The 72089-nt window shown below is 37.2% G+C and overlaps 1 pseudogene; it reads left to right on the top strand.

Moving 5' to 3' along the window:
* The first annotated feature begins 40038 nt into the window (after positions 1-40038).
* LOC117704808 (small nucleolar RNA SNORA17) lies at positions 40039-40139 on the top strand (annotated as a pseudogene).
* Positions 40140-72089: the final 31950 nt, after the last annotated feature.

The raw sequence follows: 72089 nt of genomic DNA, 5'->3' as shown, positions 1-72089 counted from the left end.
GGGAATGGTATGTATATGTGAAGGCAGGTATCTGTAGCAAAGTGGGAAGCAGAGCTCTGGAGCTACTTTCTGGCTATTGTGAGCTTTGTGTAGTTGCTGGAGACGAAGCTCTGGGTCCTCTTTGAGAGAAACAAGGGCTATACAGCAGTGAGCCACCTCTTTAGTTTCAGCCCTTGTCCTTTTAGAAAAAAAAATGTCTATGTTTCATCACATAAAACAGTATTGTTTAATACATTATGTGTGTGTGTCTGTACATATGTATGTTTATTTTCCAAAACAAGTTCAAAGGTAGTTATATTATACTGATATTCATAGCAATGGATTAATAATACAATATATTTCTTTATATAATCTGGAGATTATGGTAGATTGTCCGATAACTGTACTAAATTCTTTGGAGAGGGTCTCTTGTACTATTGATCTCGTTGCTTTGGAAGGTATTGACATAATCAGGAATGTTATCACTGATAGTAACTACCCGATCATAATCATCATGCCCAGTTTCGTTTGTACCTGCATGTCTGTGTGCTCCTCTAGATCTCCATTGTTCTGTCATCTGTACTAGCTCATGCCTCTGCCATAATAGGAAGGACCTTTGAGATTTCAATCATTATACTTTCATTTATAAAAATTCCTACTTCCTGCACAAGCCACCCTGACTCCTTTAAACTCAAGGAATGCTACTCCTACCCTGACCACAGCTGTGGTTTCAGCTGTGTATTACAGGGAAACCACACAAACAAAAGTATTTTATGTTATCCTTTCCCCCCATGTTTCTAAAAGCCTCGCTAGAATCCATGTGAGTTTCAGTGCCCATTGAAGAACAATGGTCTCGTTTTGTTTTCTTTGCTGTCTGTTAACTATGAGTCAGTTCTGCCTATTGATTTCAAGTAGACTGAATATTTTCCACTCAATGCCTACATTAGCTGATGGTCAACTGCTGCATTTATCACAATGGTTGTTTACAGGTGCATTCCTTTGATATTGTCATGCTCCCAAGCAAATGGCATTGAGGCTGCCTGTACAGATGGGTCACAGAGATCACATGAACTACTGCCTTTAAATTAAAAGGTGAAAGTCACTTTTATAATGAAAGAGGTGGCAAAAAGATGTTAAGGTTTGTGTTTATAAAATCTATGGTAAAAATAATTCTTCTATGAGTTTGTAAGAAATAAAATGGAAGTTCATGATGTATTTGTCATTATCTCAAACTAAAAGTCAAAGACACAGTGGAAAAGAAGGGCTATTAAGACTAAAAATGACATTCAGTCATAAGACTTGGTACTACCTGGTAGTCAGGCCCAACTGTGAACTTAAGAACCATAACCCATCAGTTAGGATAGGACAACTAATTCAAAAATTTAAAAATTTGACCAAGCTATTAAATGATGTGTACTTGCAGAAAGGCACTTGTTTTTCTGTTTGTCGCCCTTTTGGGCTATTCTGCCATAAATAGCAATATGTTCCTGATGTTAATGAATTTAACTAAAATCATCTGCTAAAAGACTACATTCTATATGAGTTTTTAATATTAAATATATTATACCATGACCCAGAATGTTTAAATGATCTATATATTTATTGTCCTTTTTATTTTTTGTTGTTGTTTTGTCTTTTCCTTCTTGTGTGTATGTGTGTGTGTGTGTTAATTCTGTTTTCTAAAAGAAGATTTTGTAGTATAACTGAAGTTTTTATGTTTTCTTTATTTGTTTTTTTTTTTTGGTTGTAGCAGACTTAATTTTGTATAAATTAAGATTGTCATATTTAATACATATACAGTTAAAATAATTATGTCTTGGGTAGACACATTCTTTTATGTTTTTATAATGATCTTTATTGCCTTTAGCAGCTTGACCCCCTGAGCTGTCTTCCTAATCTGATATTAGTACAACAGCACTGTAAGGTGTTGTTTCCATAAGTCTTTGTTATTAAATGAAAAGCCCAGTGACAGGCCTCAGATACTTCTTAAAGACTTGTTCGTTAAGGATGCCAAAGGTTCCCCTCAAAACAATGTAGGCTATTGCCACAGCATTTTGGTTTTCCACCAGAAACAAATACTTAGACTGCAGTGCTAATAACACTACACACTTTGGTTATAGGACTTAGAAAAAAAAAACAAATTTAAAATAATTGAGAAATTTTCTCCAGGATGAGTGGGTTTCATGCTACTGGAAAGTATTATGAAGGCCTCTAACATGAGAACATCATCAATGGTATTGTCCTGTGGTAGACCTTGCATACTATCCTGTTGGGTAAGATGAGGAACTAGTAAAATACTGGTATATATGTTATTAGAGTAACTGAACATCTACTGATTTGATTTGACTCCTGAACCATTGGAGGAAATACTGAACACCTATTGAAAATCCCATAACCACAGAGACCATAAGCCTTAAAAGATAAGGAATGTACTACTGCTGTTTTGCTTGTCTTCAAAATGTCTTATAAATACTTTTATTTATTCAAGTTGATTAGGGCTATCTTTAACCTTGAACAGAGAAGCTCCTGGTTGAATGGGTAGTGTTTAAACTAGAGACTTATAAATGGTCAAAGTGCTGAGACTAATTGACTTTTGAATGTTTAGCCCTAAATGGGACATTTATATTTCAGTCCTATATCATGTATGGGGTACTGGAAACATCTTAGAAGAAAGGGAAGAAAGAAAGTAAGAATCGGAGGATGGGAAAAAGTGTTATGAAAAGCTGTCTTCCAGACATGACATTATCATTATATTCATTAATTCATCTATGGTTATACTCATAAGACCATCCCAAGATAGAGCCTAGTAACTTTCCAGCATGAACAACAGAGAAGTACATTAGGCTAACCCTACACAAAAAAATTATTGTCAACTAAACTGCTACTGATGAGGGATTTTTTCCTATTCTTTTCTGAATTTTTGTGATTAAAATATATAATTACATAATTTACCCCTTTCCTCTCCAATTTTTCCCAGATTCATAGCTTCTTTTTCTTGAGTTGTTTATTTTGTAATATATATGTATATGTGTGTGTGTGTATATATATGTATATGTGTACATATACATATGTGTACACAATACATATACACACATACATATATGTATATATATGTACATAATGTAATATGTATAACACATATATGTGTATGTATATATCATATGCATATATAATATATACATATAATACATTATATATGTATATATATAAAATTTCCACACACTCATGCAGATTCAAGCAACCCTAATTAAATTCTATGGCATCAACAAAAGGCAGAACATTTGAAGACAGTTGTTTTAGAAAGAAGTGTTCCAAAAGTAATTGGGAGAAGATAAAGGAGAGCAATTAGGTGGCAGTAAATATTGTGAAAAAAATATATGTGAAATTGCCAAATAATAAACAAGAACTACGTTTTAAAGAGAAATGACCTTAGAGGTAACATATTACTTCTCTCAGGCTATCTTCATGTGTTTGTTTTAAGCAGTTTGACTACAATGTGTGTAGATGTAATTATGCTTTGTTTGTTTCTCATCTTTGGCTTTCGGTTATCTTCTTCATTCTAAATATTTAAATGTTCAATGAGTTCTAGGAACTTTTTAGGGTTGTTTATTTAGATATTCCTTGGGATGTTCTGTTTCTTGTCTTTCTGGAATGCTGATGAGGCAAGCGTTAGAGACTGGCCATGTGCAGCAGTGTTTTCCAGTTACCCCATATTGTTCTCTTAACTAGTTTGCTTCCTCTAACCACATTTCCCATCTATTCTTCTGTCTTCAAGTTTACTGCCTGTACCTTACTATTGACATTTTACCACTAACCCCATTGGAGATGATTTTTTTTTCTTGTTAACTGTATATTTTGGGGAAGGTGTGTATTTAATCTTTTTTGATACATTTTATAACATCTATTTTTTTAGTTTGGATTTCTAATATTTCCTAAAATTCCTTGTTAACAATCATTTTTCATATTATCGTTAAATATTGGTCAGATAATTATGACATAAACCTTAGTTTTGGCAACTTTCTGTTGTCTTTTATTACAGATTTTGTGCTTTTCCCATTTCTTGATATTATTTAAGACTTCTAAAAGTAAGCTTCAGATATTTTAGCTATTGTATCTGCATCTTAATTAAACATGCTATCAGATAGTCAACTGCTTAGTATTAGAATGCAAGTTCTAACCTACAGTGGGAGATTATTACATAAATAATATTTAATATTCAGAGGGCTTGATCAACCTTGCTTTTCTGTTACCATGTTTATTTTGTCTCACTGCAACCAATTTATGCATTCCTGAGGGAAAGCTTCCCTGTCTTTGGCTTTGATGCAATAAAGGAATTCTCAACCTACAGAAACAGAGCCAGACCTGTGGTAAGAGAAATTCTGATTCTATGACAGATAGTGTCTCTTAGTATAGGGAGACCCAATGTGCAAGGTCAACTCGGATGCTAACCATGTTTCACTTGAATGTATTTTTCTAATGTTTGGTGACTTGCCTAAGAGATTTATCATCCAGAAGGATAACATCCAGAAGTATAAGATTCAGAAGCATAAGAAGCCTACAAACATTATCTTCTGTTAATATGTTGGATTTCAGAAAGCATTAGAATTGATCCTATTATTCTGTCTGCTTTTGATAGATGCAGCATCAGTCATCTTAGTGGGAAGAAAGAAGGATGGAATTTTCTGTTACCTTGTATCGCTAAGTGGGTTGTTATGAGAACAGTATACTTTTGCAGATTCATACACAAATTTGTAAGTTAAATAACCTCAGAAATAAAGAGACATGGAAGTAAGAATAGGTTTGATAATAAGTGTGAATGTTAATGTGTTAAAAAATATTTCAGAGGTAGGTTAAGTTATTAATATAAGTAGGAAATAGCACATATAGTATATATCTAAAGGAAAAAATAGATAATTATAAACTACATATTTTGACAAGTTTAAAGTTAAAAGAATAGTTATTTAAGATTAGTTTTAATAATTTTCACAAATCTTTAGAATCTTGGTCAGAATAAACTAACAGAAGCTAACTGTAAGCAACAAGCTTTTGAATCCTGCAATTTCTTGTTTATGATATCTAAGATCCTAACATAATTTTTAAAATTCAGAATAACATAGACAACTTTGGATACTAAAATAAATTTCACAATTTACATGATGTACATATAAAACTTAATAAATATAGAAAAAATAAAAACATCAGAAAATATATTAAAGACAAAAACGATAAAGGTCCCATGTCTTTACTGACTTAGAGATAAAGTCAGTACTCCATTTTAGTGAATAAATACCCTCAATAAATAGTGTTCAGTCAATTTCATATTCAAATGATAATTACAAAGAACTTTGGCCAATATTTTACTATTTCTTCAAAGGCCTATCTCAGATAGATCATAATCTAAATTTGAAAGATACTATTCTACAGATAACACAGAAATGAACTTTCATGAACCTGAGACAGGCAAAGATTTCTTAAGCAGAATATAAAAGCACTAATCATAAAGGAACAGATTTGTAATTTGTGTTACATTAAAATTTAAAACTTCTGTTCATCATATGACAATGTTAAAGAGAGAAAAGGCAAGCTAAAGAGTGGGAGAAGAAATTTGCAATGCATATATCCAACAAAAGACTCTTACACAGAATGTACAAAAGACTCTTGCAATGACAGTGTAAAGACTGACAACCCATTTGAAAAATTGTCAAAAGACTTAAACAGCACATTACAAAAGAGATCATCTAACTCATCAATAAGCATATGAAAAGTTACTCAACATTATTACTAACCAAGGATATTGAAACTAATACCAAAATGAGGTGTACTACACATCCATCACTAAGTGAAAAATTAAAATAAAAGAAGATAACAGAGTTATTGTGAAACTAGAACTTTTATACAAAACACTTGACACCTGAAATATCTTTATGACTTTGAAGAACTATGCGGAGGGCCCTATCAAAATGGCCATACTTGTAATCTTCTAATTCCAGCAATTCTGTCCAAGGCTATACATAAAAACTCCATTTCCCAAAATGCATGCAAAAGAATGATAACAAAAGATTTTTCTCATTGAAGATCAAAAGAGAAAACAACTCCAATGTCCATCAACAGAAGATTAAGTGAATAAACTGTAGCCTAGTTATATGTAGTAACATGATATACTCAATAAACAAAAATATAACACATTTCTACCAAACACAAGGCAATAACTTATGCAGAACAAAATAGTCATTAAGTATGTATAGTCTATAATGTCAGTATTCTAGAAACAAAAGAACAAACCAAATCATAAAAATCATTTAAGTGTTTAGCTCAATTTTTTTTTTTTTAGTGAGATTGGACATAACAATGATATCTGAGAGTTTTGCTAAGGAAATCAAATAAGTATTTCTCATTATTTATCTATTTATCAATGTTTCCTGAATCCTACTTTAATTATTTGCTTAAGAAATACATATATGTAGTCTTTAAAATGTTATCACAGCTAATTTTAAGTAACTACTAAGGTGTGGAATAGAGGTATTAAGATGTATTGATTTCATAAATGTGCATTTCAAAACTCAAAGTAGAATATTATACATGAATAAAGGTGAGAGGATGTACTTTGAATGGTATATATTATAGTAGGATATGTATATTAGCAATTATATTTCATCCATAAAATACAAATTAAATCATTTTGTTCATTCAAGCTATTTTGTATCTTGGGTCAGTTTATTATTGCTGTCAAGAAACACCATGACCAAAGCAACTTGGGAAAAAAAGAGTTTATTCAGCTTAAACTTCTACATTGCAGTTCATTATCAAAGGAAGTTAAAAAAGGAACTCAAGTAGGACAGCAACCTGGAGGAAGAAGCTGATGAAGAGGGAAGAGGCAATGGAGAGGTGCTGACTGGCCTGTTCCTTGTGGCTTGCTCAACTTGCTTTCTTATAGAAATCAGGACCACCAGCCCAATGGTAGCAACCATAATGGACTGGACCCTCTTTCATCAAAGACTATCTAAAAAAATGACCTACTAGCTTGCCTACAGCCCAGTCTTATGGGGTCATTTTCACAATTGAGGTTCCCTTCTCTCTGATGACTTTAGCTTGTGTCAACTAAGCTACCCAGTATGATATCTGAGTAACTGTACGGAAAGGTGACTAGGAAACTGTTATAACATTTTTTACACAACCTATTTATTTATTTACTTTTTTCTCACCCAAGTGTTGTTGGGAGCAGACTTTTAGCAAAAAGCGGCTAGAAAGCAGCTATCAGCTTTGCAGCCATCTTGAGCCATATACCCTGACATGAGACTTGTTTTTCAACAGCCTACAACAGCTGAGCACACTCTGATATCCCACATATCTTGTTTTGCTGTTTAGTGCCCCCAGCTGCAAGGCGCACGTGGTATCCAAGCCTGCAAGGCACATGGTACATGTGCTATCCATGCTATACACACCTGTAAGGCTTACATCATATCCACACCTGCAAAGCACATGACAAAAGCCTATAAATACCCCAGATTTCCCTTCAATAAACGAGACTTGAGACTTGCTCAGAACCTCTGTCTTGTCTCCATTCTTTGCAGTCTCTTTCCCTTTATCTTCTCTCTCTCTCTCTCTCTCTCTCTCTCTCTCTCTCTCTCTCTCTCTCTCTCTCTCTCTCTCTCTCTCTCTGCCCTGACCCACAGACCGAAGCGGCAGAGCAGTCCGCAACAAAGTGACTTTCATTTTATGCAGTAGTTGTTAAGATAAAATGTTGTAGAAATTTTTAAACCTGACCTGAGGTCTCTACTCTGCCTCTGACCCTCTGACCATTTAGTTCCTATATAAAATATATAGTTACAACAATACTTACACAGCACATGAGCTGGGCAAACATCTGCCTTCCATGCTATTAGAAATTATTTTCCTATCCATAACCCAGAATTGTTACTCACTACTACTTATGTTTCAGTTAGGCTGCCCTCTATTCCAGTTGGCCAGCCCTCAGGACCATGTTCTCTTGGCTCTTAACCCATGGCAACTTCCCCTTCCTCCTCCTGCATGTTTGTCCTCTCCTGGTAGTGCTCAGACCCTATGCCCAGGGAAACCTAAACCTGACCTATGACTCTTCTGCTTAACTATTGGCTGTTGGAATCTTTATTTACCAATCAGAAATAACTTGAGGGCAGGGTCACAAGTGTTTTAGCATACTCCAGGTCCTGGGGCACTGCACTTAGCATTACAATAGAGATCAAGATGAAACCTTAACAATAAAATATAGTTAAATGGTTTTCCTCCCTTCTTATTTCTCCCTTTGCTCCTTCAATAGTTTATCTGTAATTACTATTGTGGTAGATAGATAGATAGATGATAAATAGATAGATAGATTGATTGATAGAGAGAGAGCGATAGATAGATAGATAGATAGATAGATAGATAGATAGATAGACAGACAGATAGATTCTCCAGTACTGTTGTTCTCATACCATATATAAGTAGTTAGAAACATTCTAGAGTTATTAGAGAGGAGAATACCTTAATTGAGAAAATGCCTCCATAAGATTGGGCTGTAAGCAAGCCTTTATGTCATTTTCTTAATTAGTGATTGATGGAGGAAGGTCCAACCCATTATGGGTAATGACATTGGTCTGTTGGTCCTGGGTTCTGTAAAAAAATAATTATATGTGTGTGTGTGTGTGTGTGTGTGTAATATATACATACACACACACATACACACATAGCACATATATTATAACTACATAGCTAGATCATATTAGATAACCAGTTAGGGACACCTAATTGAGAAAATGTAATCTTTCCTTTTAGCTCTCTTAAGTTTATTTAGCATATTGCCTAAGAATGAGGCCCCATTTTAATAATTGGCCCCATGATTGGCACTGGGTCTTCATCCAAATAATATTTCTGTTGTCTATCAAAGTGGCACAACTTCATGGAAATGTGTGTGTGTGTGCACACATGTAATTTTAAATAAATATAAAAATATGATTCACTGTTCTTCTGAAACCACACTTATTGTTATTTATGCCTCACCAGCTTCCCTCACCAGCTTCATACTGATCTTTAGCTCTCTTAATTCAAGGGTCTCCAAATTCTTCCTGTTTTCTCCCATTTATCACTTGTATCATTTTATTTCTCACTCTAGTACTCACCCAGACTCTAGTAGATTCTTGTTTGATTTCTGCAGTTATTATAGGTTTATGGGCTCAAATTGGACAATTTGGAGCTACCAACCACAGATGAGAAGAACATGAAGCATTTTGGATTTTTGTTTCTTTGGTTTGTTTTTCTCAGTCTGAGTTATTTCATTCTATACTATTTTCTGTTTCCACCCATTTACTTGAAAGTTTCTTTCTTTGGGGCTGCTTGGCAAGAAGGTGACATTGGCCAAGGACAAGGAAGTAGGTTTCAGGCAGGAATCTGACATTAGGCTAGAACAAAGAAGTCATTTCAGGTAGGAATCTAAATCTTAGGCTAGAACAAAGAAGTAATCTCAGGCGGGTACCTAAATATTAGGCTACAACAAAGAAGTAATTTCAAACAAGCAAATTTATTTGTAATTTTTGGAGAATTCTCTACTCTGCTTCCTAGAATGGTGGTAGCAAGTTGCAATGTTATCACCAGTAAATAAGTTTTCGACTTTGTCCATATTCACTCTGCAATATGTTCTCAGTGTGTGTGTGTGTGTGTGTGTGTGTGTGTGTGTGTGTGTGTATTTAAAAATCTTAGCCATTCTAACTCTTGAAACGTTTAAATGAAATAGAGGTATTTAGTTGGGTATTGTGGCTCATTTCTATCAGTATTTGGAGGCTGAGGCAAAAAAGTCCCAAATTTAAGGCCCATCTTGTATTAAAAGCAAGACCTTGTCCACATCTCAATTTCAAAAATGTACTACGACCAAGTAATCAAAAATAAAAATTGTAAAATTAAAGATAAATAAATTGTAAAAAAAAAATGTGAAATATACTGAATGAGAAATTTAGGAGCTAAAATACTGAAGTACAATTTACCAAGCTCTTCACAAAAAAAAAAAAAAAATATGCATATGTATGAGGACTTTTCATTTGGAGGACTGTTAAGCCCATTTTGTCTAGAGCTAAACTCTTCATTCCCAGTTGTATTTTCACTCTTTTATGCTCTGTTTTTTTGTCTTTAATTCTCACTAAAATCTTGCTTTAGACATGCTTCAATAACCATGCTATTACTGTTTAACTTAGTCTCAACTCATTCGAGTCCAAATTCCAGTGTAGGGCTTATTCCAAGGTAAAGAAGCTATACTTCTTCAAAAGATTATTACCTTAAAAACAAGCCGTGCTGTGCTTTGCACTGAGATGATAGAAAACATTACACAGTGAAAATATTTCAGAAATACCCCATCCCAATGCCCACCACTGTAGTCACCAGCTCCAATGTATAAAACTGTGAAGTCATTCTGAAGACATTTCCTTGATTAGAGAACACATCTAGGCTAGCTGTTTCTGTTACCCTGGTATTTCAGCATCCTTAGCCATCGGGATAACTTGCTCAAATGGTGACACCTAAAGAATTCTTTTCTCTCAGAATCAGTTGCCTCATTATGGCCCAACAAGTTCTATGGGTTCAACTACTACTTGATCTGGCAGCAGTAACTTCCATAGTTTGTTGTTTTGCAAACAGGTAAAAGGTAAATTATAGGCCATGCTTCAAGCAACTTTGTTATTGTTGCTGCTGTTTATGTTGTTGCCTACATGAATATTATTTCTATATTATCTACTTGGTATTAGATAATCAACTAGGGCTCTCATCCCTGGGGAGGACTAATTTTCCTTTTCTCATCAGTCACTAGGTTTTCTGTAGTAACTGTCTAGTGATGAGATCCCATGAGATTTCCATCTCCCATGTAGCATGTTTATTGGTATTGTCTTTGTTCAAGTCTTATTTAGGCAACCATATTTTGAAAGAACCATGGGTGACTCATCCCTGCCATTGCTAGAAGACAAAATCTTGCAGCTGAGTACCAGGTCCTCTGGCTCTTATAATCTTCTTACCCTTTTCTGTGCTGTTCTTATACTTAGGTATAAGAGTTGTGTTATAGATAAATCCTTTGGTCCTGAGCACTCCACAATCTGTTTTTCAAATCATTTCCAGCAATTGTAATTTTCTATAATTGTCTCCATCTACTGCAAAAAAGAAACTTTTTTGATTTGGGGTGACAGATATACACATTTGGGGTATAAGGGTAGGTATTTGGAATGCACTTAGCAATTACACTCGTTTAGTAAAATGGCAGTCGTCAGTTCTCCTGTCAAATTCACAATCTCCCTAGTAACAAGTAGTAGCAATGATTCCAGTACCAGCAGTGATTTCCTTCCTGTTGCATGAGACTTAAGTATAAAAGATAGCATCTGGTTCCTGCCAGGCTATAAGTGCCACTATTGCACTTTTAGGCCTATTTTCCCAAGGTGGTCACTGTGGTGGTTTCTTGTCATCATAGTTGGGTAAAACTATTGATTGTTCCCCCTCCTTGGCAGTGTGATACATACCTTCCAGTGCCGTGTGAGCTACTTTTATTAGAGAACAATTTTAAGTCAGATCCAGCTGAGATCCCCCAAATATTATGTCAAAATGTCAAAGCTCCATGAACTCAACTTCAACTTCTGGGAGACAAAACCAACTAACCAAATAAAAAAACAAAAGCAGACAAAAAAGCATAATAAACAAACTAAACAATAGTTTAGCATGGTTTATAGTATTTTGAGACTCTTTTGTACTGCCTTGACTATGAGAGGATTTTTCTAGTGCCTGTGGATTTAGTTGGAGAGTCGATGGCCCTTAGGGATGGAGTGGCATTGTCACCTTAAGTGGCACTTATATGAATTATACATGATTTTAGGTGAATACAGGACAACATAATTCCTTTCCAAACATCCTTACGTTTATTTAATCCTCCTTCCAGACCTATGGTACTGACCTCTTTCCTCCCTACAAAATAAAATACTCACTCCCCATTTACCCCATTGTTTCTTTATACACCTGTAACCTGGTACCACCCCCTTCAGTGCTTCTTCCTTCCTCAGTAGCTGTTTACTTCCCTGGTTTTATAGTTACTCCAGATTATATTCTCACTTCTCAAGATTCGGAGCCAGGATCCACAGATTAGAGAGAAAACGGTGTGTTTGCCTTTTCAGTCTGGATAAATTTGTGAGGCTAGTCAATGTACAGTAGGGTCAGAAACTCTATGAGAAGACCTGAGAATGTTAGTTCAGAAGATGTAGGCATAAAGCCCAAGACTTAGAACAATACATCTATGGCCCTCCCAGGATACTGGATATGCCAGCAATGTGCAACATCCTCCACTAAAACCTTCAGGCAATGAAGAGAACCAATCCAATAAAAGGCCACTGAGTTACAAACTACACAGATTAGGCTGCCCACTCCCACTGACCTTCCCATTATGACATGCAAGTCAGATGGTGTACTAAGAGTTTAATATTTGCTTTGTTGAGTTTGGTCTTGATTTGTTCTCATCCAGACATTTTTGCACTTATTCTTTCCTTTGGAAATGTCTCTGGTTACTCCTTTACACTCTATGTTTAGTAAACCAAGCTAAACATTATTAGAGGAGATTTTTGGATTGTAAATGTGAATAATGTTGGAACATTTAAGTTAATGGTACTTCTGAAATTTTATTAAATATATTTTATATTATATTTTCGTGAAAAGCCTTTGGAGTCTAAAGCAATATGTCTCTCTTCCTTTCTCTTTCTCTCTCTTTTTCTTTCTTTCTTTCTTTCTTTCTTTCTTTCTTTCTTTCTTTCTGTTGAAAATGATTTTTTCATATAGTATATTCTGATTATGGTTTTAACTCCCTGAAATCCTCCTAGATCCTCTCTACTTCAACACCCAACAAAATCTAAATCTTTTCTTGTTCTCTCTCATTGAAAAAAAAAAAAAGAGTTATCTGTATGACCACTAATACTACTAATAAAATACAATGAATAAAAGTAAACCAATCTGAATAAGACATGACAAAGACAAACAAATGAGCAACATATCAATCTTAAATGCCTCGTTAGGCTTATCCTATGAATAACGGATCTTCAGTTCTAGTCACTTTGTGGCAGGCTCTGGAAGTCTGAGAAGGTACAACTCACAGAACTCTCTCTGTTTCTGTCTCTCTGTCTCTCTCAGTCTTTCTTGTAATTCAACCATGTGTTCAGCCATACAGTATAATTATCATAAAATGAGCTGTTCCTCATGTCACTCCGGTAGAACAAACCCTCTGAAAATTACCAATAGAATACATTCTCCCTCCTTTATGTAGCTTTTGTCAGATATTTTGCCAATGTAATCCAAAAAACAATACACCAAGCATCAGTACGACTATTCTCCCTTTGCTTTTTTCATAGATTCTCCCACACGTGACCCCTGACCTTTCAGGTTTCACACTTCTTCATCTTCATTCTAGAAATACCCAACTAATAACTTATCTTCTTAACACCAGCATAAAAAATTCTATATCATTCCATCATTTATTAGAGTTTTCATATTACTTCCAATGCCAACTGCAAGTGTTCATATTTTCTCCTTGGCATATGAAAATCACTCCATGGCTTTGGGAACAATATCCAAGTTAAAGTGCACATAATTCCACATAGAAGTGTTATTTCTCATGAGTAGATTCATGTTGTTTATTTACAAGTCCTGTTCTTATAGATATCTATTTCATCATCCACTTTTTCACAGACCCATTTCCTTAGACCCTTTGCATCATGGGAGAACTGAGAAACCTCAATGATATATGAATGTGGAGCTCCATTATGCAACTTTCCTCCTTGCACTCTCCTCCCTCGTTTCTTCTCAGATTGAAAAACCATCTAAGAAGCTTCTTCAGGAATACCTATGTGTGGACAGTGATACACATGCTCCCATAGCTTGTTAGCCTTTTGTACCTTCTTTGTGAGTTTCTCCCTATTAGTGGAATTTCTATGTTAAATGAAACCCCTTAAGCCTCAATACATGTATCACTTGTAATTATATCACTGGGGGAGTAGCAGATATTCTTCCAAATGATGATGCCTCAAATAATAAATGATACCTTGTGATGGACCTTGCTATACCTCCCTGTTTGGAACTCAACAGGTGTGTGTTGCACAATTAGGTAAAGGTTTTTCAGCATGATAGAGATCTGATATGAAAAGTGGCAATACATAAGAGAAGAGTTTATGTGTGGAGAGACCTAGCAGGGCTGGACAAGGAGTTTGATGTGAGTGCATGAATGAGAACAACCTTGCCAAAAACTCTACATTAGGCTACTATGTCCAAAAGAGGCCAGGAGGGAGAAGAGAGAAAAAAAATAAATGAAGAAAAATAGTGGCAAAGACAGAAATAAAACAAGATTCTTTTCCCACAGGAGTTACTTGGAATGTGGATTTTTTTTTTGAAAATAAGATAAGTAGAGTTTCAAAATGTAATAAAATAAAAGATAATCAGGGGCTTTAAAGAATGGCTTAGGACGAATTGGAGTTATACAAATTGTGATTTCCTTATTAGGATAGGGAATTATAATAACATTGGATACCAATTGAAAAAAGGCGTAGGTTGCAATGACACACATAAATAATATTGCACCTATGAAATACACATGGTTAGCCACATATGGGTAAGAAATGAGTCAAAAATGATTATGTTAATTCACCAATTGCTACATGAAGTTGAATATTCATTTCACTTATTATTTTCTTGAGACTGCAATTTTTTAAAAATGTCTTCCAAAACCCCAGGTGTGCTATAATTATGAGCCACATAAATGACAGTATCTGAAATAACATATTATAAGGAGTCCAAATTCAGGCTTTCTTTCAGCTACTCAGAAGGCATATGTTCTATTCCAACAGATATCGCAGCCATGACACCTGGGAAAAAGCAAGCACAAGTTTCCTATAATCTCACTAAAAAATGGCTGGTGTCACTCACATTAGAGATTAGAGTTACCCTGATCTGTGCCTTCTTTTGACTATTACTTAAAGGACCAGTGTTGTTCAGAAACTTGCTTTCCTGTGAAACAACAACTTGTTTCATGTAAAGTTTACACACATCTGTTTTCTCCATGTCACCATATTCCTTCATGACTATTTTCTGTGAACTATGTGGTCTACTTCCATTTTCAAGGGACTGAAATCTGAATCTACAAATGCTTGAACTGGGAACCAAAAACTAAGTTCAGGAAGGTCTTTGCTAGTGACTTTAAAAGAAATGAATCAAGTTCAACTTTCAATAAGCCATGAAGCCATCTATACAGTAAAACAGCACAGAAAAGGGAGACATTAGAGTACATACCTTGCATATCCTTTTGGTTCTTTTGGTTCTGGGTTACCTCATTCTGGATGATGTTTTATAGTTTTTCCATTTGCCTGAAAATTTCAAGACGTTCTCATTTGTAATAGCTGAATAATATCTCATTGTGTATATGAACCAGATTTTCAGTATCCATTCTTTAGTTGAAAGACATCTGGGTTGTTTCTCGTTTCTGGCTATTACAAATAAGGCTACTATGAACATAGTGGAGCAGGTTTCCTTGTGGTGTGGTGGAGCATCTTTTGGGTAGATGCCCAGTAGTGACAAAGCTGAGTCTTCAGATAGAGCTATTTCCAATTTTCTGAGAAACCACCAGATTGATTTCTTTGTGTATTTTGGATATTAGCCCTCAATCAGATGTAAGGTTAGTGATCTTTTCCCAATCTATAGGCTGCTCTTTTGTCCTATTGACAGTGTCATGGTACATACTCATTGATAAGTGGATATTAGCCAAAAAGTATAGAATAACCATGATACAACCCACAGACCATAAGTAGTTAACAAAAGGAAGGCCCAAGTAAGGGTGTTTCAATCCCACTTAGAAGGGGGTAAATAATTATGGGAGGCAGAGGAACAGGGACTTGAGCAGTAGATAGAAGGGGAAGGGGGAAAGAGGGGCCAGATCAGGTATCAGAGGGAGACGGGAGAGAAGCCCAGAGAGCCAGGAGAATGATTAGAAATATGCTGCTGCTAGGGGTGGGGGTAGATGTAGGAGAAACCTACAGAAGTCCCAAAGACCTAGGATATAAGAGGTTTTCAAGACTCAGTGGGGGTGACCTTAGCTGAAATGTCAAACAGTGGGGAGATGGAACCTGAAGAGACCACCCCCTGTAGTTAGACAAGGCCTCCAGTGGAGGAATGGGGACATCAACTTATCTTCAAAATTTTTGACACAGAATCATTTCTATCTAAAAGAAATGGAGGGATAAAACTGGAACAGAAACTGAATGAATGGCTGACTATTGACTGGCCCAACACAGGGATCCTTTCCATGGATGGGCATCAAACCCTAACACTATTACTGATGCTATGCTGTGTTGGACACAAAAGCCTAGCATGTTTGAACTCTGTGAGGCTCTACCAGCAGCTGAATAAGATAGAAGCAGATACTCACTGCCAACCATTGGATTCCCCAGTGGTAGGAGATGCCTATGAGAGTTAGGAGCAGGAATGAAGGAGCTGAAAAGGAAGACAACCCGATAGGAAGACCAACAGTATCAACTAACCTGGACCCCTGGAAGGTCCCAGAGACTTACCCACCAACGAAAGAGCATGCACAGGTTGGTCAGTGGACCCTAGTATATATGCTTGGTCTCAATGGGAGATGATGGGCCTAATCTTGTAGAGACTTCATGTTCCACTGAAGGAAGATTCTCAGGGGAGAGAAGTGCACCGTCTCAGATGCAAAGGGCAGGAGGGATGTGGTGAAGAACTGTTCCATGGAAGGTGGGACATGGAGGGTGGTAAATATTTCAAATGTAAATAAATAATATTATTAATTTAAAAAAAGAATAATGATACAGAGGAAAGGAAAAGAGGTATTGGTTTTAGATATAATTAATATTTATTAAACTAAAATTTAATAAAAAGTTTCAAATAAATTAAAAATAGGGAGAATGCTTGTCTCTAAGAAGTAAGACAAAATGTTAATATGAATCAAGCAAACACTGCCAGGACCACACCGGATTTTGGTGTTGGAATTTTTCTCCTGTTGCATGGCTAATTTGCAGTAGTAATCATTTATTCCTTTCAGCACGAACTCCATATTCCTCTAGAAGTTTGTAATATAGTAATCTTTGTTTAGCTCCAGAAATATACTTTTCTCACAATCACATTGTCAGAAAAAAAAATCTACATGGATGAAAAGGTCTTTTGAATATGAAACCACTTTGATCTAATGATATTATCTTGATATTATGAGGACTTTGATGAACATCAGAGACCTTCGGGGTACCCTTTTTAATCAATATTTTTAAAAAGTGACACCTTCTCGGATCTACAAACAAAAATATCTACTCAGTCTGTATAGCTGAAATGAAGCAATATTAAGGATGAGGAAAGGCTTTGAACTGACTGCGTTTGGCTCCTGTTTTATTCCAAATGCATCGCCTATGAAGCAGCTCTTTAGCATCAGCCCAAAGACTGTTAATATTAATGACCAGTTGGAAATGTCAAGACATCACCTGCGTGAACACTGATTCAGAAACAACTACTCACAGGATTCCACCTAACTTCATAATTTCAAGAATAAAAGATAGGATTATGCAATCTGAAAAATATCACTTGTAAATTTAAAAAAAATAGTCCCCCATGCTGAGAATACCCATACTTTCTGCACCCTCTTTTCTATCACAAATCTTGTAAGAGATTTAACTATGATACTTAATCAATCACAATTTGCTAATGATATCAAAGTGGCAGATTCAAGTGCTCTTTAGATCATCTGAAAAGCCTTTTATTTTTCATGTTCTTCTTTTGTCTGGTATAGAATAACCTTTAAAGCCCTGTCTCAACCCTCTCTTCAGTGAAGACAGAAACTAATCACAAATGGGAAGTGATTGCTGTTCACCAAACTTGAAATAAAATACAGGTCTAAGGCTTGAAATGCTGAAAGATGGAATCCTCTTATCACATATTGAATGTGATTGCAGCCTTTCTCTCCCCATCCTTTGACATCTATTACCATATTAAGGACACACTTAGAGAGAGAAGGACTGATACATTTAAATTTACAGTCATATTAATTATAACTGATATTTATTCAGAGTCCTTTGATTTATCCCTTTAAACTCATGTCCAGTATGCCTCTTCTTTATCCAACCCATCTTTTATAAATTAATGACATTATCACAGACATTAAAATAATTTAAATTTTTTAATACTGAAAAGAACACGTTGCTTCTTTAAAGGGTGCTGAATATTTTTAATACTTTTCTGAAACACAAAGATTCAAGAGCCATATTTACACTTCATGTCAATATTGCACCCAAATTCACTCTAGACCTAATTTCCTACTTTTCATATCTTTTATTTTGCTTGATGAGTGAATATGCCAGTATATGTGTCTGTGTATGTGTGTATGTATGCATATATGTGATATGTGTACATACTTAACCTGTACTTATATACCTTCTAATATTTGTGGCAAATGATTGCCCTTGGTTATGCAGACTGATGTGTTCCTTTAACCATCACCAGAAAACATGCTTACCTGGGTAGTGACAACTCCTTTTAGAAAAGGTTCATTTGTTTCTCTTCTCCCCAGTTATTTCTTCAGATTTGAATTGTTTCTTTATAATTTCTTTTTTTAAAAAAAGTCATACAGAGTTATTACTCTTTTCTGTGTTTTGTTAGAAGTTTTGATTTTTATTATGTGCTAAATTATAATCCCAATCAACTGAAAATGTTTAAGTTAAAATTACTAGTAACAAATATTATCTTTTGTTATAAGAAATAGGGTCATTAAAGAGATTAATGATCTTAAAGTCTAACAACAAAAGAACAAATACACCAACCATATTGTTTTGGGTATGTGTGGTTTGTGTATGTGTGTATGTCTGTGTGTTCCTGTGCATATATGTTTGTATAACATAAATTTATTAGATCAGAAATGTGAAGAATGCTATGTGATTTTTTAGAAAAAGAGAGGGAACTAGAGATTATCATATCAAGCCAGTTAAGTCAGTTTCAGAAAGTTGAATACTGTATGTTATTCTCGTTTGTGAATTCTACATATTTTATGCATATATAAATTCATATGTATGTATGTGACATGAAAGTAGAAGTGATATATTTAATAGACTGAAGATGAATGACTACTGAAAGGAGAAGATAACAAAGGAGGAAAGTGGAGGGAGTGGAAAACACAGTGATAGTACATCCAACTGCATGTGAAAATGTCCTTTGCAAGTCTGATAACAATCAAAACAAATATAGTCCAGCAAAAATAAACAAAAGGAAAGAAAGCTGCTGTGTTTAAAACGAGCCTTTGTCTGACAAAGGTTTCAACACAGCTGACGTGTTCATACAAATGGCAATTTGAACACATAGAATGCCATGGAGGTACAAAGGGTAGTGTGAACAGGCAGCAGGGGAATGACCACCTGCAAGTAGTGAGAACTTTGAAGAAGGCAATCAAATGCGCCTTGATCCTGGGCTTTCTGCTTCCAGGAAAGAGAGATGAGCAACACCATGCTAACATTTCCAAAGATGTCAACTTTGATGAAATAAAAAATAGAAATAAATAAGGATAATGATTCCTTTGAAGAGTCATCTAGTCAAGAAACATCACAAAGTAAAACTGAAACTAATCAGCATGTCATAGTATCATCTTGAATTTAGAAAATTCACATTACAGAGATGTGATTTTCTGTTTTTCCATATCATATACCCTCAGCGGAATGTTGATGAATCAATCTGTGTGAAAGTTGCCAACTAGTGCCATATATCCCAACACATCTGGGACATCTCTGTCCCTTATCCTCATGTAAACTCTTCATTATTTTTCTTTTTCATTATTCTGTGATTTCCTTTCTTTAGAGATTTAGCTCTTTCTTTCTTTCAAACTCTTCAGTCCTGACAAAGTGTGGGTCAGAATCATAAGGGGGGGTTGTAGGGAGACCATTGTGTCTGGGTATTCATTCCATAGGCAGTCACCAAAAATAGATGCTGATAGGGATGTCAGGATGGGAAAGCTGACAGCAGCCTGATAAGGCTGTCTCCTTAGAGGTCTCTCAGAGTCGGACATACCCAGAGACAGATACCCACAGCTATCCATTAATCTGATCAAAGTTCCCAATGGAGGAGTTAGAGAGTAAATTGAGGGAACCATGAACCATACGGGCTGGTGGCCCTGTGAGGAGAGCAAGAATACCAACCAGCCAGAGCTCCCCAGGGTCTAAACCACCAGCCCAGGTGCACATAGGGAGAGACACATGACTCCAGCTGTATATGTAGGGGAGGATGGCCCTGTTGGGCATAGGTGGGAGACAAGATCATTGGTACCCTGAAGGCTGAGCACTGAGGGGGGGGAATCTGAGGGTGGGGAGGGAGGCTGGGGGTAGGTGGGTAACACCTTCATAGAGGCAGGAGGAGGGGGGATGGGATAAGGGGTTCCTGGGTGGTGGGGGAAATATGGTAAGGGGATAAAATTTGAAATGTAAATATTATATCCAATAAAAGAGGGGAAAAAATAGAAAAGCGGTTAGAACCAACATTCTTAATAAAATGTCAGCCCTCTTTTAAAAAAAAAAAAACTATCTTGATACTAAAATTTGTTTTGAGAATTGTATATTGCAGAATGATCAGCCTTGGTGTATCTACTCAACAAGCAAGCTGGGCAGACCTGCTCAAACCTCTGAAGTCCGTGAATTCCATCTGGAGGCAGCGAAGACACAGCATCAGAGGATTGTCAACTTGCTCTCCCCCCCCGACTCCTCTTCTAATATCTCAACGCCCATAATCAGCTTGAAGAAGCTAATGATGAGTCAGCGCCCCTATTCCCTGGGCATGGGGACTAAGGTGGTAAATGTTGGGCTGTCTCTCTAGGGAAAAGTAGTGGTTTTGTCGGAATAGAGAGGATTAGCTAGGGTTTATTGCATAGCCATAACCTATTAGTAGAAATCTGTATAATTAATATCAAGATGAAGATATAAATTCTTAAATGGCACCAATTTACTTTGTTTACAAATTTTAAGGTTTTCATTGGCATGAGCTTCTTAGTGATATAAGAGTGAGATGAATATTGTTACTCTCATAGGCATTGTACCAGTATAACACACTTAGGAATACAAAGCTTAGACCCAGTCCTTCTTTAACTTTTTTAACTGATTTGGGATGGTCGGCCTGTGAGTTAAGGGACTATAGCAAATTCATGACTTGGAGTTTATTATAAGGGTGTTCTCTATGTTTTATTTAGAAATAGCTTAGTGGAGTTAACAGGCAACAGTCCAGATTACCTTACATGGATAGCTGGTTTTCAAAACATCAGAAATCCTTAGAATTGACATGACAAACATTTCAGTATTAATGTTCATTTTCATTAGAGACCTGTCTGCTCCGGACAGCTTCCTATGTTAAATTCTAAGAAGAAATTGAGCATCCTTGGAGTTACTCCAGTTGTGGTGAGACAGCCACTAGGCAAGAATTGCCACTTTCCTTCTACAGACAAATTACTGTCCAGAAAAGGACACACTTGCAGAATAGTTGACTGATTATATCTGCCTAGACAGAGTAATCAGCCCTTAATAATTCTGCAGCACTAAGGTCTGTCAGATGATCCTGGGCCAGAAGGCAGAAGAACAGATGCTCCAACGTTTTGAAGTAGAGTGAGTGTCCAGGTGTTCAGAGGTCTCTATAAATTGGCTAAGTTTTAGAAGCTATGCTTTGTGCTTCCCACAATTATAGTCAACTCAGTCACTCTGGATTTCTGATGGGGTTGAAAACTTATAGCTATTTACTTTGAGAGAAAAGATCTGAGTGTATGGTCATCAGCTGACATTCATCCTAAAGCCAAGGAAAAAGCCAGGTTCAGAACTAAGTGTTTTAGTTAGGATAGATGACAGAGGTGCTGGTTAGTCAACAAAAGGATGGACTGGGTATTAGGACTATCTTGTACCTCACTGGTACAAATAGGCATAATTATGCTCTAATTGTATTTTGAGAGAAAAGTTTCCTTTTAACAGGAAGGGTGACGTGTAGGAGGAGCTAAGGTGGGAGGAGTACTGAGAGGAAGAAAAGGAGTAAGAAGAGAAGAAGAAGAAGGAGAGGAGAAGCTAGGTGATGAAAGAGAGATAGAGGGGGGAGACAGGGAAGCAGATGTTCATGTATCTCCACCAGTCAAAGATAGTTGATATATCTAGGTTGGGTAGTGGGTTACACCTCTGATTGAACAATACCAAACTTATAAAGCCTATGATTAACATTTCTTAAAAAAATGTATAAATGCAAAATGAAAAGGGGGCATGGGATAGGGGTTTTCTAAGGGGGGGGGGAATGGGGAAACGGGATGGTATCTGAAGTGTAAATGAAAGATCTAATAAAAAAAAAAGAAAAAAAAAGAAAATACACAGCATATTGAATCAACCAACCTTTTTAGAGGGTGAATTACATAATTTATGGGGCATTGTGTCAAATAAAAATATAACCACTCATTTATGAAACAAAAAAAAATAGTATAATTAAAGGCACTAAAATATTAATCTGTCAATTCAAGGTGCTTTAAATTAAAAACAATGAAATACTTTTGAACTATAAAAATGTTTCATATATCTTTTGTGACAGCATGGATGAAATCCATTTGATCATGATAAATGAAATAAAGCAGATACATAAAGAATGACTGACTAATCTCATAAGCACAATGCAGACAAGTTGATCTTACAGTAGACTAGTGCAACATGGCAACCAGAACCTGCAGAGAACGCTTTTATTTTTTTTCACTGACTTAAAAGACTGTGTTTCATTTTCCAAACATGAAACTTAATAATTCTTGGGTACTTCTCATTTTGTATCTAGATAATACCCAGATTTTCTTATTTCTATTCTTCTTCTAGGTATTTGTATGGTTTTAGATTTTGTTTTAAATTATTTTTGACATTATAATGTAAGTACATTTCTCCCTTCCCATTACTTTCTCCAAACACTCATGTATACCCCTCCTGCTCGATTTGCATAATATTTATATATAATTATAATACATCGATATGTTATATGTAACATATATTATAATATATAATGTGGTTTATAATCATGAATATTTTGTTTGTATAATGTTCATATGAAAATGTCTTTAGGACTGACCATTTTATATCGAATGGTTAATTATACATTCCAGAGAAGACTATTTTCTCAGAGCTAAGCATACTTTAGTTACTTGTAGTTCCTTGGTAGGCTTTGGAACCCATGAACAGTTGCTTGTCCATATTAGCACCTCTACCTTGTCATCCTTGTTCAGCTCATATTTAGGCAGCCACATTGGAGCGAAATTATGAGTATATACTCTAAAACTTCTAGGAGACTTTTCTTCTGGGTCTTACAATCTTTCCTCCCTGTCTCTTGCAATGATCCCTGAACCTAACGTGCAGGCATCTTGTTGTAGATGTATCACTTGGAGCTAGACTGCACAATTCTGAATGTTGATTACTTGTGCTTTTCTATAATGTTGCAAAATGTTTCTATAATGTTGCATCAGTGTCCTTGATGATGGATAACAATACACTCATCTGTATGTATAAAGAAAGACCCAGGTTCCATATATAACAACAGGAATTTTTGGAAGCTGATCATATGTGTTTATGTTCAATAACTTTAGGATATTTTAATTGACAAACATTTAAAAGGGATCCACATTTTATTCAGTTTTAGTCCTTCCATGGCAACACGGCCAGGCCCACTCCCCTCTATTTCTTGCCAGAGCTCTGTCATAGTCTGAAAAAATCTTCAGTCTCACCTTGCTCTCTTTTATGAACCAATTAGATGGAAACACTTGAGCCAGAAAATCCAACCTACAGCATTCCTGGATCAAAGCCCTTGAAGGGCTAACAATTTTACTCCAGGTAAAGTGGGTATGCATATGTGCTCTACATATTCTGACTGACCTAGATCCTCTTACCCCTTGATTTTAGGGTCCTTATGGCTGTCAATTTTCGTTTTCATTCATTTTATTTAATTTCTTGAACATTAGCCATGGTTATCCTGCCAATAAGTGCTTCGATGCCTTTTCCTCCCTTCTACTCCCATCTCCTATATCTTCATCCATCAGCCTCTCTTCTGTTCATTGCCCAGTCACTCTATTTGAGATCAAGGCTTCTTTTTCCACAAATTCCCTATAAGATTTTCTGTTCTTTCTTACTCTTATCATTCACACATGTCAACTCTGTATTTTGTTCATTTACTGTGAACAATCCTAGGTTGTTTCATCCCTTATGAAAAAAATGGCCCTTATCATATCATTTATTAATGGATTATATAGCTATTTCTAATATGTTTAAATTGCACCTGAAAATATTTTTTCTGGTCAGGTTTCCCATGTGTTAGTTGTGGCACAAGAACAAAATTTATCCAATATATCATTTTAATAAATCTGAATTTCTTTGAAAAGAAACTGACATGGGCATTTCTTTCAGTCTTTGAAAAAAAAGTAGGCTACTTATATGAGGTTTCTTCATTACTTAATATGCAGATTGTAGCTTGATGCAAACCTTCATTACTACATGTACTGCAATATTTTTATCTTTGTTTCCAGTTTACAGTGTTAATTTAGGAGAAACAGCAATTTAGAAATGTGGACCAAAGTGACGATTATATCAGCATACAGGACCCATTCTTCTACTGTGTGGGTACCCCTGTATGTAATTTCACCAGACACAAAATAATTAAAATTAAAAAGTACAAGAAAAAAGAGATGGCATTAAATTAATTTTTAAAAGCCTAAAATAAAACTTTCATAGTGACAGAAATTATGTTTTCTTACTTTTTAAAATTTCCTATCTCAAAATATAGTACTCAGATTAAAGTTGAACTTAAAAAGATACATAGGTTATATTATCAGACACCTAAAATGCATTCTGTTAGGTAGTCATGAGAAGTTCCAGTAAACTTTATGTGTTGTGGGCTAGCTCATCATCAAAATCATTCCCAGCTCCTAGAAAGTTGACCTGTAAATATTTCAGTAAAACTGTACTGACAATGACAAAAAAAAAAGAAGTAAATTTTCAATCCATAATTGTGACATTTGTTACTCTTTTAGATGTTCCTTTAAATAAGCTTAACATACAGGAATCTAATCACTTCAAGGTTTGTTTTGAGATAGAATAAATATCATCTTTGAGTTCAGATTTTTATCTTTATGCCTCAAACTTACATAATTTTCAAGGGTGCAAATACAATGAATGAAATAAAATATTTATTACCAAATCAGTAAAGATATTGAAATAATATAAACATTCACTTTCTGCTATGGATATTTTACAATTGTTTCCCTTAACACGGTTTCAATCTTACTACCTTCACAAATGTTTTGATAAAATTTAAAATGAAATAAACATAAAATTCAATCATTAAAATGATGAAAGTTGAAAAGATATTTTGTAAATATCTTTTATATTGAATAAATCAAATATTTTAAGTTATTGATATTAAATAAATATTTCAAGTATTTATTCTAATATTGCTACTATAATTTAGCATAAAATTTAGCTCACAATTTTTAGAAATAAAAACATTTGATGAATTTAAAAGAAAACTGAAAATGTCAGTGTTTCTATAAATGATATTTAGCACACATACAAAGAGTATTAAGAAATCAGTTTCATAGTGAAGCTTAGAGATTAATACATATTTCTATTATAGACAAGTGAACATGTTACTATCATAATTGGATAAAAGTTCTGGTGGTTTGATTTAGATGCTCCCCCTAAATCTGGGACATTTTAACACTTAATCCTCAGTTAATAACAATTTGGAATGGATTAAGAGGCATGCCTTCACTGGAGGAAGTTTGTTACTACATATAGGCATTGAGGTTTTAAGAGACTCAGACCATTTTGAGTTATCTCTTTCTGTTACTGGTGGAGAAAGAGAATCCCAGAGGCATCTGGAAAAGTCCAGAGCAAAAAGAGAAAGGAATAAATTGAATTTGGCTAGCAGATAGAGCTTGGCCAGGAAATGAGATGAAGTTTTGAGACCGAAAATGAAGACTAAAGGAGGACCAAGAGAGGGGGAAAAGCAGAATTAGCAGGGTTATAATGGAAAAAAAAGGGGGTAGCTGAAAAGAGGGAAGTCCCTAAGCTGAAAGACTTTTAAGGTCAGAAAGGAAATAACAAGAATTAAGTACTTGTGATTCTGAGGGTGCCTGGAGCCATCATTTTCTTTAGCATGCTGATGGATATCACAGATACACATGTGTCCCTTTTGCCAGTAATATGGAAAAAATCGTTTTCCTTTTGGTAGACAAAAACTGGTTTCACAAATTTCTGAGGATTGGTGGCTTTTGCCAAACCTTCAGAATTGGCATGGTTGGGAGGAATTGGCTTTCTTTTGGATATGACAGCAAGTATCTTAGCCATCCTTTTACATTATATATTTATTCTAACTCTACATTCACTAGGACCACTGAAAGTGTTGAAGTTTAAACTTTAGTGTAGATCAGAAATAATGTCCCCACCATTGGGATAATAACTATATGTTATTACCACCCTACTTCAGTACTCATGAAGATTCAGAAATCTGAACTAAATTTCATTCACTAGAATGGAGACACACTTGTTTTAAAATTTGAAGTACATTGACAAATCCATGTACAACTGAGCCAAAGACTTGCCGAGTAAAGCTGAATGATTGGCTGGAATATCAAAGTAAATTCTGGAAAGACAGATGTCCATGTAGAGCAAAGACTGACTCAATTGAGCCAGAAAAGCTAGGATAAGGCATAATTTATCACCTTGGTCACTAAATTTATGATTTAAAGTTATCAGATTATGAGAAATCTGAACTGAACAGTGTTGTACATGAATTTAGTGAATCTATATTCCCAGACCAGTTAATCAAAGTTTCAAGAATAGATGGTAACTATGATCAAATAACATCCTACTTAATTTTTTTCCTTTGTCATCTTGAGGAATTTATCTGTAGTTCCCATTATGGAGTTAAACTTCTGAGACATTAAATGGCTCAGTGAACTCCAAAGCAATATGGTACCAAAATTTATTTCAAGTATCTATTCTTTCTTCTGGCTAGTCAGTTTTCATGTGTCACAAAAGTCTTAAGATTTTACTGCTAATTGGTTTTAATAGAAATATTTATATTTACAAAAGTTACATAGATATACATGTCAGTATATATTATTTTCTATTTCAGTTTTACACACTATATTTGAATATGTATCTATTTCAGACATAGACACTTCTCTGGTACAACCTTTATGTTTCTTTGGTTTCATATCACTCTATGTCTACCTGTATTAAATGTGGAACACACATTACCAGATTTTATCCAGTGATATAAACTGAATCAGGTAGTTAAATTTAAAAGGGTACAGAAAGTCTTTTTTAAAAATCATCTTTTATCATTATTACTTCAAGATTTTTTTCTTAGTAAGAACTTAACTTTTCATGCTAAATTTTAATAATAATTTCTGTCTCATGAAAAATTGGGTATCAAAATTTTTATTTAATGTTACCTTTAATGATTCACTTCGTGATTAATGAACACTGTATTTTATAAAATAATCGAATTTGTTTCTTTCTTAATTCTGTATTCTTTCAGTATTTGCTTTTCAATTAAAAATAGATTACATTCCCCAAGGTCACGCATGGAAGATTAAGCAACTTTACTAGTAAGCTCTCTTCTACATAGGAACTAAAAAAAGAAAAAAATTACTAATCTTCAACCAGGGGCATTTTTTTTGGTTGACACAAATTGCAATAAGGGAATTTTTTCTCCATGTATTCAGTAGGTATCAGTCTATACTTCCTCCCCTTCTTTTATTGCCAGAATATTGGCAGCTTCTACTATTTTGTTTTTCATGAACCAATTTCTATCTATATCTAATCAATATGCCTATTTTAAAACTGAATCATTCAGGTGATTTCTTTAAGATATAATGTAACATGCAAACCCATTTTAAATATACACACTCATTTTGATGGCTTCCAAAAATTTTGTCTCCTTAATGCTCCTCACCACCTCTTTGTGGAAAATGCCTTATCTAAGACAGAAAGCATAGAAAAAAGAACAATTAAAAGACTACAAAAGCCCTCCTGTCTCAATTAAAACTGAATTTTTAGTTTTAGAGCTCCTCAGAGATTAATGTTCTCAAATGCTCTGTCATAGCACAATGTGCCCCGTTATTCAATTGTGCCACCTTCTTGTGACATGGGTTTGTCCTTACAGCTTTTCAATAAAATTCCTGATTATCTTTCAAGCAGAATATGTTTTCAGGAAAGTTGACTAAGATTGTAATATTCTAACATGAAATTTGAGTGCAAGAGCATTGATTTATTGAAACTAAGACCCTCATTACTAAAGGCACATAGGATGCTGTTACTGGTGTCTTAGCTTGTAGTGTGAAATCTTTCCTGATTAGCAACAAAGAATAAAAAGAGGAGAAAATAATGTAATGACTCAGATGTTTGAGGAAAACATAAATATTGGATGGAATTTGAAAGTAGAAAATGTTTCAATAAAGAACATTCAATAAAGATAATAGGCTATAAATAAGTATTGATGTTTAAAATAATTGGGACTATCAAAGAAGAACTGAGGCATCATATAAAGGTAAGACTTTTCCTTACAGCCAGGTGGTAGGATGATCCAAACATAAATTCTAAAATGTATGATGGATCTCCAGACAAGTTGAAATTATCAACAATACAGGATCGGTTTGAAACATGGAATGTTTAAACTTGCAATTTTTCTTTAATGATTGTTGTTCTCAAGAATTTTGAGTACATACCATGCATGTCATTTTGGGTCTGAGGTACCTCAGTCAGGATGATATTTTCTATTTCCATCCATTTGCCTGAAAAACTCAGGATGTCCTCATTCTTAATAGTTGGGTGGTGGTATTTCTTTGTATAAATGAATGAGATTTTCTGTATCCATTCTTCAGTTATGGTTTATCTGGGTTTTTTTCATCTTCTGGATATCACAAAGAGGGGTGCTATGAACATAGTGGAACATAATTCCCTGTGGCATGGTGGAGCATCTTTTGGGCCCAAGAGTGCTATCTTCAGGTAGATCTATTTTCAATTTTCTGAGGAATATCCAGATTGATTTCCAGAGTAGTTTTACCAGTTTGCAATTCTACCAGCAATGAAGGAGTGTTCCTCTTTCTCCACATTCTTGACAGCATGTGCTGTAATCTGAGGTTTTGATCTAATTCATTCTGATTGGTATAAGGTGAAATCTCAGGGTCATTTTGATTTACATTTCCCTGATCAGTAAGAACTTTGAATATTTAAGTGCTTCTCAGCCATTCAAGATTTCTCAGTTGTGAATTTTCTGTTTAGTTCATAAACTATTTATTTATTTATTTTTGCGGTTAACTTCTTGAGTTTTTTATATATTTTAAATATTAGTCCTCTATTGGATGTGGGGTTAGTGAACAATTTTTCCCAGTCTGTAGGTTGCCAATTTGTCCTATTGACAGTGTCCTTTGTCATATAGAAGCTTTTGATTTCATGAGGTCCCATTTATCAATCTTAGAGCCTGAGCCATTGGAGTTCTATTTAGGAGATTTCCTCTTGTGCCAATGAGTTCAAGGTTCTTTCCTACTTTCTCTTCTATTAGATTTAGTATATCTAGTTTTATGTTGAGGTTCTTAATTAAATTGGACTTGAGCTTTGTGCAAGGTGACAAATATAGATCTATTTTCATTTTTCTACATACAGACTGCCAGTTAGACCAGCACCATTTATTGAAGATGCTTTCTTTATTTCATTGTACATTTTTGGCTTCTTTGTAAAAGATCAAGTATATATAAGTGTCTGGTTTTATTTCTGGGTCTTCAATTCTATCCCATTGATCAACATGTCTGTCACTGTACCAATATCATGCAGTATGTCCTCACTAAGTGAATATTAGCCCAAAAGAACAGAATACCCAGGATACAGTCCACAGAACTCAAAATATTTAACAAGCTGAAGGGCCCAAGTGAGGATACCTCAATCACATTTCAGGGGGAGAAGAAAGCAATCACAGGAGGGGTGAGCGTGGGAGTGTCCTGGATGGAAAAGGGGTTGGGCTAGGAAGAAGAGGACATGTCAAGTATTGGGTGGAGAAAAAGAACTGAAGCTCTGAAGGCCAGTAGAAAGAATGGAAACAGGCAACCTTGGGAGTTAGGGAGACCACTCCAGAATGTACCAGACACGGGAGAGGTGAGAGACTCTCAGCATTCAAAGAAAGGGACCTTAGATGTGAGGAAAGGGAACTTGTAGAGCCCACCTCTAGCAGAGACAGGGCATCAAGTGAGGAATGGAGTTGCCATTCCATAGTCAAAAACTCTGACCCATAATTGTTCCTATCTGAAAGAAGTGAAGGAACAAAAATGGAGAAGAACCTGAAGAAAAGGAGGTTCAGAGACAGCCCAAAGTGAGATCCAGCTCAAGGGGAGGCCCCAAGGCCTGACAATATTACTGAGGCTATGGATTGTTCACAAAATGGAGCCTATCATGACTGGCCTATGAAAGATCCAACAAGCAGCTGAAAGAATCAGATGCAGATATTTAAACACAACTAATGGACAGAAGATGCTGATTCCTTTGGTTGAATTACGGAAAAGCTGGAAGAAGCTGAGGAGGAGGGGAACCCTGTAGGAGGACCAGCAGTCTCAATTAAACTAGACCCCACCCCTGAGGTCTCTCAGACAATGGACCACCAACAAATCAGCATACACCAGCTGATATGAGGCCCTCAACACATATACAGCATAGGACTTCTGAGTCTGGGTTCAGTAAGAGAAAATGCACCTAACCCTCAAGAGATCGGAGGCCCCAGGGAATGTATATCTTCTTTTATATTCTGAACCTATAGGAGTGGCTAAATTTCCCTATTAAAAGCCAACTCTTCTTCCCGACTAAGGCAATATGAAAAACTATGCTTTTCTTTCTTTTTTTTATTTTATATTTTATTTACATTTTGGATGCCATCCCCTTTCCTCATTTCCCCTCCCTAGAAAACCCCTATCCCATGCCCCCTTTTCCTTTTTGCTTTTATACAAATTTTTAAATGTTAATCAAAGGCTTTATAAGTTTGGTAATGCTCAATCAGAAGTGTAACCCAATACCCAATCTAGATATATCAACTATCTTTGACTGGTGGAGACACGTGAACATCAGCCTCCATGTCTCCCCCCCCCCGCCCCTTTCTCTCTCTCATCACCTAGCTTCTCCTCTCCTTCATTTTCTCCTCTCCTTACTCCATCTCTTCCTCTCAGTACTCCTCCCACCTTAGCTCCTCCTACATATCACCGTTCCTGTTAAAATAAAACTTTTCTCTCAAAATACAATTAGAGCATAATTATTCCTATTTGTACCAGTGAGGTACAAGATAGTTCTAATACTCAGTCCATCATTTTGTTGACTAACTGGAACCTCTGTCATCTCTCCTAACTAAAACACTTAATTTTGAACCTGGCTTTTTTCTTGGCTTTAGAATGAATGTCAGCTGAAGACCATCCTCTCAGATCTTTTCTCTCAAAGTAAATAGCCAGGATTGGCTATGAGACTATAGGTCTTCAACCCCGTCAGAAATCCAGAATGACTGAGTTAACTAAAATTATGGGAAGCACTAAGCATAGCTGAGAGGAGTTAACAGACAACAGTCCAGGTTACCTTACATGGATAGTTGGTTTTCAAAAAGTCAGAAGTCCATAGAATTGACATTACAAATATTTCTATATTAATGTTCATTTTGATTAGAGACCTGCCTGCTCCTGACAGCTTCCTGTCATGGATTCTAAGAAGAAATTGAGTATCCTTGGAGTTACTCCAGTTGTGCGGTGACAACCACTAGGCAAGAATTGCCTGCCTCTTTCCATCTATAGACAAATTACTGTCTAGAAAAGACACACTTGCAGAATAGTTGACTGATTATATCTGCCTAGACAGAGTAATCAGCCCTTAATAATCCTGCATCACTAAGGTCTGTCAGATGATTCTGGGGAAGAAGGCGGAAGATTTGATGCTCCAACGTTTGGTAGTATAGGGGCTTTCCAGGTGTTCAGTGGTCTCTATAAATTGGCTAAGTTTTAAAACTCTGCTTTTCACCTCCTCTCAATGGACTTTATTTCTGCTCAGTGAACTAATAAAAATACTATCTGAATATATTTTAGGAACTGCTAAAAACCACACATTTTTGTTATTATGTGCTAAAAGGAGCCTAAATAATGTGTGGGACTGAATATTAAGGATACTGAATTACCGGGGATGGATTACAAACTCAGATCCAGGAGAGCTAATTCAGATATAGCATTTGTACAAAATGCAGAATTTAACGTTCTGGCCAGATCTCGTAGAGACAATGCTAATGTGTGCCTATGGGGTGTCTCTTAGAAGCTTGGGTAAAGCATAGAATAAAGTGCACAGAATAAAGTGCAATGCCAACTATGGCATACAGTGAGAACCAAATAAAAAGCCTCAGAGCAATGTGACTACTAAAGAAAATGACTCATATAAACCAGATTCTCATCAAGGAATAATGACTGAATAAGTCACACTTAAGATGAATAACAACCCTTCTATCCCAGAAAATTCTAGGTAGGAATGCTATGTTTTTATGTATGTAAACCTTTGTGATGGTGACAGTTTAATTTGCTAAGCAGTTAGGACAGAATAAATAAAATATATAAACAAAATTTTACAAGCAGATATTTGAAAAAAAGTACGTTTTTGAGTTCAAAGTTGTGAACATGAGCCTCTTCTAGGCCTCCCCTTCTCAGAGTGGCACGTCATGGCAGAAATGACAGAACTCAACATGGATTGTCATGAAAAAAAGAAAAGAATGTAAAGAACCAGAACATCCATGAACTGGATGGTCTAGGCAGGGCTGCAATAGCAAGAAAGCTATCCATTCACTTCTTCTCCAGCTTACGTCCCATGGCATCTACTGCATAAGTAGACATCTACTACTAATTATGCAGGGGCATGGAGTTGTAGACAAAAACTTCATCAACCATACTTGTTCTACTAAGACAAAAAGGAGGCATAGTATGTAATTAATTTAGGTAACTATGTGCTAAGAAAGAAGAATACACCATCATTTTAGATAATACATTGAAATTAAATGCTAAAGTATCTAAAAGATCAGTCACCTTGGTCTTCATAGTATAACAGAGATTGGGTAATAGACTAGGGCACAGATATTAATGGTCTCTTGTGTCCATTGTGCCATGCAGTACTTTCACTTTTGTTGTCTGAATGTACAAATGCAAAGATTAAAGTCAGTAGTTGAGAAGAGCCCCTTCATGGCCTTTTCACTTCAGAAATGAAAGCTCTCTTAGTGCATGTAGTAGAGTAGAAGCTTTGAAAACATCCACCACCTCAATAAACATACTAAAAAATCAATTTTGAAATTTATATGTAACAGCGGAGGTGAATTCTAGCTTTCCAACATAAAGGGTATAAATGCTAAACTTCATAATATCTCCATTTAAACATTGCTTTCGTAGATTGAACAAGTGAAAATTATCTTAAAAATGACTTTTAAACATAACTACCTATAACACACAATTGAAGCTGCTGAGTTGCACATTATCTAGCTACTGGAACCAAGGCTCAGAGTTGGAACATGCGGTGTGTGCCTGTTGGTGTGGTACAACCATTTGTTTTCATAGCTATGAGAAAGAATGGCAAACAATACACTTCTACTTAAAGTGACCACAGTATACTTTTGTATTAAACAAACCTTTTCTACAGTTAGTTTATCTGAACTTGGATGGCTAATTTTACGCTCAACTTTATTGGAGAGACAACTGGCTTAAGAAATCAGTAAAACAATTTCTAAGTATGTCTGTAAGTTTATCTCTAGAAAGAAATAAGGAGATATAAGAAAACTCTGTTGTATGTAGTTGTTGCTCTGGGAGGACCGTGCTGCCAGCCTGCCAAAGTTCTCTCGCATCCACGAATGAAAGACAACATACATACACACATACACATTAGCTTATTTTTCAGCCAGCCTTATTGGCTCAATTGCTGGGTGCTTCTAATCTCCTGTGGTTAGTGTGCCCTTCCCAATACTTTTAGCTCAGCATCCTAAATCTGCCCTCGACTTTAGATGGTCAGTTACATTCAGTCCCATCTCAACACCCTAAATCCACCCTTAGCTTTAGTTGCTACCCTAGGCCCAGTCGGGGAAGTGGCCAATGGCCACTCCACCCAAGATCTCACATGGTTAGTAGCCTTTTCTCCCTTTGAAGCCTAGCGAAAATCTGTTTTTCCTCCCCTGCATCTGCTTGCCTGCCTTCGGGAAAACTGTAAATCCCCATCTATTCTGCCCAGCTCATTGGCTGCTAGCACCTTTATTGATCGATCAGGAACCAATTAGGGAACAGAACCTGACCATCAGAACTAGCCCCTACAAAACTTACTTTATGGGAGACTTTGGAACACTCGGGCCTAAATGGATGCCACTATCAAATTTCAAGGTTCAGGATTCTATGCCGAAGAGGAAAGAGAGAGCCCAATGTGGTGGAAGAATCCAAGTCAACAGTATCACTGTAGGGCTAATGCACGTATGAGCTCACAGAGATAATGAAAGCACATACAATTTCACATCAGAGAAAATTCCAACACTGAGAAGGAATGTGGCCAGAAACCTTCAACCATAACCAAGAAGCTATTTACAAGGTGTCACTGCTGGGAGAGAGAAAATCATTTTTCTCTATGCATGTTAACCACAGTACAGGACAGACCCAAGCCCAGCAATGGTTGGCCAACAGAAAATGGACTCCATGTTTGTGTGTGTTTGGTTTTCCTTTGTTTTGTTTTATTTTTTTGTCTTGATTTTTTTCTTTTTCTTTTGCATTTTTATTTGTTTCATTGTTGCTGAAAGAAGTAACCTGAAGTGAGGTGGAAAAAGGAAGTAGAAAGGATTTGGAAGGATTTGGGAGAAGAAAAAGAATATAATCAAAAAATATTATATGAAAAATTATAGCCAACACCAACAAAAGAAAGAGAGGAAGAAACACTTCAAATGTAAGTGTGACCATCCTTCAAGGAAGGTCTGAAATGGGCTAAAATGCAAGATGAGGAAGTAGGGAAACACAGTTCTGCTTTTAGAAACATGAAGTAGACCACTCTGCTCACCTATACCCTCCTGCCACGGTGAACTGAGATCTTAGAAACTGTGAGATAAAAAGTATAAATCCTCCTATAAAACCTCTTTATGCACACAGACAGCCCAGAATTGAAGAAAGTGTTTACCAACTGTACTTCATACTAGTGTCAAATATCCAAAATCTATAAAGAAATATAGAAATTAAATATTAAAAAGACATCACAAGTCTCAGAAAAAAACACATGTTCTCTCTCATATGTAAACATAAGTCTATAATATATATGTTTATTTTTGTAGGTATGCTTATGAGTATAGTATGATATGTTGAAAGAACAACATGAAAGGATAACATATGGTGATCAGAACAGAAGGCAGTCCAAAGATGCATTAGTTCTGAAAGCTAATTGTTTTATTTGTTTTGTATCTGTCATTAATTCCTCTGTGTGTGTGTGTGTGTGTGTGTGTGTGTGTGTGTGAGAGAGAGAGAGAGAGAGAGAGAGAGAGAGAGAGAGAGAGAGAGAGAGAGCACAGAAAAGCAATTGGTATAAAATCCGAACAAAAGCCCCATGGTTTAGATCAGAGTGACCCTTCTAAAATTAGAAGTTCACTGTGATATGTCTGATTTGTGGCTAGACAAGGGTTTGTTTGAGTGGGTATACTAATCTAGCTGTGTGATATCTTAGACTGAATAACCAATACATATTCTGGAGGATTTGATGCAACACATGCACTCTAGAGTATATGTATATAGGTATCAAAGGGAAAAATTACAACTTTATTTGTATGGAATATACCAGGATATATCTTCAAAATAAAAGATTAATGCCTACTGTCTATTGGAAAAAATATCTGGTTTTGGTTAGGGATGAGAGATCTATTAAGCAATGAGTATAATGACAGGTCATTAGGGTCAGTTTTGTGTTATGTCCATGTAACAGAAATGTAAAAGTAGATTCTTTCTAATACGATGTGACCTGTCTAGACATAGGTTTTTGCCCTGATTATGTTGCTAGGTATGAACTTCCTCTTGTAGAAAGAACTTTAAATCCAATCAGAATATGGTTGGTTATTCTCATGATGTCCATTCCACTATCGCGACATTGAGCATGTCTTGGTAGGCTGGTTGTTATGAGAGCTCCCAGGATTCACGGCTGAGTAAGACTGATGATTACTAGTCTACTCTGGCAGCATATATAGAATCTTCAATGACAAATTGCGAGTAGGGATAAAGCTTCCAGGCAATTTCTTTTTGTTCTGACTCATGTAGAAAGTGTCTTCAGCAGTAGTTTTTATAGCAAATGCTGGTAAGTAACCAAGAACATTACCAGTAGCCTATAAAGTTGGGAGGCTATGGGACCTCATGCCCAATAACTGCAAAATAAGCAATTCATTCCTGGCACTAGGCTTTTTGTTTGTTGGTCTACAGTGCATAAAAGAACATTATTACCACATTTCAGGCTATCTACATTTAAGTATTTTGTATATGTTATAGGAAGTTTCCGCATTAGTAGATTTCCTTATGATGTTTTCAAATTATCCTTAGTGATAATTTCCCCTACCCATATTCTCTTGATGATTGTCTCATCTCATACCACAATTTAACCTTTTATATCACTACATCCTACATCTCTATAATTGAATATCCCTGTCATGGTCTCTAAATAGTCTCTGGACCCAAAGACTGAAAAATGTTCAACCTTAAAGGAGATACCTGCATCATTAGTCTTTCATCTCAAGATTCAGAAATTGTCACATTAGAGAAGCCAGGAAGATTGTAAGAATTAGAAGCAGTGAAAAATGACAGTGTTTCTGAAATAGTATGGCAGGTAAACACATTAATTCACATTTGTTATGACAACATGCACAAGTATTGTGCAAGCTCAAGCTAGCCATAATTCCAGCACAGAGGGAGGGAAGCCTGCAAAGAATTCTACCCATATCTGAGGAACAATTGGTTATTCAAGGATGCTAGGATAGGGGAGGTTAGTTTGCTTTAGTATTGTGGTCCCTGGTACATAGACAGTGATAAATTGAAAGGCCACATCTGCAAGAGTGCAGAGACAGCATAAACTGGACTTTAGAGGTTCAAAAGGATAGAGAAGTGTGGGTGGATCTGAGAGGAACTAGATGACAGGGTGAATATGACCAAAATGCACTGTACAACATTCTCAAAGAACTCATTAAAATAATGGATGACTGTCTTTTACCTTCTACTACTAAGAAGTAAGGATGGGGTTTACTATGCTTTTGTCAGTTTAACTGAAGCACTGGTCACAATAGGAAATAAATTTCTTAGACTTTCCATGGTGATAAGGAAAACAGAAATCTCTGTAAGAGTTCTGGGACAAATATTTTTTATTGAAAAGATACCTGGACACTATTACTGATGCCATGTTGTGGTTAAAAACAGTATAGCATGGCTGTCCTCTGAGAAACTCTACTGACAACTGACTGACACAGATGCAGATACTTATAGCCTATTATTGGACTGAGGTCAAAGACTCTTATGGAAGATTCGGGGAAGGATTGAAGAAGCTGAAGGGGATAGCAACCCCATAGGAAGACCAGCAGTATCAGCTATCTGGGAGCTCCCAGAAACTAAGCCACAAACCAAAGAGCATGCATGGACTGGTTCGAGTCCCCAGGCAGATATGTAGCAGAGGGCTGTCTTTTCTGGCCAAAGTGTAAGAGGAAGCACCTAATCCTGTGGAAACGTGATGCTCCAGGGAAGGGGGTTGCCTGGGAGGGGCCCTGAACTGGGGTTGGGTTGGGTGGGTGGGTGGGTGAAGGGGGCTGGCAGGTGGGGGTGGGAAGTATCCTCTCAGAGACAAACGGGAAGGGGTGAAGTACTTTTGGAGACAGGACTGGGAAGGGGCAACTTTTGGAATATAAATAAATAAAACAATAAACAAGTTACTAATTTCAAAAAATGTAAGAAGAAGAAGAAAATAAGGTCCATGTTAAGATGTAATCATTTCTGCAGGTAATTTGACAGTCTATAAATTCTTGAAAATGCTGTGATTACCAAGTACCTATGTAGTATTTACAGAAAGTGTCAGTTAGAAGCTCCTAATTTTAGTCCCATGATTTTTAAAGATGCCTGCCATTTGTAAGAAATAATCCATCACCCCTTTTAAATTGAGGCCCAGCCTATAGCAAGTCTCACCAGCCATTGAGTGTCTGATAAAGAGATAACACTTGGCTATGTGGTCAGATCTATACATCATGAGCTATGTTCTGTCAAATAGAAAAGTGACACATCTTGGTGAACTCAAGATCAATCCATCATAAAATCCAACTGTCATGGCGAGAATCAAACATAAAGAAATCCAGAGGGCACAGAAAAGCCACAGCAACAAACGCAACAGACCCACATCACACTCCACTGTTATATTTGTTCTGTTTATTTACATCACACCTGTAATAAAAACATGACTACACTATTTACTTGTCTGGGAGAATGGAAAACAAAAGTCCCCAGATAAATTGTGTTGGTTTCTAATTTTAACACAATACCAAAGCAATTTATTGTTATGTTATTTCAGTACCAGATTGATCCTCAACGTAAGCTGTACTGTAAAGCCTTGAGGTAATGGACTGAGTGAGAACTATCTTCCAGAGGCTCGAGTATCTACATACTTGTTCTCTGGTTAGTGGCACATTTTGGGGCTCTCAGGAAGTTTTTAGGATATGTAGCCTTGCTGAAGTAGCACACCATTGAGGGCAGGCATTAGGAACTTTAGCTTTGTTTTATTTCTAATTTACCGTCTGTCTTAGTTTGCCTAACCCTCAGCATTCTATAGAAGGAAACGATTAAATACAAGAGCATATGAAAGTTTTGCTCAGTATAATAGTCCAGGTTGGTATCTCTGCTTTCTTAGAGGCTGTAAGACATCTGTCCAGGCCCTTCTAGCTTTAGAATCTCTCTTGTAAAGTAGGGATAAAGATGAAGCAAAGACTGGGGGAATGCCCAACCAATGACTGCCACAACTTGGGACCCATCCCATAAAAGAGAAATAACCTCTGACACCATTAATGATACTCTGTTATTCTTCCAGATAGGAACCTAGTATAACTGTATCTGGACCCACAGACCCACAGAGACCCACAGCTAAACATCTGATAGTTCCACCTTTGTATGTTACTTGGCTTTATTCCCTTGCAACTTTTAATATTATTTTTGTTCTGTGTATTTCTGTGTTTTGATTATTATGTGGCAGGAAAATTTTCTTTTCAGGTCCAATTTAATTGGTGTTCTGTAAACTTATTGTATGTTTGTAGGCATCTCCTTTTTTAACTTTGGAAATATTTCTTCTATGATTTTGTTGAAATATTTTCAAGTCCTTGGAGCTGGGACTTTTCAGCTTTTGTTCCTATTATTGTTAAGTTAGGTGTTTTCATAGTATCCCAAATTTCCTGGATGTGTTATGTCAGGAAGTTTTTAGATTTAACATTTTCTTTGGCTGATGTTTCAATTTCTTCTATCTTAAGGTCCCTACCTTTGACTCCTGAAAGTCTATCACCTCGCAGGTCACTTGTGCATTCTGGAGGGTCCCCCTAACCTCCTTCCTTCAAAGGTTACCTGTTTCCATTCTTTCTGCTGGCCCTCACGGTTTCAGTCCTTTTCCCTCACCCAATAACAGATCAGGTTCCCCTCCTATCTTCACCCCTATCTTCATCTACTTTCCCTCCCTGGTCCCTCGATCCTTCCCCACTTGTGATTGCTTTTTTCTCTCTTCGAAGTGGGACTGAGGTGTCCTCACTTGGGCCCTTCAGTTTATTGACTGTTTTGAGATCTGTGGACTGTATATTGGGTATTCTGTCCTTTTTTATTGGCTAATATCCACTTCTTAGTGAGTACATACCATGCATGTCCTTTTGGGTCTGAGTTACCTCACTCAGGATGATATATTCTAGTTCCATCCATTTGCCTGCAAAACTCAGCATGTCCTCATTCTTAATAGCTGAGTATCTAGAAGTATTATAGGTGTGACTGTTGTGTCATATGTATGTCAGTAGTTAGCAAATAAGACAGAGACTATGTCTACCTTTAGTGCTCTTATCAATTGTGGGTCAGCATTCTGCCCTGTGACTAGGATGTGGGATACATCGCTCAGGAGACAAAAATCAGAGGGTGCTTGACTGCTTTTCCCTGTGATGGGAAACACTGAGACACTGCTTGCTCAGGGGATGGGAGAATGCAGTCTAAGATGGGGGAGGCTAAAGTTGGGGTTCCCTGACTCTCAGACATCTAGTCGTCACTGGAGTGCCACACAGATGGGTAGGAAACAAAAGATGGCTCTCCACAGGCCCACAACTAGTCAGTGTCCCCAGGGACTCAGTCCCACTCTACCTTACCAAGTTTCCTGGCACCGTCCATTATCCCACAACCAATGAACATCTGAATGATTAGGAGCCTAACATACCCAGCAAAACGAAACCTAGCCTGAGACTATCACCAGTCTGGTTATGCAGGACCCTATGACTCCAGAAACTAGAAGAACCTAACCTGGGACAGAGGGCCCAAGCCAAAAGTAACCCAGGAACAGACCTTCTCATGGGGCCACTCAGACTGGCTGGGTGAAAAGAGAGCAAAAGATGACAACACAGCACTAGACAGACTGGTACCATGGGGCCTGGACAGGGAACTAGTCTAAGACAACTACCAATTGGATTCTACAAAGTATAGAGGGAATATTTTGTGTATTGCATGGATGTGTCACCTGTCAACTTAAAAGCCTATGGCTTAGGCAGGAACTCAAAGGTGGGACATACAGGAGGCAGAAAGGATTCTGGGATACAGTCAAGAGCAGGAAGATTCATCAGGTAAGATGTAAGGAAATGATAGTTTCATGGTACCTGAGCACAGATGGTAAGAATGTGGATTAAAATAAAAGGGTTATTATAAGTGATGGTTCTAGTCAGAGAAGACCCTAACTATGTGACAGAGGTATTTTTAAATATATTTTGAGTCTGAGTCTTATTTCTGGAAGCATGCAGCTAGGAGAAAGAACCTGACCCACCTTCTACAACCTAGGACTGTAGAGGCAGACTATGCTCAAGAGTGTTTCTGCATTTCCACTTTGTTGATGTGGCGTCAGATGTGGCACTGCATTCCTTCCTAGCTGCTGGGGTGCAGGGCTCATGGAATGCTAACACTCCACTCACAGAGGGCAAAATGAATCCTAAAATAGGAGTCCTTGTCCCTGTTTCTTTGGGTGAGAAAGATTGGGGGCTGGGGTGGAGACTGTGGTTCTCAAACTCCAGTACACTCAGATGCTTCTGAGGACCTCAAGGGATTGGGAGTTGACTAGGGGCACAGGAAATCTGCCTTAGCACAGAGTGCCAGGAGTGTGAAGGCAACTTTTGAAGGAAATTTAGGGATGGCTCTGCATGACAAAGACATTCTTCCCCCAACCTCCCCCCTCCCATAGCAGTCCTTGATAAAAGAGACAGTTCTAGCTAGTTCAACCTGCTTTATTCATGTCTTATGAGGATGCATACTCAGGTGAACCAAAGATTACATACCTTTTGCAGGAAGGAATGCCTAGGAAGGGATGCTCATATGTTAAACCCTTCAGTGCCCTAGATACCTCAGTGTGGAGGGCTCAAGACTCTATGCTATGTAAGTGGTTGTCATGGTCCTCTTAGTATGGTGTAGTAGTCACATACTCCAGGAAAGGAATCTGATTGGGAGCTTGTCTGAACTCTGGCCAATCTCAATTATTTTTATTGGGTGTCTTAGTTAGGGTTTTACTTCTGTGAACAGACACCTTTACCAAGACAACTCTTACAAAGGACAACATTCAGTTGGGGCTTGCTTACAGGTTCAGAGGTTCAGTCTATTATCCTCAAGGTGAGAGCATGGCAGCATCCAAGCAGACATGGGGCTAGAGTACCTGAGAGTTCTATATCTGAAGGATGCTGGAAAAAGACTGGCTCCAAGGCAGCTAGGACAAGGGTATTAAAGCCCATGTCCACAGTGACACAGCTACTCCAACAAGGCCACACCTCCTAATAGTGCCACTCCCTGGAACAAGCATATACAAACCATCACATCGGGGTTCTGAATGTTACTACTACACTACCAGTTTTTCTGTATAGTGGTACAATCCACTGCCCCACACCCGAGATTACCTCTGCTCATTCCCATAATGATGAACTAGAGATAGCATTTTTGAGACCAGTTCTGAGATGACCATAAGCATAGAGACCCTATGTCCCTTTTAGAAAGGCCAATAAGTGGTGGAGAAATGGAAAAGAAAAATACAGGGTTTGGGCACATTTAAGAGAGGCAGAGCTATAGACTCAAGGATAATGGGGAACAGCCCAATGTGAGTCATTGGTACCCAGGACCACGGTAGGGTCCTGGCTGTGCTTCCACCAGGTGTCAAGTCTGAGCCTATGGCCCTGCTGAAGCAGGAGTCTATTACCACCAAAGTCCAGGCAGATGTCTCTAGTCTGGTCTTATGCTGGGGGGGACATGCTGGTGTCTGAGGGATGTGCAGAACTGGACCTACCCCTTACCTGAGTGTCTGGGAGAGCTGACTCTGGGATCATGAAAGCAGGAAACCTGTAGCAGCTTAGGAAAGTGGTCCTACACATTGCAGAAGTTGCAGGTGAGCCACTCACAAAGGTTATGAGCATGGGAAACCTGGCCCTACACCTCCTGTGTGGTGGTAAGGACAAAGGAGAGATATCCTTCTCTCCTCTTGCCCCTCACCACCTGTGAAAGGCAGGAGACAGGACCCTAATTTCATAAGAACAGGAAAGCTGGACCTGCATATTTCATATTACTGCATCACTCAGGAGATTAGGCCCTGTACCTTGCCTGGGCAGCAAAAATGAGCTGATCCTTATAGCAAGGGCATGGGCCAGCCAGCTCAGATGGCAAGAGCATGGGACAGCTGGCCCCATCGCTATTCTATCATGCAGTGATATGGGTAAAAAAAGAGATGACACCCCTCCTTACCTCTTGCCACCTACAGCAGTCAGTAGAGCTGGCCCTGAGGTTACTAGTGGAGGGGAGCTGTCACTGCCCATCTCCTGCTGCAACACTTCAGAGAGCAGGGCCTGCAGCTCCCCTGGGCAACATAATAAAATTGAACATTATGGTAGAGGCATGATTAAGCTGGCTCAACAATGTGAAAGTGAGAGGGCCAGTCCTGCCTCTTGTCTTTTGGTCAGTGGCACAGATGAGGGAGATCCAGTCCTTCCTCCATCACCATCAATGGTGGGCAGGAGAGGTGGCCACATGGTTATGAGTGTGGGAGAACTGGTCATGTCTCTTACCAGCAGCAATACTCAGAGGAGATCATGCTCTGCACCTTGATTAGGTAGCAGGGTAGTGCTGGTTCTGGTATTAGGGGTTTCTAGTAAGCCAGCTCAAGGATATGAGAGCAGGGAATCTAGCCGGCTGACCAACTCAGACACTTCGAGGTTCAGGTCCAGAGCTTTGAATTAGCCTGTTCCAACATCTACTCCTTTGATGAATTGCTAGAGTACATGAAGGGGCCAGTCTTACAGATCCAAAACTGTAAGAACTCCATTATACAGGGCATCAACAGAATATTAAAGAGGACTCTCATTGGGGTTTCACTATTGATAAAGTAGTAAAAGCCAGAAACATTATACCTGACCAATGAATCATTGCAATAAAAAATTTCAACCAAAGTGTGGACTGAAGAGTATACTATGAGACACACAGTGACACACTACAGCTTTGACAAGCACCCCCCCCCACTTTTGGTGGTGGGGAGGTAGTAAGAGTGTAGAGGGGGATGAGTGGGTTTGTGATACATGCTGTGAAAATCACAAGGAACCAATAATAAGAATTTTTAAAAAAAGATAGAGACAAATTTACAAACTTTTAAAGTAGTAGATGAATATAAAAGTTGTTTAGCTTACCATAATGATCTTAACTCTGCTTATGAATTTTTTTTTTTGTTTTTGTCCTTGACTATCATAGTACAGTGGGGATATCCAATGTGCATGCAATGATGTATTTACTCAATTCTAGCTTCATGCACTTGTGAATTGGAGTATGTTTAATATGACTTGTGGGAATGAGAAACTATTTTGTTATTGAATTTTATTTATATATATTTTTTCTGGCTATAATATTAAACAGTACATATATTTTGTCCCACATTCCCAAGAAGATATCCTTTAATCAACAAATAAAAATAATTCCCACTGGATTTTCACTTAAGATATTACTGGTACTCATCATTCTCAAGAGGTGAATGGGGACAGAAAGGAATGGGGAGCAACATGTTGCAGTTGGTGATGATTAACTTCATGAAAAGTATCTGTTATAGATGTTATAATAAAAAAGGTAGACTTAGTACCCAGGTGGTCCATTAGAGAGTGTTTAAGTAATTATTTGTCTATTTTTGAGAAAGATATATAGGGTGAATTCCTAGCTTTCAGAGATGAAGGTCCATGGCACTAACTGAAGAGTGAAAACTACTTGGAATGGGTAGTAAAGTGGAGAGTAGTCCAAAATCATTTACAATCTGTGATGATCTCTATGGTTGGCCCAGGGTGTGGCACTATTAGGATGTATGCTCTTGTTAGAGTAGGCGTGGCCTTGTTGGAGTAGGTGTGTCACTATGGTGTGAGCTTTAATACCTTCATTCTAGCTGCCAGAAAGCTGGTCTTCTAGCTACCTTCAAAACAAGAGATAGGACATGAGGTTGGCTCCTCTAACCCCATGTCTGGCTGGATGCTGCATTGATTATAATAGACTGAACCTGAAGGACAGTCTCAATTAAGTGTTGTCTTAGAGTTGCCTTAGTGTCTGTTCCCAACAGTAAAACCCTAAGTCACAACCTGAGAGTAGCCAACATAATGGTAAAGGTTGAGAATGCTAAACTTCTTTCAACAATCTTTTCCCTGTACAGGTCATAAGGAGAATGGCCAGCAAGAAACTTAGAAAAACTCAGAAGGGGTTATTTCTGAGGAGGTAAAATTTATCTATGAAGTATGTGAATACATACTAAACAGACACTGTAGGCTGTCACTTAAACTCCTCTTTCAGTACCCAAGTGATCATTTCTTATTGGAATATTTGCTTTGAAAGCCAACATTTTCAATCTTAATACACAGTGTAAATCTTTACCAAATAGTATGCCTTCTACATGGTGTCAATTCTTTCCAATAATTAACCAGTGAACTATACAAAGGGACTTAATGAGTTAAAAACTTCTGTAGAATGGGACAAAACTAACCATTTGGACTTTCTATGATCTGCCAGCTCCTAGGTAATGACTTGGAGACATTGTATTATTTATTAAAGCCTAAGGTCTTAGCTTAAGTGTCCCAACTGGCTCTTATACCTTTAATTAACCTGCATACATTAGTCTATGTTTTACCACATAGCTCACTATCTCTCCTCTGTTTTATAAATCTAACTTCCTCTGCCTCTTGCTGACTGATGAATCTCTTAGCTCTGTATCTGACTGATGAATTGCATCTCCCACCTCAGACTCTTTCCCAGAGTCCCTAACTTTATAAGAAGCCCCACATATTCTCTCCTGCATTGCTATAGGCCATTCAGATCTTGATTAAAGCCAATCAGAGAATGTCTTAGGCAGATGAGAAAGGACAGAGACACATCTTCATACAGTGCACAAGAATACTACCCCAAACTAAAGTATCCTTAAGGTCAGCATTGACAATTGCATGTCCTCCACAGTTTGATTTCCTAATGGTGGTGCAAGTTTGGTACTCTGTTTACCACAGTAAAGTATGCCAGTGATTCTAAGTTTCTTCCTATAGATCCTAAACTAAGACAGTGTCTTTATTTTATCTTTTTCCATAAGGAAGTCCTTTGCTTCACAGCTCTGTCCTTTCACATAAGTGGTTCCACTTCTCAGCTTGATGCTTGGGAAGACAACATTTATAAAATATTTAAACTGTTCCTTCTCTTCTTGTTTTAGCACCCCTAGATGAGTTTCTAGGCTTTAAGACGAGAAGGAACAGTTTCTAGTTGGGGATATCCAACCTTCACTTTCTGTAGGCCAAGTTCTTCATAGAAAACCAAACAGAAAAAAATCGCAGAAGTGAGCCACATAGCTGTCAACTGCCAGCTTTCATACACTGATGTCAAAGTTTATTGTATAGGATCTAAACTCAGTTTTCCTATTGACATGGTTACATAGCCTAGAAGAGGTTCTGTATCTTCCCTCCAGCTTTACTAACTTTAAAATATATAATCATGTCTTCGACATCCAGCTGCACTGGATAAGTTTTCTGCTGGCACAATCAAATGATTTGTGATTAAACTGTGATGATACTTGTGATCATAAACATATGTGTAATAGTGTATAAACTGAATTTAGGAATTATATATTTAGAAATACACACACATGTATATGTAAATGTATATGCATATGTATATGTATATATAAATATAGCAACATATAAAGAAAAATCAATGAGCTTGAGGCACAGTAGGGTTCAAGGAAACAGTGATAAAGTGGTAAATGATATAATGATGTCATAATTTTGAAAATTAAAATCCTAAAAATATTTTCAACTCATTTGTTAGAGTCGTACTAAATACTAATATTTAAATAAAGATAAAGTTTATTTAAATAACCTATAACCAAAATTTTAGTAGTAGGTTCTCAGAAGGTAACACACTGGACATTGCTCTTTAACCTGAATTGGTTTAGGGTAATGTCATGCTTCTATCTAGGTAGAACAGTTATTATAAAGATTGTATTATTGAATCACTGAGTTTCATAAAATCATTTTTTAAACGTTATAAAATATACAACTTGTAATTTACTTTACTTTTCATAAAAATACAAATTAATAACTCTTACAAATATTTCTGTCTTAACTTTTTTATGAAGTAAACATTCAGATATTTTTCAATTATTTGTGTTATTCACTTTTCTTCTTATTAATCCTATCTTTACCCACTTTCTTATTGATCCATATAGATAATAGACCAATCATGTTGGACATACATTAAGAAGATAGCCTTAAAAATAATTACATTAAAAATAAAATTAAGGAGATAGAAGAATAAAACAAAGAGTTATGGTGGGAAGGAAAGGAGAAAGAGAAAAACTTATGAACATTTTTTTGCTTCAAAAAAATCCTGTCTTCTTTTCAAGAATATTATTCATTATTTGAATGCAAATACCATAAAGTAAATTGTTTATAGAACATAGAATTGCATATAATAGATTCCAAGATAATTGTAATAACATGCAGAGTACTAAATAATAGGAAGTGGTAAAATTGTGATTGATACCAGAAAAATTTATGTCCTATACTATCAGCAAACACTCAAATATGACCTCAAGATTAAAGATAAATTCGGAAACCTGAAAGAAGAATTGATCTGAAAATTCTCTCCTTGGTAGAAGTCCAGGAAAACAATCGGCTCATAGAGGAGCAGAGTTTATGTCTTAGTTTCTGTTGCTAGGAAAAGACCAAAACCATAAGAAATTTGGGAAATAAATGGTTTATTTCATCTTATAGTTTGTAGTCCATCATTCGGGGAAGTAACCTGAATGCAGGAACTGGAACAGAAGACATGGAGAAGTATTGTTTAACGGATTTTTCCTTGTAGCTTGCTCAACCTGCCTTCTACATTTCAGGACCATATACCCAGTATTGGTACCATCCACCATAAGCTGGATTCTCTTCTATCAATCATCCATCACTAAAATGTCCCAGAGTCTTACCTACAAGCTAATGTGATGTAAATATTTTCTCAATTGAGATTACCATTTCTCAATTAAGTATCTAGACAGGATTCTAGCTACTGTCAAGGTTACATAAAACTAGCCAGGAAAACAGATTAAAATGTCAAATGATAGAAACAGCATATATCTGCAGACACTATAAGTGTGTAACTGAAGTAAAAGGGGGAACAGTACATGACTGAAGAACACATATAATCTCAAAAGAGTTATCTATTAATGGTTTAATAGACAAAGACACCAATCCATGCACAAAAGCTTCTATCCCAAACTTGTCCTGTATACAAGTACAGTGACAAAGATGGAGCAGAGATGGAGGAAATGGCTAACCAAAGACTGGCAGAGATTGAGACTCATCCCATAGGCAATCACTAATACTTGACACTACTAATGATACTCTGTTAATGCTTGAAGATAGGAGTCTAACATAACTGTCCTCTGGAAAGCATCACGCAGCATTTAACTGAAACAAATTCAGAAACACACAGACAAATATTAGATGGAGTAGTTAAAAAGTCTTGTGAAAGACTTGGGGGAAGGATTGAGGGACCCGTCTGGGGTAAGGACTCCTCAAGAAAATCAAGAGTCAACCTGGATTTTTGGGGTTTTCCAGAGACTGGACCACTATCCAAAGAGCATACAAAGGGTATTGTCTCCCTGTAGCTGATGTACAGGTGAGTCTTCATGTGAGTCCTCCAACAACTGGACAGAGACTGTCTCTGGACCTTTTGCCTGCCTAGGGATGCTGTTCACCTCACTGGGCTCATTGGAAGAGGGTCTACTTAGTCCTGCAGTGACTGACGTGCCAGCATGGGTTGGTATCCAGGTACAACTTCTCCTTCTCAGAGGGGAGGAGGAATGGGAGAAAAGGCTATCCAGAGGGGTGTTAAGAGGAAAGAAGGGGACTGTAATTGGAATATAATATGAATAAATCAATAAATTAACAGGGAAAAATGAAAAAATACATAACGGTAATTAGAAAGAAATGAATAATGTATTCCTCCCATATGTCATTTCTGGTACTTATGTACACTCATCCTTATTTTCTACAATTTTAAGATTTAAAATAGAAATTTCATTATATTTTCTGAAAAGAATTCTCAAATGTTTGGATATTGAAGACTCTAGATAAAAGGGTATTATGATTGTTGTAATCTTACTTGGAACCAGAGATATTCAAACATGAAATAATTTTTTCCAGTTAGATGTGGTAGCACATGTCTTTAGTCCAAGCACTCACTCAGGAGGCAAAGGCTGATGGATCTCTGAGTTCCAGGCCAGCCTAGTCTACAGAGAGAGTTTTAAAAGAACCAGGGATAAACAGATCATCCTTGCCTCAAAAATCAAAACCAAACCAAAACAAAAAGGTTTTCAATGTCACCTCAGTTGTAGGTGGAGAAAAGAAATGAGTTCATGTTTTCTGACTTCAAAATCACATATTTTAGTCACTTATCTATTACCAAAACACATTTCCCATAAAAATCAACTTAAGTAACCCAAACTGACAATCCTAGTCCACTCTCAAAAAAAAAAAAAAAAATCAGGCAAGCTTTAATAAAACCACATTTTACAATACTATAGAACTATAATGTCATGAGAAACAACTGCAAAAACTATGACAGCCTCAAGAGACTCAGAGGTATTCTGCACAGGATACTGGAAAACAGTGAGAATAACACCAAGACATTTATGACTGTGGTTATCAAATATGTCATATTTACAAAATATTTTATAAAGTAGCCAGTTATGTTATGGGAGAAATGGCCCTGTGTAATGTACATGATGGGTTCAGGGTCATGTACAGGCCATGCTGGGAACTAATGTGCTGTAGATGGGCGAGCACTCTACAGTCTTTGAAAGTTAAGTTGGTATAAATTCATTCTCAAATTTGAATTTTGTTTTCAGATGCACAGAAAACCCTGTTGCACTGGAACTGCCTACCCTGGAGATGGCTATTTGCTCCAGGAAAACCATAGTTGGGCTTCTGAGATAGAAGCCCACCACCTTATTTTTCCTACATTCTTAATGAATTTTTCAATAATAGGACTTGTTTTTATAGATGTAGGTTGCCTTAATTTTATATCTGTTTTCAAATTTTTCATCTATTAACACTTAATATTCCCTTTGCCTGATAAACCCATAATTTCTAGCATAAACATAGCTAGGTGAGTAACCGGATGTGTAGATAGAAATATTTTGTAGCTACAATGCTAAGCACAATAATACACAGGTGAATACATATATGAGCATCATATTTTACTTCTGATAATGCTATTATTAATGGTGCTATTATGGGATGTTTAGACCACTATGATAATTTTTCAAAATACATAACAATATTTCCTTGGTCGAGTGAGAATTAAATTATAATAAAGTAAGTGAATGTATATAATTCTGAAATTCAGTACATTTAAAATTAAAGAGACACTTGAAGTAATTCGCATCTATAATCTGCATTCTTGACTCACTAGTACTTGGATTTATAGCTTGAATCTTAACAGTCTCTTACAAATTCAGATTTTGAATAATTGGTCTCCAGATATACATTTATTTTTAGAAGGTGATGGCAGAAGCAGGTTATGAGGAGTGAACATTTGAAAATGATAGTAACACCTATCACAATTTCTGCTCACTGATCCACAGTAATGTTAATATCCTCTACTGCATGCTATTCTTCAGTGAACTGAAGTACTCTGCCGTGCCTTTCCTAACATGATGTTATTCAAACCCTGAAAAACTATGCGTTAAAATATATTTTCCTTCTTTGCTGTTTCTGTTAGGTATTATAGGCATAGTTAATTTTTCAATAATGAGTTTTGTTTTTATAGTTGTAAGTTACTTTTTTTTTTTTTGGTCCCACTTTATATGTAAGTATCAACTACAGTTATGTGTGGGTACATAAGCCTCATTTGTAATTCACGTGTTGTGGTTTTTGATAAATATTAGTAATCACAATTTGTAGATGACTAGTTCTTAATAAAAACAACAGTATTTTTTGAGTCAAAAATGTGTCAGAAATAATGAAGAGCATATACAACAACAACAACATAATACCCCCAAACAAGACCTTACAATGGCTTTGGAAAATCCATATTGTCCAAAGTATAGAACTTATTTTTTTCCAGCCAATCAGTGTAGCACCTTAGGTAAGTCAGTGCATCATGGTGTTCATGGCTTGGAACATGTTCAGTGTATATGTTCCTCATGATATCCTGTCTGTTGATATCTGATGATTGAGGTACTTTTCAAACTTATACAACTCGTCTATTCCCATTACCAGTAAATGAAGATGAAAGTTAATTATTTATACATAATTGAATCTTACGCAAAGGAAGCACACTTAAAACTTTCATTTATCCAGCCAGCTTGTGAGTGCACCCCGGATACCGCCAGACACATTCTGGGTGATCCATAGAACCCATAGCCAGCGCTAGCACTCCCCTTCTGCCACTCGCCCCTCTTCTGGTCTGAGACCTGCTGGTGAGTGCACCCCGGATACCGCCAGACACATTCTGGGGGATCCATAGAACCCATAGCCAGCGCTAGCACTCCCCTTCCACCGCTTGCCCCTCTTCCGGTCTGAGGCTTGGGCCGGACCTCTGCCCGGCCAGCTTGTGAGTGTACCCCGGATACCGCCAGACACATTCTGGGGGATCCATAGAACCCATAGCCAGCGCTAGCACTCCCCTTCCACCGCTAGCTCCTCTTCTGGTCTGAGGCCTGCTGGTGAATGCACCCCGGTTACCACCGCAAGACACATCTGGGGCTCCACAGATCCCACAACCAGCTTTAGGTAGGAAAACCCACATACTACCCTGAGCTCATAGCTGGGTGCCCTGAGTGCTCAGAATCCAGCAGATACCCCCCACCCACCTGCCCCTGCCGGCTAGCACCCCCCTTCTGCCCATCTCCCGGGTCTGAGGCCTGAACCAGACCTCTGCCAGGTCTGCAGTTGTGTGGACCCCTGAGACATACTGGAAGGTCCACTCAACCCAGAGCCACAGAGGAACAACTGAACTCAGAGTGTCAGACAACATATCCAGAGCTATCCAAGAGGAGACACTGCACCCAGAACAGCAGACAACTAGCTGGACTGCTACCTTGGAGGCACCATATCCTGAGGCATCCTAGAGATACCACCGTAATCAGTGCAGCTGGAAAAAATCACAGAGACATCTGGACCCCTAGAAGACCAAACACAAGCGAGACAACTGGAAAGGCAGGCTTCAATCAGAGACAGAAGTACAGGTAGCACTAGATTTAACCAGATGACAAAAGGCAGGCACAAGAATGTAAGCAACAGAAACCAAAGTTACATGGCATCATCAGAACCCAGTTCCCCCATCATAGCAAGCCCTGAACACCTCATCACACCAGAAAAGCAGGATTCAGAATTAAAATCACTTCTCATGATGATGATAGAGGACTTTAAGAAAGAAATAAATAACACTCTCAAAGAACAGATAGAAACCCTTAAAGAGGAAACACAAAAATCCCTTAAGGAATTGCAAGAAAATGCAAACAAACGGGAGAAGGAATTAAACAAAACCATGCAGGATCTAAAAATGGAAGTAGAAACAATAAAGAAATCACAAAGGGATACCCTGGAGATAGAAAACTTAAAAAAATGATCAGGAGTCATAGACACAAGTATTACCAACAGAATACAAGAGATGGAAGAGAGAATCTCATGTGCAGAAGATACCATGGAAAACATTGACACAACTGTCAAAGAAAATGCAAAATACAAAAAGCTACTAACCCAAAATATACAAGAAATCCAAGACACAATGAGAAGGCCAAACCTAAGGATAATAGGAATAGATGAGGGGGAAGACTTCCAACTTAAAGGACCAGTAAATATCCTCAACAAAATTATAGAGGAAAACTTCCCTAACCTAAAGAAAGAGCTGTCCATAAATATACAAGAAGCCTACAGAACTCCAAATAGTTTAGACCAGAAAAGAAATACTTTCCACCACATAATACTCAAAACATCAAATGTACAAACAAAGAAAAAAATACTAAAAGCAGTAAGGGAAAAAGGCAAAGTAACATATAAAGGCAGATTTATAAGAATTACACCAGACTTCTCACCAGAGACCATAAAAGCCAGAAGATCCTGGACCGATATCATACAGACCCTAAAAGAACATAAATGTCAGCCCAGACTACTATACCCAGCAAAACTATCAATCATTATTGATGGAGAAACCAAAATGTTCCATGACAAATCCAGATTTACACAGTATCTCAACACAAACCCAGCACTTCTAAGGATAATTGGTGGAAAACTCCATCACAAGGAGGGAAACTACAACCTAGAAAAAGCAGGAAAGTCATCTTTCAAAAACCGTAAAAGAAGGTAGCTACACAAACATATCTCCACTGCCAATAACAAAAATAACAGGAAACAAAACTCATTTTTCCTTAATATCTCTAATATCAATGGACTCAATTCTCCGGTAAAAAGACATAGACTATCAGACTGGATACGTAAACAGGACCCAACATTTTGCTGCATTCAGGAAACGCACCTCTGTGGAAAGGACAGACACTACCTTAGAGTAAAAGGTTGGAAAACAATCTTCCAAGCAAATTGTTCCAAGAAACAAGCTGGAGTAGCGATTCTAATATCAAATAAAATCATTTTTCAACAAGAAGTAATCAAAAAAGATAAAGAAGGACACTTCATATTCATCAAAGGAAAAATGTACCAAGAGGAACTCGCAATTCTCAACATCTATGCCCCAAATGTAAGGGCACCCACATACATAAAAGACACTTTACTAAAACTTAAAGCATACATTGCACCCTACACAATAATAGTAGGAGATTTCAACACCCCACTCTCAGCTATGGACAGATCATGGAAACAGAAACTAAATCGAGACACAATGAAACTAACAAAAGTTATGAACCAATTGGATTTAACTGACATCTATAGAACATTTCATCCTAAAAAAAAAAGAATATACCTTCTCAACACCTCATGGTACCTTCTCGAAAATAGACCATATAATTGGTCACAAAACAGGCCTCAACAGATACAAAAAGATTGAAATAATCCCTAGTACCTTATCAGACCACCATGGATTAAGACTTGTCTTTGACATGGACAAAAAAAACAGAAAGCCCACATACACTTGGCAACTGAACAATGCTCTACTCAATGATAACTTGGTCAAGGAAGAAATTAAGAAAGAAATTAAAGACTTTTTAGATTTAAATGAAAATGAGGACACATCATATCAAAACATGTGGGACTCATTGAAAGCAGTACTAAGAGGAAAAATCATAGCTCTAAGTGCTCACAAAAAGAAAGTGGAAAGAGCATACATTAACAACTGGACAGCAAACCTGAAAGCATTAGAACAAAAAGAAGCTAGTATACCCAAGAGGAGTAGACTGCAGGAAATAATCAAACTCAGGGCTGTAATCAACCAAGTCGAAACAAAAAGAACTATCCAAAATATCAACAAAACCAGGAGCTGGTTCTTTGAGAAAATCAACAAGATAGACAAACCCTTAGCCAGACTAACCAAAGGGCGCAGAGACAGCATTCAAATTAATAAAATCAGAACTGAAAAGGGAGACATAACAACAGAAACAAAGGAAATTTAAAAAATTATCAGATCCTACTACAAAGGCCTATACTCAACAAAATTGGAAAATCTGGAGGAAATGGACAATTTTCTAGATAGATACCAGGTACCAAAGTTAAACGAGGAGTAGATAAACCATCTAAACAGTCCCATAACGCCTAAAGAAATAGACACAGTCATTAAAAATCTTCCCACCAAAAAATGTCTGGGGCCAGATGGTTTCAGTACAGAATTCTTTCAGACCTTCAAGGAAGACCTAATACCAATCCTCTTCAAGCTATTCCATCAAATAGAAACAGAAGGAACACTACCCAATTCATTCTATGAAGCTACCATTACACTCATACCTAAACCACAGAAAGACCCAACAAAGAAAGAGAACTACAGACCAATCTCTCTTATGAATATTGATGCAAAAATACTCAATAAAATTCTCGCAAACTGAATCCAACAACACATCAAAACAATTATCCATCAAGATCAAGTAAGCTTTATCCCAGGAACGCAGGGATGTTTCAATATTCAGAAATCCATCAATATAATCCACTACATAAATAAACTCAAAGAGGAAAAACCACATGGTCATCTCACTAGACGCTGAGAAAGCATTTGACAAAATTCAACATCCCTTCATGTTAAAAGTCTTGGAAAGATCAGGAATACAAGGCCCATATCTAAACATAGTAAAAGCAATATACAGCAAGCCAGTAGCCAACATCAAACTAAATGGAGAGAAACTTGAAGCAATCCCACTAAGATCAGGGACTAGGCAAGGCTGCCCACTCTCACCTTACCTATTCAATATAGTACTGGAAGTCTTAGCTAGAGCAATTAGACAGCAAAAGGAAGTCAAAGGGATACAGATAGGAAAGGAAGAAGTCAAAATTTCACTATTTGCAGATGATATGATAGTATACTTAAGTGAACCTAAAACCTCCACCAGAGAACTCCTAAACCTGATAAACAACTTTAGCAATGTGGCTGGATATAAAATCAACTCAAACAAATCAGTAGCCTTCCTCTGTTCAAAGGATAAACAGGCAGAGAAAGAAATTAGGGAAATGACACCCTTCACAATAGCCACAAATAAAATAAATTATCTTGGAGTGAATCTAACAAAGCAAGTGAAAGATCTGTATGACAAGAACTTCAAGTCTCTGAAGAAAGAAATTGAAGAAGATCTCAGAAGATGGAAAGATCTCCCATGCTCCTGGATTGGCAGGATTAACTTAATAAAAATGGCTATCCTGCCAAAAGCAATCTACAGATTCAATGCAATACCCATCAAAATTCCAAATCAATTCTTCATAGAGATAGAGCAATTTACAAATTCATTTGGAATAACAAAAAACCTAGGATAGCGAGAACTATTCTCAACAATAAAACAACCTCTGGGGGAATCACCATTCTGGACCTCAAACTGTACTACAGAGCAGTAGTGATAAAAACTGCATGGTATTGGTACAGAGACAGACAGGATGATCAATGGAATAGAATTGAAGACCCAGAAATGAACCCACACACCTATGGTCACTTGATCTTTGACAAGGGAGCTAAATCCATCCAGTGGAAAAAGGACAGCATTTTCAACAAGTGGTGCTGGCTCAACTGGAGGTCAACATGTAGAAGAATGCAAATTAATCCATTCTTATCTCCTTGCACAAAGCTCAACTCCAAGTGGATAAAGGACCTTCACATAAAGCCAGATACACTGAAATTATTAGAAGAGAAGTTGGGGAAGACCCTCGAATACCTAGGCACAGGGGAAAAGTTCCTGAACAGAACATCAATGGCTTATGCTCTAAGATCAAGAATCGACAAATGGGACCTCATCAAATTGCAAAGCTTCTGTAAGGCAAAGGACACTGTCAACAAGACAAAACGGCAACCAACAGATTGGGAAAAGATCATTACCAATCCTACATCCGATAGGGGGCTAATATCGAATATTTACACAGAACTCAAGAAATTAGACGCCAAACAACAAAATAACCCCATTAAAATGGGGTACAGAGCGAAACAAAGATTTCTCAACTGAGGAAACTCGAATGGCCAAGAAGCACCTTAAGAAATGCTTAACATCCTTAGTCATCAGGGAAATGCAAATCAAAACAACACTGAGATACCACCTCACACCAGTCAGAATGGCTAAGATCAAAAACTCAGGTGATAGTAGATGCTGGCGAGGATGTGAAGAAAGAGGAACACTCCTGCATTGTTGGTGGGGTTGTAAGCTGGTACAACCACTTTGGAAGTCAGTCTGGCGGTTCCTCAGAAAATTGGACATAGCACTACCTGAAGACCCAGCTATACCACTCCTGGGCATATACCCAGAAAATGCCCCAAGAAATAACAAAGACATATGTTCCACTATGTTCATAGAAGCCTTATTTATAATAGCCAGAAGCTGGAAAGAACCCAGATGCCCTTCAACAGAGGAATGGATACAAAAAATGTGGTACATTTACACAATGGAATATTACTCAGCTATTAAAAATAGTGAATTCGAGAAATTCTTAGGTAAATGGATGGAACTAGAAAATATCATCCTGAGTGAGGTAACCCAATCACAAAAGAACACACATGGTATTTACTCACTGATAAGCAGAGATTAGCCCAAAAATTTGAAACAACAATGACTCAACTACCAGAAGACATGAAGCTCATGAAGAAGAAAGAACAAGTGAGGATGCCTAGGTCTTTCTTAGAAGGAGTAACTAAATACTCAAGGGAGCAAATAGGGACACAAAGTGTGGGACAGAATCTGAAGTGGGGGGTTGTATGGAGACCATTCCATCTGGGTATTCATTCTATGGGCAGTCACCAAAAATAGACACTGATAGGGATGTCAGGATGGGAAAGCTGACAGCAGCCTGATAAGGCTGTCTCTCCTTAGAGGTCCCCCAGAGTCAGACATACCCAGAGACAGATACCCACAGCTATCCATTAATCTGATCAAAGGTTCCCAATGAAGGAGTTAGAGAGTAAATTGAAGGAACAGTAAGGGCTGGTGGCCCCATGAGGAGAGCAACAATACCAACCAGCCAGAGCTCCCCAGGGTCTAAACCACCAGCCTAGGAGCACATATGGAGAGACACATGACTCCAGCTGTATATGTAGGGGAGGATGGCCTTGTTGGGCATAGGTGGGAGACAAGGTCATTGGTACCTTGAAGGCTGAGCACCGAGCGGGGGGGTGGGGGTGGAGGGGAATCTGAGGGTGGGGAGGGGGGCTGGGCGTAGGTGAGTAAACACCTTCATAGAAGCAGGAGGGGGGGGAATGGGATAAGGGGCTCCTGGGTGGTGGGGGAAATATGGTAAGGGGATAAAATTTGAAATGTAAATGTTATATCCAATAAAAGAGGGGAAAAAATAGAAAAGCGGTTAGAACCAACATTCTTAATAAAATGTCAGCCCTCTTTAAAAAAAAAAAAAACTATCTTGATACTAAAATTTGTTTTGAGAATTGTATATTGCAGAATGATCAGCCTTGGTGTATCTACTCAACAAGCAAGCTGGGCAGACCTGCTCAAACCTCTGAGGTCTGGGAATTCCATCTGGAGGCAGCGAAGACACAGCATCAGAGGATTGTCAATTTGTTCTCCCCCCAACTCCTCTTCTAATATCTCAATGCCCATAATCAGCTTGAAGAAGCTAATGATGAGTCAGCACCCCTATTCCCTGGGCATGGGGACTAAGGTGGTAAATGTTGGGCTGTCTCTCTAGGGAAAAGTAGTGGTTTTGTCGGAATAGAGAGGATTAGCTAGGGTTAATTGCATAGCCATAACCTATTAGTAGAAATCTGTATAATTAATATCAAGATGAAGATATAAATTCTTAAATGGCTCCAATTTACTTTGTTTACAAATTTTAAGGATTTCATTGGCATGAGCTTCTTAGTGATATAAGAGTGAGATGAATATTGTTACTCTCATAGGCATTGTACCAGTATAATACATTTAGGAATACAAAGCTTAGACCCAGTCCTTCTTTAACTTTTTTTAACTGATTTGAGATGGTCAGCCTGTGAGTTAAGGGACTATAGCAAATTCATGACTTGTAGTTTATTATAAGGGTGTTCTCTATGTTATTTAGAAATAGCTGAGTGGAGTTAACAGGCAACAGTCCAGATTACCTTACATGAATAGCTGGTTTTGAAAACATCAGAAATCCTTAGAATTGACATGACAAACATTTCAGTATTCATTTTCATTAGAGACCTGTCTTCTCCGGACAGTTTCCTATATTGAATTCTAAGAAGAAATTGAGCATCCTTGGAGTTACTCCAGTTGTGGTGAGACAGCCACTTGGCAAGATTTGCCACTTTCCCTCTACAGACAAATTACTGTTCAGAAAAGGACACACTTGCAGAATAGTTGACTGATTATATCTGCCTAGACAGAGTAACCAGCCCTTAATAATTCTGCAGCACTAAGGTCTATCAGATGATCCTGGGCCAGAAGGCAGAAGAACAGATGCTCCAACATTTTGAAGTAGAGCGAGTGTCCAGGTGGTCAGAGGTCTCTATAAATTGGCTAAGTTTTAGAAACTATGATTTGTGCTTCCCACAATTATAGTTAACTCAGTCATTCTGGATTTCTGATGGGGTTGAAAACATATAGCTATTGACCTTAAGAGAAAAGATTTGAGTGGATGGTCGTCAGCTGACATTCATCCTAAAGCCAGGTTCAAAACTAAATATTTTAGTTAGAATAGATGACAGAGGAGGTGGTTAGTCAACAAAAGGATGGACTGGGTATTAGGACTATCCTGTACCTCACTGGTACAAATTGGCATAATTATGCTCTAATTGTATTTTGAGAGAAAAGTTTCATTTTAACAGGAAGGGTGATGTATAGGAGGAGCTAAGGTAGGAGGAGTACTGAGAGGAAGAGAAGGAGTAAGAAGAGGAGAAGAAGAAGGAGAGGAGAAGCTAGGTGATGAAAGAGAGAAAGAGTGGGGAGACAGGGAGGCAGATATTCATGTATCTCCACCAGTTAAAGATAGTTGTTATATCTAGGTTGGTCAGTGGGTTACACCTCTGATTGAACAATTCCAAACTTACAAAGCCTATGATTAACATTATTTTTAAAAAATGTATAAATGCAAAAAGGAAAAGGGGGCATGGGATAGGGGTTTCCTAAGGGAGGTGGGGGGGGGGGAATGGGGATAGGGGATGCCATCTGAAGTGTAAATAAATTATCTAATAAAAAAAAAGTAACAAAAAAACTTTCATTTAAGTATAAACTCACAAAATTAATTTTTACATAAACAGGAATAAAAAATAAATTTTAATTATTTCAAATTTTATATGCACAATAAGTTATCTCACATATTATAATATGTTAAAATTATTATAAAACAAATTGATAAACTATGGTCCCACTTTATGTGTGTAAGTAACAACAAGGCTACAAGTATGTGTGGATATGTAAGCCTAATTTGTAATTAAATTGCTGTGTTTTTTGACAAATATTAGTAATCACAATTTGTAGATGGTTAGTTCTTTATAAAAACAGCAGTATATTCTTGAGTCAAAAATGTGTCAGAAATAATGAAGAGCATATACAATAAATAATTAAATCTGTTTTGTTTATATGAAAAATGAACATTACTTGCAATCGCTAAGGTTTAAGCATAGGACTTGTGCCTAAACAATAAAGAGAACATCAGTCATGGGTTAACTTCTAAGGGTAATGGTTGAGCAAGTAAGTATCTCATACTGAGGGCTGAGTCCTGACTTGGCAGCCAATGACAAAAACTTAAAAAGAGAATATGAGTGCCTTAATTCTATTAGTGTATGCATTTTGTGGCTTGTTAATATTTTGCATTAAGCCAATTTTGAGTTATTAAAGTTTTTTTTTCCTCTTCTAGTTTTCGGACCATCAGGAAACACTCAATTTCTTATGGGATTTGCTGGCATGGATCACGTTACTTCTGGTCTCTTGTGCTTCATTCTAAGCTTTCAGAATCCACACTGTAAGTTGACTGTAACAGAGTTGTACAATATGGTATTTTCAGATTGCAAGAGAAATATAACCACTCATTTCATAAAAATAGGCTACTCTGTATTTCTGTGCTTGATCCACATATTAGCAAGGCAGACTCCATATTAGAATCCATGGGAATTTATTTATGTATTTATTCATTCATTCATTTATTCAATCATTTGTTCATTCATTTTGGGGTTTTTCGTTTATTTGTTTTACTGTAAATATACTTCAAAGCTTCTGCCTGAATTATAGATCTTTGTTTGATATTCTGTTAAATTGTTACAAGTCACCCTTTCTTTTAATTATATCGTAGAAGTCACTGGCAATGAGATTTCAGGTAAGAAACATGTTATATTTAAAAGTGTTTCATAGAAAATAGGTTAGTAGAAAGTCCAGAATTAAGATAAACATATGGTAATGGCTGAGGTTCCCTGTGTATCTGAAGAATGGTGAGCCACCACTTCCCTCTTCTAGTAAGAAAAAAAAAACAGTGAAGTTCTTTGGAATTAGAATCGGGCATAAGCACCGCCCTTTGGCAGCCAAGGTTCTGTCATATGTGATATGAATTACTGCTATTCATATTCAATTTATTCCATGTGAATGGAAGGTCAAAGCAACGCAATAATAACTAAAAGAGCAATAGAAGCCTGTTAACACACATTTAAAAAGGAGTACATCCAAGGGGAAGGGGAGGTGGGCTAGCTAGGAGAATTAAAGGAAGAAAAAACTATGGTCCAGATGTATTGTGAAAAGAGTACATGAGAGAGAGAGAGAGAGAGAGAGAGAGAGAGAGAGAGAGAGAGAGAGAGAGAGAGAGAGAGAGAGAGAGAAAGTTATATCTCTTGGGGTGAAAATATTACCCTCAAGGAATCACAAATTAACAAAGACCTCAGTACAAGGCATAAGAAAACTCCTGAATTTTGAGTTGTTGGCCAAGAATGTCCAAGGAACCCATCCCAAACCATATAGGGTATTTCTGCTACGCTTATTTGCCTTTGCAAAGTCAAAGGTGCTCTCTATTACTGAAGACACTACCCACATTTAACATAGTACTGAGAGGATTCTAGCTAAAATTGACCCACTTCCTCCCTTGTGTTTCCAGAAAGTATTATGTAAACTGCCAATGGGAGAAACAATCAATGACCCAATCCAACTGTGATACATATGAACCACAATGGCCATCATTTCAAAATATTCTTAAAGACTAATACTAGGACTTACACTTTAGCTGCAATGAACAGCGGTCTAATTGGATTTAAGGCCCACTCAACAGGAGAGAAGTCTTGTCAAAGGAAATCCTGACTAAACCTTTTCTTAAAGTAAAAGAAGTTCTACATACAATTCTAAGAGCATCTGAAGAAGCCAGCCTGTCTAGGTTTGCTTATTCAACTGCCATTGATGGCCATCTCACAGTCTTCGTCTGTCCATTGTCTTAAGACCTTCAGTGGGAATGATGAAGTACATTTAATAACAGCATCGCAACTTCTTTTTAAAAATTCCAATCCTGCTAGATAGTTGCAAACTTCATCTTCTCTCCCTGACACTTTCAACACGGCATCTCTCTTGTTACCAAAACCAGTACAATCTGAGAGACTCTAACATATTACCCAGTTCAGCTATCAGCACAAGATACATCCCTGGCTCACTTTGTCTGCTGATCCTGGGGAAATATTACCAGAAGATTTGGTGCCAGTGATGCAGTGATGCTGGTCTTTTCAGGCTCAGCTAGCAAGCATCCATTATCCTACTTAAATAAATGTTTTATTTCCTTTGTTCTAATGTCGTTCCGTGATACTCATTGTTGGGGGCCGACTTTTAGCAGAAAGCGGCTATCAGCTTTGCAGCCATCTTGAGCCATATACCCTGACATGAGACTTGAATTACAATAGCCTACAACAGCTGAGCACACTCCGATAATCTTGGTTTAGATACCTTGAGATTAAAGGTGCGTGAGATTAAAGGTGTGTGAGATTAAAGGTGTGTGACTTAGAAGTATAGAGATCAGAGTTAGAGACAAGACCTAAGGGCATGATTAAAGGTGTAACTTAGAGGCGTGGCTTAGAATCAGACTATAGAAGACAGAACCAGACATCAGACTAGAGAGAGAGATTCATACACATCAGACATTAGGTAGAATCTGCCCTCACCCTCGCTCTTGCTGAACCCCAACCTGCAGACCGGAGCAGCAGCTTGGGCCGGGATACAGTGGCCGCCCAAACGTGGGTCAGCCCGGGCCTCAACATTTTGCCTGGGCTGCAACATTTATTTTGGCCGCCCCAACTTGGGGCTAGTACGGTCCCCAACAACTCATCAAACCAAAATGGTCAAGTCCGTCACAGCAATAGTCCACATTTTCATACAGATCTGATCTATACCTTAGTTTACTTCTTATTGTTGTGACAAATACTATTAGCTAAAGCAAATTATGGAGGAAAGGGGTTATTTTACTCTAGAGCATACAGTGCATCACTGAGGGAAATGTACATAAGAACTGAGAAACCACAGAGGAATGTTGCTTACTGATTTGATCCTATAGCCTGCTCATACCACTTCTATACATCCTCTCAACACCTTTCAGAAGCAAAACTACCCACAGTGGTCTGAACCCTCCCACATCAATAAATGCCCCCACAGATTTGCCTGTAGGGCAATCTTACTGAGGCATTTTTTAAGAGAAAAATCACTGTTCCCAGGTGATCTTAGCTTCTATGAGGTTGAAAATTATAATTATATACATATATATTATATGTTTTATATATATATATATATATATATATATATATATATATATTACATATATGATGACTAAACTGAAGGAAAGTCTCAAAGAAGTACTAGTACACAGGAGTAATTAGGACTTTGTTATTTTGAATAATATCCAACGTTTTGGAGTGCAAATGGGAGTCCCTGATAGGAAGGTTTGCACACATTTCACATCTCTCATCCAAACATGTTTCTAGTGCTATCCATATTCACCTGTCTGTTCTTGAATACACCCTGTTGTAAGATGCAGGCACTTCTCTAATGTCTACTGTCAAAATTATGTGCTTGCAGAGAGATTTCTATTTTAACAATCCTTATTCTTTTTCAGAGTAGGAAGGATTACTGTTGAACTCCAAATATTTTGCCATAGACACATTGTTTACACAACACAGCTGCTGGAATGGCTTTGATGACAGGAACTTATGAAGGCCTTTGGGGGATGATGAGATTTGTTGAAATCATGATGTCTCTTTGCTGCCCCTGATTGATGTAGCATCATCAGTCCAAGGCTCCAGGCATATTGTGGTGTACAGAAGTTTTGTGGACAAAACTGCAAGTATGTCCTACTGTAAAAACAAATCAATCCTTTGTTTAAAAGTTTCCAGTATCTTCTACAGCCTGAGAGATAAAGTTTAAGCTCTCTGACAATGCATACAAGACCTGCTATAAATCTGCCATCTAGCTCCACAACCCACCACTGTGGGAAACAAATGGCAATTGTTAAATCACCATATGCTATCTATTTCGTTCCTCCCACTTCTCGGATTTTTTTTAAAATGCCTAATACAATTTAAAGCTTCATGTTTTTCAAGTCCTAACCCATTTTATTTTTTTTACCTTAAACCTTTCTTTGACATCTATCTTCTTCAAGTTGTAGGGTTCTTTACAGAGAACAAAAAAAATTTTGTCATTGAGCACATTGAATGCTAAGAGACTTGCAGCCTTCTCTGTGAGGCTCTTCCCTATTCCATGGGTTTCCAAAAAACTGAATAAGTCTACAGTGCATCCTCCATGTCTTTAAAATTTAGTATAATGGCTCTATATCTTCCATTAAAAATGACAGCTAGAGTTTTATTGCTAATGACCTTTGTGGTGGAAATGCAAAGGATCACATAAAGGATTACATGGGGCTAGTCTCTTTGTCTTCATTTTTACACTGAACTCCTCCACCTCTGGATGTCATAGTCTTCCTTTCTGCTTCTACCATATGCGTCATCCAGACATACACAGACCTGTGTACAGATATAACTGCATCACAAGACAAGAATGGTTTATTTCACCACCCTCATATCCCATTCGGAAGAACTTCTTCCAGGTTGCTCTCAGGCTATCAAGAGCTTAGAGATTATAGAAACACAAATTTTTACCTTATATTGATGTTTTAATCTTGATAAGAAAGTAATAACTATATATAACATATACTCAAACCCCAATATTAAGAAAAGTACATAGAAGACAGTAGGTCTCAAAAATGTATTATTAATATTACTAAAGAAGAATGTTATTTTAATTCTTTGGATATGTGTGTTTCTTTACCCTTTGGTCTACATGAGTGTGTATGTGTATATATGTATATATAGGTATGCATGTAAATGTATGTGCAAGTATATAGAGTCCACAGAACATTCTTACATGTCATTATTCAGATTCTGTGTAGCTATGTGTTGAGACAAGATCTCACACTACCCTGGAACTTTACAAGTAGGCTAGGCTACAGAGCCAGTGTGTGCCAGGATTTGCCTGTCTCTGTTTTCCCATCCCTGGGATGAAAACTTAACACTTATGAATTTTTATGTACTTCCAGAGTATTAATCTCACACATACTTCACTGAACTACTTTCTCAGTGACATTTTTACATTTTAAGCCATGACTCTATAATGGCTCTTTGTATGTTGACATCTTTGGAAATTAAAACAATATATATTTTACAGAAAAAAATCTAGAATTACAGTTTTGAATATGGATTCAGAAATATATTATGTACCTTGTAATTTTCCCTGATGCTTTCTTAACACTAATCTAATAGCAATCTGCTAATTAACTGTATTTATGAAGAGTTCAAATAAAAGAAAATGAAACAGGTAAATACTATATTTTTTAAATTGTTATTTTGCTTAAAACTTGTCATAAGTCTGACTTATTTTGCCTTCATAGTGTATACTAGGATCTTGTAGCTCCAATTTTATATATTAACAGCATTTTATATTACCAATTATTTATAACAAAATATCAAATATTTCAAGATTTCCCCAATTTATAATATCTTAAAAAAGAAACAAAGACTGTCCATAAATATAATCTGATATACAATTTATTATAAATTTATGAGTGATCAATTTTTCTGATATACTTTGTGAAACAGTATCTTTATTCATGATGTAATTATTAATACTCAGTAATAATAATAGTAATAATAATAATAAACCTAATAAAGTTTTTCATTATTCCATTTTTAATACCTGGTATGTTTCAAATGTGTATATGGTTTTTTGTGTGCAAACTATAATGTAAACAAAATATTTGCTGAAAGTGAGACAGAATTGCATGTACAGAAACAGACTTTTCTGCTATAACTAACAAAGAATAAAGAGGGATAGTCAGTCCCAAAATCTAATCCAGATTCCCCAGATGCAGGAAAGAACTAAATTACTCCTTTTCATAAAAAATATCAATCATTATTTTTAATCTTCATAAGGCTCACTTAGATGCAGCACTAAAATCAACTTCTTGGAGTGCTTTGAATTGAGCATTAATACAACCAACATCTAAAAATAACCTTAAATATCTCTCTATATTTTCTGTTAACTTTTTTATCTATTCATTTATTCTTCCCTGCCAAACAAGATAATAAACCTTTTAGAATAAATCAAGGATGGTCTGACCATGAATGGTGGCTTGCTGGATTTCCTTAGTGATTTCTTTCCCTCTTAATATGACAGTGTAAAATACACCGAAGAAAAAAGACTTTACCATCCTGACCTCCTCATCCAACCTGGACAGATGTGCATACCCTAGAACAATTGCCACAATTTCCTTTCAAAGACCTGGGCTTTGGAACAACTTGACAACTTGGGCCATAACTAGCACGCTTTCGAGGCACTTTTTTTTTTTTTTTTTTTTTTTTTTTTTTTTGGCCTGTAGAAGTTCTGCCAAAACAAATTCAGAACAAATTCTTTCTTCCTGAAGTGCCAAGTATTTCTTCATTCTGAAACTGCAATGCAATCTCATGAAGTCTTTCCTACAAAACAAGACTTCAGCCTTTTGCACAGCTGCACTACCTGGCAGGATCCCTAGTCCTAGGAAGCGACTAAAAAAAAAAAATAATAATGATAACTATAGTGCCTGTCAGAGCTGTAAGCAAGTTTGGAAAACACAGCAGTTTTAACACTCTCACCACAGAAAATGAGAGGAACACAGTGATGTTATTACTTGTGGTGTTGTAAGCAGGATGCTGCTTGAAGGAGCATGAGAACACTAGGTAGGCTATTGCTCCACCCTGGGTCTTGGTCCATGCAATCAGTTTTAGTTATTCTTTACTATCATCCTTGACCTGCCAGGAAAGAAAGTCTAACAAAGCTAATCGTAGAAATCATTTCTGTGTGCCTAACCATATTAGGATGCAATCAGCAACAATACGCAAAGTGTTCTCTAAAAGCCCTTCCACTTCCTGGGAAAGCAATAAGGCATCTTGTGAACTACAAGTGCCCCTGAATGACACTGAAAATTAAGGATGAATGTTCTGCATATCAACTGCAGTACAAATCACTCTGTTATCCTTTTGAGCTCATGGAGCAGATAAGTCTTGTTTTGTTTGCTGTAGGGAGGTGTATCTCTCTGGCATCTTCTGCTGTGCTGTGCTGCTCTGGAAGCTGTCCAGAGTCAACAGCTGAACAGCATGATGGAGCCTATGATTCAAAGGCCCAGGGCAGAAGGGAAATAATTCCCTGGTGCCACTCTCGATTATCTTGCCTTTTACATAAATAAATCAACATCCTCTGAAAGATAGTGGTTGTGAAGGTAGTAAATTTAAGAATTTTGCCTCATGCAAAGATAGAGAAAATGATAGTTGGCCCTTAAAATTCAGTCAGTGTTGCAAGAACCACTTATGTCACAGATTATTTTAAAGATAAGTATTGAAGGAAAAAGTCACTGTTATCAGAATGTCATGTTCTCTCATAATGCATTTTTCTTCACAAATATTTATTATTGCCACTCCAAAAATATAACTGCTTTAGAGAGTGAAAATGAAAAAAACCAACCCCTCTGTTTTGCTAAGATTTGAATATTTCATTCACTGACCTTAGCAAGCAGGCTTTAAAATATATTTAAGTGGCTTTTGCGTGCATTTAAGATAAGCACTGACCTGGAACATTCAAACTTAGAGCAGGCTAGCTCTATACATACGCATAGGAAACACCACACTGTGTAAGACAGGATTAATATAGCCCAGGTCATAGTTCTTCAGTAAACTTGATGTTTTTATAGAAGCATATAGGAATAACTAGATAGAAAAAGAAAAGATGAGTATTGGGTCCAGTTTTGAGCTTCTGATGAACTGTAAAATTTGTTACATTCAGATAACCCCCTTTTCCTAATCCTGCAAAAGGAGAAAAGTGTCCAATAGGGATGTTCATCTCACTTTGTGGACACTGCTCATCGGGACCTGGTACAGTCTTTCCACAGTTTGGTACTGTTAGAATCTTAGGGTGTTTACTTTTTGGCTTGGACTGCATCTTTGAGAGTGCCTACTGAATTCCCTCTTGCATCTATCTACACAATACCAGACAGCAAAACCCCAGTGTGAGAGTTAACTAGGTAAAGCCTGCTGTGTTGGGGGAGTAAGTAAGCATCTCTATGGACAAGAACTTCACCTGCTGGATTGACTCTCTTTCAACAATGAAAAGGCGCTCTTACTCCTTTCCCTTTCACTTCAGTTACTGTGTTCTGGACTGCAGGTCTCTTCACTAATTTCAGTTTTCATAATTATTAATCTTTGCTTGGCTATTTCATCTCATTAGAGATGTTTCTTCTTGAACAGAAGTGGGAAGTGAAAAAGATACAGAAAGGTCCTTAAACTTGAAAGATCCAGGAAGTCCAAGAGATTTATAAAACTCAAGAGCTGGGGAGTTCTTCAGATTATCCAAGCAGTACGCAGTTAGAAGAATAAGGGACACTCAAGTGAGCGAGAGGAGTCTTTTTAGAGAAGCTACCTGCAGGTTGCAGAGGCAATTCGCCATTCAGTCATTGGTTGCCACTTAACCTCACATTTTTCAGTGATGCTGCTGTTTTTGACTTATTATGGTCCTGAAAATAATTTCAATAAACTCATCCATTCACCAATCTAGTCTTGTATGAAATTCTTTAATTTGTTATTGACATCACTCATGGTTTTAATAGATGTATATTGACATGTCACTACGAAATGTTAGAGAATACTCGTGCATGCCAGTATAAATCCTACAGAGTCATTGTGACACTGGAACAAAAATATATCTTAGTGTCAATAACCATGTATATCCTCTGCTTACATTAGATACTGTGGAACATTATTACTTAACCCTGGGCTCAGCTATAGATTTTTCATTGCCTCACTGTCACTTCCTTTGTCTGTTCCATTAGCATTGTTCTAGATGGATCCAGGACCAGCAGGATGGCTCAGTGAGTAAAACGCATATACTACCATACCTAGCAACCATAATACATATGGTTGAAGGAGAGAATGAACTACCACAAGTTGTCCTCTGACCTTACACATGCACTAGAGCACACCATCTCATATACATAATAGGTAAATAAATGAATAGATATATGCATACAAGAAAATGATAGATCTTTTTGAAGCATAATTATGATTGTCATTTTAGTGTCCAAACTTGTTTTAGGTTTATCCATTCTGTAGACAAAGAAAAATAATACAATATTTTGTTAAAATTCTTATAATTTTCTTCTTATTTACCTAACTATGGATGGCGTTCTTTAAAGATTTCTTCTTTTTTATCAGATCAATGAATGTTATTTGAACAAACCTTTGCTTCTTTCTTAATTTGAGGTATATAATACTGAAAGGTACATTATAATTTTCAAAGTTCAAGCAGTATATCCAGTCTTTTATCTATTAATTTGTTTATTCACTTTAAATCCCAATGTCCACCCTCCTCTCCTTCAAGTCCTCCTCTCACACAGTTCCTTCCCCATTCCAGACTCCTCTTCTGAGAAGGGAAGCTCCCATCCCCTGGGTATTGCCCCACCCTGCCATATCACATCACTGTAGGACTAGGCACAACCATTAGCAAGGAGGCCAAACAGGGGGCCTAGTTAGGGGATCAAGATCCACAAGCAGGTAACAAATTCAGAGATAGGCTCTTGTCCAGTTGTTGGGGGGGAGGGACTACATAAAGACCAAACTGCACATCTGCTACATATAAACAGGGGGCATAGTTCCAGTTCTTGTATGCTCTTTGGTTGGTGGTTCAGTCTTTGGGAGCCCCCAAAAGTACATGCTAGTTATCTTTGTTGGTCTTCCTGTGGGATTTTTATCCTCTTAGGGTCCCTCAATGTTTCCTCCCGACTCTTCTACAAGACTCCCTTAACTCCATCTAATGTTTGGCTATTTGTTTCCATTGGCTGCTTGGTGGAGTCTCTCAGATAACAGTTATGTTAGGTTACTGTGTGCAAGCATAACAGAGTAACATTAATAGTTTCAGGGATTTGTTCTTGCCCATAGGATGTGTTTCAATTTGGGTCAGTCATTGGTTAGTCATTCCCCCAATCACTGCTCCATCTTTGTCCTTCCACATCTTGTAGAAAGGACACATTTTGGGTCAAAGCTTTTGTGGGTAGTTTGCTGTTCTTATCTCTGCACAGAGAGTCCTGCCTGTGGTGGTCACTTACTAATAGCAAGAAACTGGAAACAATCCAGTTTTCCCTCACCTGAAAAATGAATAAAAAAATGTGATTCATTTACATAACAGAATGTTACTCAGCTATTAAAAACAAGAACATCATGAGATTTGCAAGCAAATGGATAGAACTAGAAAATATCATCCTGAGTGAGGTAACTCCGACCCAAAAGTACATGAATGGTATGTACTCACTTTTAAGTTGATATTAGTCATAAAGTATAAGAGAGCCTCACTACATTCCACAGACCCAAGAAAACCATAGAACAAGGGGTGCCCAAAGGATGATGCTTGAATTTTTCTCAGATGGGGAAATAAATTAGATATCGGAGATTAATGAATGGAGGAAACTGGGTGGGAAAGGAAATGGGGATGGGAGTGGGGCAGGTGATCAGGTGTAGTGAGAGCAAGGGAAAGAGAACTAAAATTTGTGGAGGGGAAGGGGAGTCAGCATCCTTAGGACATACCAGAGACCTGGTAGGAGGGAGGTGCCACGGAGTCCATGATAGTGACTCTAGCTGAGATTCTAGCAGCAGGGGATATAGTGCCTGAAGTGGCTACCACATATCCAGTGTTTTACACTTTGAGCCTTGTCACTTCTCATCCAAAACTGCACTGTATTTGCTATCCTTTGAAAATGCAGATGTCTTTATAATCATATATTTTTCTATGGTTTCTAGTATTGAGTCTGAAAGGTCAATGGGTTTCTGCCTTCCTTCCAGTTTCCAGGATACTCATTGTCAATCCAGTCCTTAGATGGATAAAAATACAATATACACACATTGAGAAATTCCTATTTTGTAAGTAAATAATTTCTATATCTGCCAGTCAATATGTGCAGGGCTCTGGACTGTGAGTGGAAGCCTGGTAAGGTCAGGCTTGAAGCCCTGAAGACCCTGAAGGCACAGTGGGAGCTTTACCTGCTCTCAGCACCAGACCTCAGTCACATCTGCAGATTCTCCTCTGCACATGTCACCTAGAGAGATTTGTGGCCATCAGTCATGTAAGGGCTTTTCTCCAAGCCCTTCCACGTGTAGATGAGGCATCCCTAACATCTCATACCAAGAAAATAGGAAAAGAGCTGTGACCACAGTCACACAGGCTCAAAACAGAGTTTTCCATGATAATGAAGTACCTAGAGGTTTGAGGGCATGCTAATAAACTTCCCTTCCCAGACATTCCTCCCTGCAAAGGGTATTTAATCTCAGGTCCACCCTGAGAAGTGAGATATGGTTTTATATATCTATTTCCCCCATGACAATAAACTGTTTAAAACCATGGACTGTCTCTTTTCATTCACACACAGGCATACTGGTTTTCCTGTATCTTAGTTTTAGAAGACTATGCATTACTTAACCAGAATATTTTCTTTTTTGCTTTAAAGCGGATATAACCCATATCCTATTTGGTAATATCTTCCTGGCAAAATGCATTCCTCAACAGAAATGCTGTGTGGATAAGATTGAACACTGGCATTAAAGGACACCTGCTGTAAAGGACCACAGCCATCAGTATTTTAGCTACAACTGTTGTGCTGGCCACTGTCCTTTATGTTTCTCACAGGAGAGGTCTAAAAAGACAAAGGAAATGTCAGTACGCAGTGTGGGCAAGGGTTGTATCTAGTCTTCACACCCTTCCTATGTCTGCCTAGCGCGAGAATATTGTCTTTTATTTTTAATCAGCAAAATGCTATGTGGAATAGTATCAAATTTGAGCACATTGCTTTAAAACAGAAGTACACTATAAACAGATAAACATAGAAAGAAAAGAGTCATTTGAGGAATTAGACTCCTCTTACGTTTAAACACTAGGAGTCTGAGTAGTCATCATTTTAAATGAATAATTATACTCGTACCTTTCCAACTGATCTTTCCTTACATGAAAGCAGGTAATTATCAGAAGTCCAGATAAGTACCAAGCATTAATTCAAACAGGAGGTTTAATAAATTCCTATTGTATTAACACTGTATCTCTTTTCTTAGAGCCTGAGTGAATATGCACACACACTCTTAAATATTATCTTGCTTATTT

The sequence above is a fragment of the Arvicanthis niloticus genome, chromosome 2 (assembly GCF_011762505.2).
Source record: "Arvicanthis niloticus isolate mArvNil1 chromosome 2, mArvNil1.pat.X, whole genome shotgun sequence".
Taxonomy (NCBI): Eukaryota; Metazoa; Chordata; class Mammalia; order Rodentia; family Muridae; genus Arvicanthis; species Arvicanthis niloticus.
This window is presented reverse-complemented; position numbering and strand designations above follow the sequence as displayed.